At 37.0% G+C, this 56,626-nt stretch overlaps 7 protein-coding genes across 7 annotated transcripts; 3 read left to right on the forward strand and 4 right to left on the reverse strand.

Moving 5' to 3' along the window:
- Window positions 1–844: 844 nt before the first annotated feature.
- On the reverse strand, window positions 845–14,459 carry LOC26529552 (histone H1-like). Its single transcript, XM_047010869.1, has 3 exons — window positions 14,388–14,459; window positions 8,600–8,778; window positions 845–1,511 (listed from the first exon to the last, which is right to left on the reverse strand). Exons 1-3 carry the CDS (start codon window positions 14,408–14,410, stop codon window positions 946–948), a joined length of 768 nt encoding a protein of 255 aa, XP_046866825.1. The 5' UTR covers window positions 14,411–14,459; the 3' UTR covers window positions 845–945.
- LOC124460325 (histone H4) lies at window positions 1,825–2,265 on the forward strand. The gene has a single exon (XM_047010870.1). It carries the CDS (start codon window positions 1,883–1,885, stop codon window positions 2,192–2,194), a length of 312 nt encoding a protein of 103 aa, XP_046866826.1. The 5' UTR covers window positions 1,825–1,882; the 3' UTR covers window positions 2,195–2,265.
- Window positions 2,668–3,168, reverse strand: LOC6637456 (histone H2A). Its single transcript, XM_002060595.4, has one exon. It carries the CDS (start codon window positions 3,111–3,113, stop codon window positions 2,739–2,741), a length of 375 nt encoding a protein of 124 aa, XP_002060631.3. The 5' UTR covers window positions 3,114–3,168; the 3' UTR covers window positions 2,668–2,738.
- Window positions 3,317–3,801, forward strand: LOC6653656 (histone H2B). Its single transcript, XM_002075952.4, has one exon. It carries the CDS (start codon window positions 3,377–3,379, stop codon window positions 3,746–3,748), a length of 372 nt encoding a protein of 123 aa, XP_002075988.1. The 5' UTR covers window positions 3,317–3,376; the 3' UTR covers window positions 3,749–3,801.
- LOC6653431 (histone H1) lies at window positions 4,107–5,019 on the reverse strand. The gene has a single exon (XM_002075754.4). It carries the CDS (start codon window positions 4,964–4,966, stop codon window positions 4,199–4,201), a length of 768 nt encoding a protein of 255 aa, XP_002075790.2. The 5' UTR covers window positions 4,967–5,019; the 3' UTR covers window positions 4,107–4,198.
- Window positions 6,883–7,308, forward strand: LOC6646699 (histone H4). The gene has a single exon (XM_002069317.4). The coding sequence runs from the start codon at window positions 6,926–6,928 to the stop codon at window positions 7,235–7,237; it is 312 nt and encodes a 103-aa protein (XP_002069353.1). The 5' UTR covers window positions 6,883–6,925; the 3' UTR covers window positions 7,238–7,308.
- Window positions 7,712–8,201, reverse strand: LOC6646736 (histone H2A). The gene has a single exon (XM_002069318.4). It carries the CDS (start codon window positions 8,155–8,157, stop codon window positions 7,783–7,785), a length of 375 nt encoding a protein of 124 aa, XP_002069354.1. The 5' UTR covers window positions 8,158–8,201; the 3' UTR covers window positions 7,712–7,782.
- Window positions 14,460–56,626: the final 42,167 nt, after the last annotated feature.

The following is a 56,626-nucleotide window of genomic DNA, read 5'->3' on the forward strand; positions in this document are numbered from 1 at the left end:
TCGCTCATAAATATATTTATCCAGAAAGCGATGCACAAAAAAAATGTATAAATTGAAGACGCACTAATGGTGGCATTTGTTAAAAGTGAATTGTGTTTTGTGAAATTTAAATTATTGAATTTGAAGTGAGAAATGCCGCCAAAAACTAGTGGAAAAGCAGCCAGAAGGCTGGCAAGGCTCAAAAGAACATCACCAGATGACAAAAGAAGAAGCGCAAGCGTAAGGAGAGCTATGCTATTTACATTTACAAAGTGTTAAAGCAAGTCCACCCAGACACTGGTATTTCTTCAAAAGCAATGAGCATAATGAATAGCTTTGTAAACGATATTTTGAACGTATTGCTGCTGAGGCCTCCCGCTTGGCCCACTACAATAAGAGGTCGACCATCACCAGTCGCGAAATCCAAACGGCTGTTCGTTTGCTTTTGCCGGGTGAGCTTGCTAAGCACGCTGTTAGTGAGGGAACAAAAGCTGTCACCAAGTATACCAGCTCAAAATAAAATGTCCCTAGCTTAAACACACGCTTCCTATTAAAAAAAAGGCCCTTTTCAGGGCCACAATTTATATTAAAAAGAATTAAGATATTTTTAATGGATATTGCAAAATACATGCAGCCAGTGGTAATGTGGATAAAAATCATTGTTGTTATTTTTATTTTAACCATTTCTGTTTATTGCAAGGCTAAACTGAAAAAAAAAATGCACCTACATTAAATCAAAAAGACTCGTACAATATAAATATCTGTGTATGTTGCTAATATGTACATACGTATGTATGAATGTATGTAAATTACATATTTGTAATTTTTAGAAAATTTGAATTTTTTTTTCTCTTGTTATATGAAATTGTAGCCCTGAGAAGGGCTGTGTTTAAATAAAATTTTAGATTTTCGTATTCGATATCTAAAATTTTTTCAATATTACGATTGCAATAAAGTATTAATTATTTACTTCTTGCTAGCAGTTGTCTTGGCTTTTGGCTTCTTGACGGTAGCAGCAGCAGCTGCCTTTTTGGTTGCCTTTTTTGGTTTAGCCGATGATACGGCAACTGTTTTAGCTTTTGGCTTAGTTGAACTCGACTTAGATTTCGATGCGACAGGTTTGGATTTTACAGTTCCTGTTTTCTTAGCATCCTTTACCTTTACCTTTTGACTTTTCTTTTTCTCGGCTGTCTTTTTGGTTGCGACTGCCTTTTTGGCCTTTGGTTTCTTATCAACAGAGCCAGCACCAGTTATTTTTTTGCTACCGATTGCTTTCTTTTTAGCTGCTGCTGATTGAGTTACCTTTTTCGGTTTGCTTTTCTTTTCTACAGAGGCAACCTTTGGCTTCGGTTCCTTTTTAGCGGCAGCAGACAGTTTAAATGAACCAGAGGCACCCTTTCCTTTTGTTTGGATCAGTTTACCATTTCCGACAGCTGACTTTAAGTACCTCTTGATAAATGGTGCAAGTTTCTGGGCATCGCACTTGTATGTGGCACTAATATATTTTTTGATTGCCAGTAGTGAGGAGCCACCACGTTCCTTTAAGTTTTTAATCAAAGCGTCTACCACCAGTCGATTTTCGAGCAGTTTGCTTAGTACGAGCCATGTTTTCACTACACTTTTTTTTTTTTTATGTTCACTCTTCACTGTTCAAAACACAATAAACAAGCCAGCTCGTTTGGTGCCTGCTTTTATAGCAAAATCAGGGTGGGTTAGAAAGAGGAAGAGAGAAAAACATTCGCGTTCACTTTCTGACGAAGCATCTGAGCGAGATGCAACATATTTCTTACTCTCTCGTGTTTTCTTGATTTTTGGTATAAATAGAAGCGATGGCAACACATACAGCATTAGTTTATTTCTGACTCTTGTGCAGTGCGTTTATAGTGAAAAGTGAAAAATAAAAATGACTGGTCGTGGCAAAGGTGGAAAAGGATTGGGAAAGGGTGGTGCTAAGCGTCATCGTAAAGTATTGCGTGATAATATTCAAGGTATCACGAAGCCCGCTATCCGCCGTTTGGCTCGTCGTGGCGGTGTGAAGCGAATTTCTGGTCTTATCTATGAGGAAACTCGTGGTGTCCTAAAGGTATTTCTTGAAAATGTAATCCGCGATGCAGTAACCTACACGGAACATGCCAAAAGGAAGACAGTCACTGCGATGGATGTTGTATACGCATTGAAGAGACAGGGCCGCACTCTTTATGGATTCGGTGGTTAAAATATTTATAAACACCAAAATGTATTAACTACAAATTATGCCCTTCAAAAAATCGGTCCTTTTCAGGACCACTAAAGTTATTAATCAAAAGAGAAAAGAAAAAAATAGTATGTGTTCTTGTTTTATCAATTTTAAATTTTATAATAAAAAAAATAAAACCGGTTTAATAATCATTTGAGTTTATACATATGTATATACATGTACAAAAATTAATAAAATTATTATTAAAAAAAAACAACAAAACACAAAGAATTTATACACAAAATCTCCATATTTTTAGTTGCACAAGAACCGAATCTACAATAAACAAACAAATATATTGAATATGTACATATCTCTAATGTAAATAAATAAAGCAAATTGTCACATATGCACATATACATAGATTCCGTAAGGCTCTCCTTACACATACACATACAATTTATATGCATGGATGGAAAACTGTATTAATTTCTTTTAATTTTTTGGTCGTCCTGAAAAGGACGGTTGTTTATGTTTGTTGTATGTACAAAGTTGTATTATTTTAAAGCAAGTATTAATTGGTTTAAGCCTTCTTTTCGGTTTTCTTGGGCAGCAGTACAGCCTGAATGTTGGGTAGCACACCACCCTGTGCAATGGTTACGCCAGAAAGCAATTTGTTTAATTCCTCATCGTTGCGAATGGCCAATTGTAGATGACGAGGTATAATTCTGGTCTTTTTGTTGTCTCGTGCAGCATTACCAGCCAACTCAAGAACTTCAGCCGCCAAATATTCCATAACAGCAGCCAAATATACTGGAGCGCCAGCACCAACACGCTCGGCATAATTTCCTTTACGGAGTAAACGGTGAATACGGCCAACAGGAAACTGGAGCCCAGCTCGGTTCGAGCGAGACTTTGCCTTTCCCTTCACTTTGTCACCTTTACCACGACCAGACATATTAGAATTTTTTTTTTTTTTTCTGTTTTACACACTGTTCACTTTTCACACACAAATGTTGATGTTGATGTGGTACATTGTCGTTTTATTTATACCTTTTCCAAAGACACACTCGCTCAACTAGGGGTTGATACTCAATAAATATATTTATCCAGAAAGCGATGCACAAAAAAAATGTATAAATTGAAGACGCACTAATGGTGGCATTTGTTAAAAGTGAATTGTGTTTTGTGAAATTTAAATTATTGAATTTGAAGTGAGAAATGCCGCCAAAAACTAGTGGAAAAGCAGCCAAGAAGGCTGGCAAGGCTCAAAAGAACATCACCAAGAATGACAAAAAGAAGAAGCGCAAGCGTAAGGAGAGCTATGCTATTTACATTTACAAAGTGTTAAAGCAAGTCCACCCAGACACTGGTATTTCTTCAAAAGCAATGAGCATAATGAATAGCTTTGTAAACGATATTTTTGAACGTATTGCTGCTGAGGCCTCCCGCTTGGCCCACTACAATAAGAGGTCGACCATCACCAGTCGCGAAATCCAAACGGCTGTTCGTTTGCTTTTGCCGGGTGAGCTTGCTAAGCACGCTGTTAGTGAGGGAACAAAAGCTGTCACCAAGTATACCAGCTCAAAATAAAAATGTCCCTAGCTTAAACACACGCTTCCTATTAAAAAAAAGGCCCTTTTCAGGGCCACAATTTTATATTAAAAAAAGAATTAAGATATTTTTAATGGATATTGCAAAATACATGCAGCCAGTGGTAATGTGGATAAAAATCATTGTTGTTATTTTTATTTTAACCATTTCTGTTTATTGCAAGGCTAAACTGAAAAAAAAATGCACCTACATTAAATCAAAAAGACTCGTACAATATTAATATCTGTGTATGTTGCTAATATGTACATACGTATGTATGAATGTATGTAAATTACATATTTGTAATTTTTAGAAAATTTGAAATTTTTTTTTCTCTTGTTATATGGAATTGTAGCCCTGAGAAGGGCTGTGTTTAAATAAAATTTTAGATTTTCGTATTCGATATCTAAAATTGTTTCAAGATTACGATTGCAATAAAGTATTAATTATTTACTTCTTGCTAGCAGTTGTCTTGGCTTTTGGCTTCTTGACGGTAGCAGCAGCAGCTGCCTTTTTGGTTGCCTTTTTTGGTTTAGCCGATGATACGGCAACTGTTTTAGCTTTTGGCTTAGTTGAACTCGACTTAGATTTCGATGCGACAGGTTTGGATTTTACAGTTCCTGTTTTCTTAGCATCCTTTACCTTTACCTTTTCACTTTTCTTTTTCTCGGCTGTCTTTTTGGTTGCGACTGCCTTTTTGGCCTTTGGTTTCTTATCAACAGAGCCAGCACCAGTTATTTTTTTGCTACCGATTGCTTTCTTTTTAGCTGCTGCTGATTGAGTTACCTTTTTCGGTTTGCTTTTCTTTTCTACAGAGGCAACCTTTGGCTTCGGTTCCTTTTTAGCGGCAGCAGACAGTTTAAATGAACCAGAGGCACCCTTTCCTTTTGTTTGGATCAGTTTACCATTTCCGACAGCTGACTTTAAGTACCTCTTGATAAATGGTGCAAGTTTCTGGGCATCGCACTTGTATGTGGCACTAATATATTTTTTGATTGCCAGTAGTGAGGAGCCACCACGTTCCTTTAAGTTTTTAATCGAAGCGTCTACCATTTGTTGAGTTGGTGGATGCGATGGTGGAGCAGTTGATTTTTTGGCCTTTGTTGACGACGCTGCCGATGTTTTTTTGGCAGCCACCTTCTTATCAACTGATGCCGTTGCTGGTGCTGTTGGGCCAGCCACAGGAGATGCTGATGTTGCTGCTACTGAATCAGACATTATACACTTTATTATCAAACAAATATATATCACCAAATACACTTTTAAATATAATGATTGTATGAAAATTTCGCTATGACATAGGCCCTCATTCAAATGAGAATCGAGGAGGACGGCCGTATGAACATGTCTTTGGTATTGGACGATTAAAATGTTTTAGTTTTGTTAAATAGTGCTCGTATATTGCTGTTTTCACTCTTAATAATAACAAAATTTATAAAAATTATTTTCTCACAATATTAATAATTGTTGTAGAATTTATATTCCAATATTTTTTTATATATAATTTCATGGATTCATTTTGAATAGGCAATCAAATTTCAACTATATGTATTACAGAATGCAATTTTCCCATGTAACCCTACATAAAAAATAGAAAAAATCAAAATTTTAAAAAAATTATTCATTTGTTATAAAATTTCAACAATTTACTTTAGATAATAATCAAAAAATTTAGAGTTATATAATTTATTCATATTCTAAAATTGTATTGTAATTGACTCTATGCGGTGAAAAATTACCAATTTTGCAAAGTGCATGCAATATTAGTTTTTGGTATTGAAAAAATAAAAATATTTATTAAAAAGAAATCAAAAAATTAATATTTATATAATTGTTTTTTTAATTAACTTTATTATTTAATTTGTTGCTAATGCCATAAACAGTGTGCTAAAATTTAAACTATTATAATTATTCCTGTTAGTAGAACCATCAATTGAAGAAATTTGTATACACTTTTTTTGTTAGCTAACAGGCAAAATAATAATACAATAAATAATTATTAATCATTTAAAAATCTTGCTAAGCCTAACAATTAAACTAAACGTGTAGGATGGAAAAAATTATTTTTTTTATTTTATTTTAATTTAGGTAATTTAAAAATCCAATATTGATTTTTATGCTTTTTATATTTATTATAAATTAATGTTGTGTCCTTGCGCTTTTTGATTAGTATATACAAAATCAAAATTGATTAAGTTCAAATCGATCTGTATATAAATGTCAGACCTTTAAAAATATAAACAAAAATGATTGAATATTAAAGCTGGATATCTATATGACTAGTACATAACCATTATATGCCCAATATAACGGTTTTATAATAATTAAATGACATATATAATATATTTATACTCATAACCGAATAAAACACATTGAATAATAAATCAAGTTTAATTAAGAAAATAATAATCTCAATATCGACATGACTAGTTTGTGGTCCTGAAAAGGACCGATTTGTATTAAAAATGCGCTTTGCGTTAAAATTGTGTTCGAAATAGTTACTCTGACGGTAACTACACGAGTAGATTTAATTTAAGCACGCTCGCCTCGAATACGTCTGGCTAGTTGAATATCCTTAGGCATTATGGTCACTCGTTTGGCATGGATTGCACACAAGTTAGTATCTTCAAATAGGCCAACCAAATAGGCTTCGCTAGCTTCTTGTAAAGCCATAACTGCAGAACTCTGGAAACGCAAGTCGGTTTTAAAGTCCTGAGCGATTTCACGCACTAAACGCTGGAATGGCAATTTGCGAATGAGCAGTTCTGTGCTCTTCTGGTAACGACGGATTTCACGGAGGGCAACAGTACCGGGACGGTAACGATGTGGTTTCTTTAGGTGTAAAGACTCCGGTTGCTTTTCGAGCAGTTTGCTTAGTACGAGCCATGTTTTCACTACACTTTTTTTTTTTTTTATGTTCACTCTTCACTGTTCAAAACACAATAAACAAGCCAGCTCGTTTGGTGCCTGCTTTTATAGCAAAATCAGGGTGGGTTAGAAAGAGGAAGAGAGAAAAACATTCGCGTTCACTTTCTGACGAAGCATCTGAGCGAGATGCAACATATTTCTTACTCTCTCGTGTTTTCTTGATTTTTGGTATAAATAGAAGCGATGGCAACACATTATTTATTTCTGACTCTTGTGCAGTGCGTTTATAGTGAAAAGTGAAAAATAAAAATGACTGGTCGTGGCAAAGGTGGAAAAGGATTGGGAAAGGGTGGTGCTAAGCGTCATCGTAAAGTATTGCGTGATAATATTCAAGGTATCACGAAGCCCGCTATCCGCCGTTTGGCTCGTCGTGGCGGTGTGAAGCGAATTTCTGGTCTTATCTATGAGGAAACTCGTGGTGTCCTAAAGGTATTTCTTGAAAATGTAATCCGCAATGCAGTAACCTACACGGAACATGCCAAAAGGAAGACAGTCACTGCGATGGATGTTGTATATGCATTGAAGAGACAGGGCCGCACTCTTTATGGATTCGGTGGTTAAAATATTTATAAACACCAAAATGTATTAACTACAAATTATGCCCTTCAAAAAATCGGTCCTTTTCAGGACCACTAAAGTTATTAATCAAAAGAGAAAAGAAAAAAATAGTATGTGTTCTTGTTTTATCAATTTTAAATTTTATAATAAAAAAAATAAAACCGGTTTAATAATCATTTGAGTTTATACATATGTATATACATGTACAAAAATTAATAAAATTATTATTAAAAAAAAAACAACAAAACACAAAGAATTTATACACAAAATCTCCATATTTTTAGTTGCACAAGAACCGAATCTACAATAAACAAACAAATATATTGAATATGTACATATCTCTAATGTAAATAAATAAAGCAAATTGTCACATATGCACATATACATAGATTCCGTAAGGCTCTCCTTACACATACACATACAATTTATATGCATGGATGGAAAACTGTATTAATTTCTTTTAATTTTTTGGTCGTCCTGAAAAGGACGGTTGTTTATGTTTGTTGTATGTACAAAGTTGTATTATTTTAAAGCAAGTATTAATTGATTTAAGCCTTCTTTTTGGTTTTCTTGGGCAGCAGTACAGCCTGAATGTTGGGTAGCACACCACCCTGTGCAATGGTTACGCCAGAAAGCAATTTGTTTAATTCCTCATCGTTGCGAATGGCCAATTGTAGATGACGAGGTATAATTCTGGTCTTTTTGTTGTCTCGTGCAGCATTACCAGCCAACTCAAGAACTTCAGCCGCCAAATATTCCATAACAGCAGCCAAATATACTGGAGCGCCAGCACCAACACGCTCGGCATAATTTCCTTTACGGAGTAAACGGTGAATACGGCCAACAGGAAACTGGAGCCCAGCTCGGTTCGAGCGAGACTTTGCCTTTCCCTTCACTTTGCCACCTTTACCACGACCAGACATATTAGAATTTTTTTTTTTTTTCTGTTTTACACACTGTTCACTTTTCACACACAAATGTTGATGTTGATGTGGTACATTGTCGTTTTATTTATACCTTTTCCAACGACACACTCGCTCAACTAGGGGTTGATACTCAATAAATATATTTATCCAGTAAATTGTATAAATTGAAGACGCACTCATGGTGGCATTTGTTAAAAGTGAATTGTGTTTTGTGAAATTTAAATTATTGAATTTGAAGTGAGAAATGCCGCCAAAAACTAGTGGAAAAGCAGCCAAGACAGTTTAAATGAACCAGAGGCACCCTTTCCTTTTGTTTGGATCAGTTTACCATTTCCGACAGCTGACTTTAAGTACCTCTTGATAAATGGTGCAAGTTTCTGGGCATCGCACTTGTATGTGGCACTAATATATTTTTTGATTGCCAGTAGTGAGGAGCCACCACGTTCCTTTAAGTTTTTAATCGAAGCGTCTACCATTTGTTGAGTTGGTGGATGCGATGGTGGAGCAGTTGATTTTTTGGCCTTTGTTGACGACGCTGCCGATGTTTTTTTGGCAGCCACCTTCTTATCAACTGATGCCGTTGCTGGTGCTGTTGGGCCAGCCACAGGAGATGCTGATGTTGCTGCTACTGAATCAGACATTATACACTTTATTATCAAACAAATATATATCACCAAATACACTTTTAAATATAATGATTGTATGAAAATTTTGAATTGAATTTGAATTTATTTGTCTCTTGGTATGGTATGGTTTAGTACAAATACATATGGTACCTATATTATGGTTTAGTCTTGGTGGACAAGGCCAAGCTAACTTATTTTAAGATTTTGTTATTTTTGCCCTGCGCTTTCGGCTTATCGGGGCTTTTGATTTGAAACATAGTTAATTTAGTTTTCATTTCTTCTCATTGTTTATGTAATTAGATATTTTTATATATATGCATCAGGAAAAAAACCCATATTGAGCTTTAAAAAAAAACCTGTTAATTTTATGGTATAGTGTGGGCTTAAGTCTAACTTACAACTACTTAATACTATTAAGGAACTTGGTTACTATAAACTACTTAAGAACTACTATTTACAGAGGTACAGGTATATTAGGTACGTTGAGCAAATTAATGACAGACCATTTGTTTATTGATTTACATTATAAGTAAGTCGATTTGGGTTTAATGATAGTTGTTTCCTATGGTAGAAAATAAGATTTTTGTTTAGATCATAAATTATTCCAATTTCTTTTAAGTGATTTATATGTTTTATGGTTAGGTGGTGAGGAGAGAAACTATCTGGGAGTCTCGTCTGGGATACTGCATCTGAGATTAAGGAGTTTGTGTTATTTTGATTATTTTCTAGGAAATTCTCTATTATTTTAAATATGTGGGCGTCAACCCGTTTGGTCTTAGTTCTAGCATATAGCGCTTTGTTTGAGATATAGTTACGTGTGATAGGGTCTCTAGATGTACTACCCAAGGCCCAACGAAGAACTCTTCTCTCAAAGAGGCGAAGATCTTCCATTTGCCTGGATTTGATGTTAAACCAAGCAACTTGTCCGTATGTTAGAATGGGCTGTATAAGTTTTTTATATATAAGGGAGGATGTTTTTATAAATTCAGGCTTTGGATTAATGTGATTTAACTTTAGTGGCCTGAATATCTGGTAGATTTTGCTAATTTGACATTTTGCCCTTTTTAGGCTTTGCTCTATGTGATTTTTAAAGTTTAACTTTTGGTCGTATATTATGCCCAGGTATTTTAGTTCAGATTTTATTTCTACCTGGATATTTCCATTGATATATATTTTTGGTATGAAGTTTCGAGCGTTTTGGTAAATATCTGATAGTTTGGGACCTTTAAATATGCAACATTCGCATTTGCCGGTGTTGAGTTTTAAGCGCCATTTTACGAAATATCTACAAAGCTTATCTAGATATTTATTTAGGTCAATTTCTGCCCTAGCTATTCTTGCTGACGAAGCCAACAATAGGATATCATCTGCATACACTAGAGGTTGCACACAAGCAGTTGAAGTCGAGTTGGGGTTTCTGGTAAAAGGAGGCATATCTGCTAGATATATATTATAAAGGATGGGAGCTAACAAAGACCCTTGAGGCACACCAGCGGTTATTGAGCGGGTGAGTGACCGATCTACGCCATCTGTGCTGCAGACAAAGAAGGATCGTTGTGTCAGATAACTGTATATAATTCGAGTAATATTATGGTTAAAATGAAAAATATTATTCATTTTATATATTAAGCCGTTCGTCCAAACTGTATCGAAGGCTTTTTCAAAATCTAGTGCACAGGCGATGGTGGCTCGCTTATGTGATAGATTATTGTAGATAAAATTGTTTGCTACAGCCAGAGAGTGGTTTGTGGATGAGGATTCCCTAAAGCCAAACTGTGAGTTTTGAAGAATTTGATTAATTTCTATATGGTTTATTTTTTCCATTAACATTTTTTCGAAAAGTTGACTTATTGAGGAGAGGATTGATATGGGCCTGTACCCCTGGAGGTTATTAGGGTTTGCTTTGGGTTTACGAATTGGTACTACTCTGGCACACTTCCAAGTGAAGGGAAAGTATCCACAATTATAGCAATGGTTGAAAATAGCTGCGATATGTTTTAATACTAATATATTGCATCTTTTTAGGAGGAAGTTACTAGTCCCATCTGGTCTTAACGTTTTCTTATTGTTCTTGGATCTTAACCATTCAAAAAGCTGGTCGGCATTCGTGAAACCAAGTTCGGCAGCACCTTGCCAGTTACCTTCCGCGTTCTGAGAAGGACTGAAGTAATGTATATAATGAGCAGATGTCTGACCTACGCCAAATTGTCTTGATACCTGATGATCAATACGGTTTGTGTGTCGTCTAACGGCTTCATTAGTTGTCCTTGTGTCATTTTGTTTGTGTACCCTTTCGAAAGCAGATTGTGAAGTTATTCTAGGGCTAGTGGTAATATCTATTTCCTGTTGCCCAGTACTCGAGAGTTGTATGTCACTACCCAGCTGGTCTAGTTGATTTGATTCACATAGGTTCTTTACACAAATATTTTTTGCCTGTAGATTTATAATACGTTGCTCTATGTATTTGATGTTACTGAGTTGAATATTTTTTATATCGGTTGATAGTTGGGCTATTAAAATGCGGATTTGTGTTGTTTGCTCAGTGGAGAGGTGTTGTTGTTGTCTGAAAAGGAGACGCCTAAGACATCGTCTTTGCTTTATTTGATTTAGGCAGATATTGGTCAAGCGGACTATTTTGTTTGGTTTTGAGGGATCGATAGTTATTTTAGGTATGGCGGTGTGGGTATTAAGTGCTTCGTTTATTGCATAGTTGAAATTTTGTAAATGTACATCTATCTCGGACGGACTTTGGTTAATAGATTTCGGAAAAGGTCTTATGTTTCTTAATAAAATTGTATTCCACATCAGAGTGTCTATTCTGTTAAAGTCATAAATTAATTTTGGATTTGTGTGTAGCAGATGATGTATGTCTAGCTGTATGTCTAGTTTTATACCGAAATGATCGGAAGTGAAACCTTTAACAGTTTTACAAGTCTGATCCATGGCTATAGGGAGCGCCGTTGAGCAGATAAAGAAATCTATGGAGCTATGCCTGCTACTGCTCCTATTATTTGGTCGTGTGGGCTCTGTACTAGGGATAATAGTGAGGCTGGGTTGTGTTAGTGCCCATCGGTATAGTGTATTGCCATCAGCATTCAAATGGTTTAACCTATGCGTTGGGATGTTCCAGCTGGGATGTTTTGCGTTTAGATCGCAACCGATGATAATGGGTGTGTTATTCGAGTATTGGCTTAGACGATTGATCAGGGAGTTTAAATCACTTTCGTAAAGACGCTCATATGGGCGTTTGTAAAGTGAGACTAGAATGATTTTGTGGTTTGCATTTTGAGAATCCAGGTATGATATTTCGATTGCCACCGCTTCGATATATCGTAGGGGCTGGATTTCTATTTTTTTGTATTGCACTCCGTTTCGTACACATATGGCGACAGAGGTGCCGAGATTTGGGGACTGGGAAGATTGCTGTTGTGCTGCTCTAGTATGTGTAGCTGGTATCAGCTGGCGGATGAATTGATAGTGCGTAAGCAATGGCGAGTGTCTTGAGCTTAGACGATGTTCGGCTATAAGCATTACGTCAGGCTTATGCAGGCTAATAAATTGGTCGAATTCATGTCTCTTTTGGAGGTACACGATTGAGTTTACATTTTGAAATATGCATTTAAAGGGAGTCATGATGATTGTGACATTTGGACAAGAAATTCTAGTAATATTTGTTGTTTTTGTTTTATTGGGTCAGCATTTGCATGTGTTACTGAGGCATATTTTTTAGATATGCTTTGTATGATTTCAAAGCAGGATAGGATGTCCTTGCCAATGCTTCAAGTGCATCGTCATTGAGTTTTTGAAAAGAAAACACGTTTGTATGAGGTTCTACTGTTAGATTTTTGGGTTTAATTTTAGGGTTTGCTGGTTTTTTGTTTTGAAGGACTGACGCATATGATGCAGTGTTTTTGGATAATGAATTTTTTGCATTTTGTAGGGTTCGGTTTACATGTTGGATGGACGTTTGTTGTTTTTTTTTAAGTGCCTCCATTCGGGCTATTCGGACAGGGCATATTTTGGCATTGGCGGTATGTTGCCCGCTACAGTTAACGCATTGTGTTTTATTTTCTTCGGACGGACTTTCTGATTTTGTAATTTTGCAGTTGCCAGGCTCATGCTTCTCTGTACACTTGACGCAACGGTATTGCATTTCGCAGTTGCTGGCGGTGTGTGTGAAACGCTGGCATTTGTAGCATTGTTTTATTTCGTTTGAATTGGGCTTTAAATTTTCAATTACAATCCGGCAGTTTAATAGGGTTCTAATGCTATAGATTTGTTTGATATTCTCGGATTTAGCAAACTGTACTAGCCAGAGACTCTTTTTAAATGGCTTCACCGATATTATCTTTTGCTCAGGTAAGCAAGACATTAGGGCTGATTGTATTTCTTGTGCCTCATATACTGTCTGAGGTAGTTTCTAGATTGAAAACTTGTATGTGCATGAGATTTTTATTTATTACATTAATGGTAAACTTTTGATCTGGTATGAATTTGCTCAACTTACCGACAATTTCTTTTGCATTTTGGTTATATATAGCTATTATTGGTATTTGCGTTTTGATGCTTGTGTTCGCTTCACCGGGAGGTGCTGCTGGTGTACTGTTATGTTCTATCACTGCTTTGGAAGCCGCTTTAGATGAGGTTGCAGTGTCCTGGTTTCCTTTATTTCCTGATCCTACTGGTCTTGGCGATGCTGCTGCCCCGCCTTGCTTTGCCAGTAAATCCTGATTGTCAATTTCCATTGAATCAGCCGTGTTTGATGACGGCTTTTCTTTCCTATTGGCTCGTCCAGACTTTCCCTTAGCTGTCTGTTTAGCCTTCTTTAGGGCGGGAAAATCAGTTTCTGAGTCTGAATCTGAAGCTTCTTCGGACTCTTCATCAGGAGAAAATAGCGATGCATATTTATTCCCAATTAATTGTTTAATATTAGACGATATGCCGAGTTTTTTGTGTTGATTTTTGATGTTTTGCGCATGCTGTTGTTGTTTGAGTAGCTGCTGATATTGCTGCTGCGATTGTTGTAGTTGTTGTTGACTTTGTTGTAGTTGTTGTTGAGTTTGCTGAAGCTGTTGTTAAGTTTGTAGATGTTGTTGTTGAATTAGCTGTATTTGTTGTTGCATTTGTTGTATTTGTATTTGGGGCGCATCGGTTTCGAGTCTGGCTTGGTCATGTTCTTCTTGTAATATTTTTTTACTTTCTAAATAGTCACTCTCGGACGAGTAAGGAGATGAGGAGATTTCACAATGTTTGCGTTTGTCCCCCCCCTTTTCGTCATCAGTAGTATCGTCGGTTTCCATTTTAATGTTTTTTTGATATCTCACATGGGACGGCAACTTTTGCACACCAGGGTTTGCTCTGGAAGGGGGGGGGGGGTTTCCACACAAGCTTTTTGTTCAATTTTATTTTTTGATTCTTCTTGTTCTTTTACTTTCAGTTTATTCATTACACTCACGGTAACGTAGGCCGGAGGCTACTTATCGTAGTCTCTCCAATTAGATATTTAGATTGTTTTTCACACTGTCCAATTGGACTTTTTTTTTTTTTCTCTCCCTTCTCTTTTATAGTTAATAATGTGTTGTTCACTGCTAAGAAAGTGATGTTGCTGCTACTGAATCAGACATTATACACTTTATTATCAAACAAATATATATCACCAAATACACTTTTAAATATAATGATTGTATGAAAATTGAATTTGAATTTGAATTTATTTGTCTCTTGGTATGGTATGGTTTAGTACAAATACATATGGTACTTATATTATGGTTTAGTCTTGGTGGACAAGGTCAAGCTAACTTATTTTAAGATTTTGTTATTTTTGCCCTGCCCTTTCAGCTTATCGGGGCTTTTGATTTGAAACATAGTTAATTTAGTTTTCATTTCTTCTCATTGTTTATGTAATTAGATATTTTTATATATATGCATCAGGAAAAAACCCATATTGAGCTTTAAAAAAAACCTGTTAATTTTATGGTATAGTGTGGGTGAATAGGGATTCCGGGAGAAGGAAAATAACCCAATCTTCATTCGTTGAATTCAAAATATGAACTGATTTTATTTACTAAAGTACGGAGTTTATATAGGAAATCTTAGGCTCTAGTAGGTAACAATTGTTCTTAAGGAGATCTTATTCTAGTACAACTCACACCCACGCATTCGGGGGTTGAAAAATTATTATTATTTTGGGCACGGCGTCGGCCACTTGACATCCTGCCGTCGTGATCGTTTGGGTTAGTTTACAATTACAAGTGTTTTTCCCACAACGCGTGTGGCTGATTGTAATTCTAGTCATATGCTAGGTTAGTTGTTTGTGCCAAAGTACAGTTGTATTATATTTTCTTTAGTGCATCTGATTTGGTGAAGCCGCTTCAGATGAACACGATGTTTATTCTTAAACATTCTGCGAAGGGCAGCCAAATGGGACGTTTTGGAATTTATTTGTGTAGTATGTAATTAGTTTTTTATTTAAGCGACCTTTAAATTGTTAGAAAACCATGCTTTGCCTCCGCTCGCCTCTCCTTAAACTCGTTCGAACTCCGCTCGCCTCTCCGATCTGCTCCTGCGGCCACCTGGCACCATCCTTTTCGTCTCTGAAACTATGTTGTTGCTCTTCTGCTAACGTGTTGCCTCTTTGCAAATATTTCATTGCTCTTCTGCTGTCCTTTGTTGGCTAATTGCAACTGTTTCATTGCTCTGCTGCTGATCTTTGTTGCCTACTTGCAACTACATACAGCGTTTGCAACGATATTAGTGTACATATACACTGCCGAAATTACTACAGTTGCTCCACTAGCCAAACTGCCTTTAAGATCGGTTAAAAACTCTCCCGCCGCTGAAGATACTACAGTTGCTCCACTAGCCAAACTGCCTTTAAATTCAGACGCACGCATTTTTTATTTATTAAGCAATAATATTTTGCTTTAATTTTATACTCTGTCTCTTACCACTGGTGGGGGAAAACAAGAGTTTTTTATTTTGCTACCTTTATCTGATCTTATCATAAGAATTCAGACCTTAAGGAGCTGATTGAACCTCTGAGTCTCTTACCACTGGTGGGGGAAAACTACAGAGTTCTTTTTTATCGAAGGACCAAACATGATCGATCCGGCTCGAAGGACCAAAATGAATAGGGATTCCGGGAGAAGGAAAATAACCCAATCTTCATTCGTTGAATTCAAAATATGAACTCATTTTATTTACTAAAGTACGGAGTTTATATAGGAAATCTTAGGCTCTAGTAGGTAACAATTGTTCTTAAGGAGATCTTATTCTAGTACAACTCACACCCACGCATTCGGGGGTTGAAAAATTATTATTATTTTGGGCACGGCGTCGGCCACTTGACATCCTGCCGTCGTGATCGTTTGGGTTAGTTTACAATTACAAGTGTTTTTCCCACAACGCGTGTGGCTGATTGTAATTCTAGTCATATGCTAGGTTAGTTGTTTGTGCCAAAGTACAGTTGTATTATATTTTCTTTAGTGCATCTGATTTGGTGAAGCCGCTTCAGATGAACACGATGTTTATTCTTAAACAGTGGGCTTAAGTCTAACTTACAACTACTTAATACTATTAAGGAACTTGGTTACTATAAACTACTTAAGAACTACTATTTACAGAGGTACAGGTATATTAGGTACGTTGAGCAAATTAATGACAGACCATTTGTTTATTGATTTACATTATAAGTAAGTCGATTTGGGTTTAATGATAGTTGTTTCCTATGGTAGAAAATAAGATTTTTGTTTAGATCATAAATTATTCCAATTTCTTTTAAGTGATTTATATGTTTTATGGTTAGGTGGTGAGGAGAGAAACTATCTGGGAGTCTCGTCTGGGATACTGCATCTGAGATTAAGGAGTTTGTGTTATTTTGATTATTTTCTAGGAAATTCTCTATTATTTTAAATATGTGGGCGTCAACCCGTTTGGTCTTAGTTCTAGCATATAGCGCTTTGTTTGAGATATAGTTACGTGTGATAGGGTCTCTAGATGTACTACCCAAGAACTCTTCTCTCAAAGAGGCGAAGATCTTCCATTTGCCTGGATTTGATGTTAAACCAAGCAACTTGTCCGTATGTTAGAATGGGCTGTATAAGTTTTTTATATATAAGGGAGGATGTTTTTATAAATTCAGGCTTTGGATTAATGTGATTTAACTATAGTGGCCTGAATATCTGGTAGATTTTGCTAATTTGACATTTTGCCCTTTTTAGGCTTTGCTCTATGTGATTTTTAAAGTTTAACTTTTGGTCGTATATTATGCCCAGGTAATTTAGTTCAGATTTTATTTCTACCTGGATATTTCCATTGATATATATTTTTGGTATGAAGTTTCGAGCGTTTTGGTAAATATCTGATAGTTTGGGTCCTTTAAATATGCAACATTCGCATTTGCCGGTGTTGGGTTTTAAGCGCCATTTTACGAAATATCTACAAAGCTTATCTAGATATTTATTTAGGTCAATTTCTGCACTAGCTATTCTTGCTGACGAAGCCAACAATAGGATATCATCTGCATACACTAGAGGTTGCACACAAGCAGTTGAAGTCGAGTTGGGGTTTCTGGTAAAAGGAGGCATATCTGCTAGATATATATTATAAAGGATGGGAGCTAACAAAGACCCTTGAGGCACACCAGCGGTTATTGAGCGGGTGAGTGACCGATCTACGCCATCTGTGCTGCAGACAAAGAAGGATCGTTGTGTCAGATAACTGTATATAATTCGAGTAATATTATGGTTAAAATGAAAAATATTATTCATTTTATATATTAAGCCGTTCGTCCAAACTGTATCGAAGGCTTTTTCAAAATCTAGTGCACAGGCGATGGTGGCTCGCTTATGTGATAGATTATTGTAGATAAAATTGTTTGCTACAGCCAGAGAGTGGTTTGTGGATGAGGATTCCCTAAAGCCAAACTGTGAGTTTTGAAGAATTTGATTAATTTCTATATGGTTTTTTATTTTTTCCATTAACATTTTTTCGAAAAGTTGACTTATTGAGGAGAGGATTGATATGGGCCTGTACCCCTGGAGGTTATTAGGGTTTGCTTTGGGTTTACGAATTGGTACTACTCTGGCACACTTCCAAGTGAAGGGAAAGTATCCACAATTATAGCAATGGTTGAAAATAGCTGCGATATGTTTTAATACTAATATATTGCATCTTTTTAGGAGGAAGTTACTAGTCCCATCTGGTCCTAACGTTTTCTTATTGTTCTTGGATCTTAACCATTCAAAAAGCTGGTCGGCATTCGTGAAACCAAGTTCGGCAGCACCTTGCCAGTTACCTTCCGCGTTCTGAGAAGGACTGAAGTAATGTATATAATGAGCAGATGTCTGACCTACGCCAAATTGTCTTGATACCTGATGATCAATACGGTTTGTGTGTCGTCTAACGGCTTCATTAGTTAAGGACATTGTGTCATTTTGTTTGTGTACCCTTTCGAAAGCCCATCCAAGAGCGTTTATTTTCCCAGATTGTGAAGTTATTCTAGGGCTAGTGGTAATATCTATTTCCTGTTGCTCAGTACTCGAGAGTTGTATGTCACTACCCAGCTGGTCTAGTTGATTTGATTCACATAGGTTCTTTACACAAATATTTTGTGCCTGTAGATTTATAATACGTTGCTCTATGTATTTGATGTTACTGAGTTGAATATGTTTATACCCTTGCAAAAAGGGTATATTAATTTTGGTCAGAAGTGTGCAACGCATAGAAGGAAGCATCTCCGACCATATAAAGTATATATATTCTTGATCAGCACGACGAGACGAGTAGCCATGTCCATGTCCAATAGCCATGTCCGTCCGTCCGTCCGTCTGGATCAACGCAAACTCCTCCTAGACCGTAAGAGCTACAGAGCTGAAATTTGCATGTAGGCTTGTATATACTGCAGGCGTTGTATATCTCGGATTCAGCCGGATCGGATCACTATATCATATAGCTCCCATACAAATGACAAAGTCACGAACAGTGACTTTTCTTAATAACTTCGTTATTTTCTGAACTATTGTCGTGAAATTTAATATTGGTGAGTTAATTACACATATAAACGACTATTTATATTTCTCAGTTTAGCATATCTATTAATGACTGTGCCAAATTTGATTAAGATCGGACGACTATATCATATAGCTCCCATAGGAACAATCGGTGGTGAACAGTGACTTTGATCAATAACTTCGTTATTTCCTAAGCCGTTCTTTCGCAAGCATTAGACCTTTTACACAAAAAACTTGCAAGGGTATACAAACTTTGACGCGGTCAAAGTTAGCCCCGGCCCTCTGGTTTTTTGTATCGGTTGATAGTTGGGCTATTAAAATGCGGATTTGTGTTGTTTGCTCAGTGGAGAGGTGTTGTTGTTGTCTGAAAAGGAGACGCCTAAGACATCGTCTTTGCTTTATTTGATTTAGGCAGATATTGGTCAAGCGGACTATTTTGTTTGGTTTTGAGGGATCGATAGTTATTTTAGGTATGGCGGTGTGGGTATTAAGTGCTTCGTTTATTGCATAGTTGAAATTTTGTAAATGTACATCTATCTCGGACGGACTTTGGTTAATAGATTTCGGAAAAGGTCTTATGTTTCTTAATAAAATTGTATTTCACATCAGCGTGTCTATTCTGTTTGTTTAAGAATAAACAACGTGTTCATCTGAAGCGGCTTCACCAAATCAGATGCACTGAAGAAAATATAATACAACTGTACTTTGGCACAAACAACTAACCTAGCATATGACTAGAATTACAATCAGCCACACGCGTTGTGGGAAAAACACTTGTAATTGTAAACTAACCCAAACGATCACAACGGCAGGATGTCAAGTGGCCGACGCCGTGCCTAAATGACAAAAACATTTTTGTTAGATCTGCCCTTGTCAACTGGACCAAAATGGTCAATGTGAATAACTTCGAAAGGAACTGATAGATATATTGTGTAAAAAGCCTTCTTGTTTTCCTTTTTTTGCCGAATAGGCAATACATTTTAGACAGTTACTAATGTGCATTTTTGTTTTTAACCTAATTTTTGGAAACCAATAAGACCTAATTCGTCGTGATATTTGTAGAGAACATGATTCTCCATGTCTTCTGGCACATAAAGTAATAAACTATTATTCTCTTTTTATTTGATATAAAACCCCATTCCTCATTTCATAATATTTGTGTTCGGCTTTTTCTAAACTTTCTTTTAATTCTTTTAATTTTTAGAGCGAAGCTCTCTTAGGCTCGTTTGGATGGTCGGTCGCGGTGGGAAATTTTTTTTAAAATTCGTCAGACGTCAGATCTGCAGCGCGTCAGATTTTCTTTCTCTTCACTGTTCGTGAGAGACAAGGACCGACGGCATTGAAACACCCGTAATTGGTCCGCCTATGTCTCTCTGTCTAGTCAGAGAGAATAGTCTATCTAAATAGTGGCTCAGTTCTCGGGGTGGGGGCGATGCGGGAGAAACTAGTGATCACCCCGGCCGACAGACGGCGCATGAGCAAATCCTGTCGGTAAGCGATCAGTTAGATCCATAATCCAACTGACGCGGCATCTGGCGGGAGCATAATCATAAGTGAAACCCAAAATCCATCCCCAGTATTTCTTCTACTCTTTCGTACTCAATACTCAACTCATAATAACAGTCGTTCAGTGAAGTAAACAATCAAGCGTGCAGTGTGAAAATTAAACCGTATTAGATGGTTCAAAATATACGATCTTTCGAGGAAGATGATTCCAAACCAAGAAAAAAGTCTAACATACCCGCGAACCAGCCTCCCATTGCGACAACGTACATACATAAGTATATTGAAATTTGTCAGCGACTACGTTTTTTTTACAGTGCCGTCAAGTTGGCGCCAATTGCAAAATGAGAAAGAGGAAATGTTGACAACAAATTTGTTTGTATAGAAAATTATTGGCACGCGCACAGCTGAGAACTGTATTTTTGGGTGTAGGTGGGCGGAGAGGACTTTTCATATTCAAAAAATTTATTTTGAAGGATTCAAAAAATTCACCTTGCAGCCGTCAGCGTCGGTTGTGGCCAATCAAAGCAATAAGAGAGTTTCTCAATAAATTTGTAGTTTTTAATAATCGAATTTGAATTTAAAATTGAACGAGGAATTAACCGACCGCACAACCGCTTACCATAAAAATAAAAATGAAGTAAGTAAGTCGTCTCGCCGACTTAGGTATACCATACACCAGTAAAGCAAATATTTCAACTGTATTAACCAAATGCATTTTCACATGCTTCTTACAAGCATATCTTAGTTTCTCGCGCACTCAGTCATACGAGCACAATAGCGCCCCCACCAGCCAACGGCCAACTCCGGCCTTATGGAAAAATGTTTATATGCATAACTCGACTGTTTTTTGTCCGATTTTCAAAATTTGGTATTTTGCTAGATATTAGTATTAAATTTAAGTGTGCCAAATTTGATTGCATAAGGTAACAAATTCCGGGAGATAAACAAGTTTTTCATATTACGGGGGCGGAAAAGGGCGTGGCAAAATTTGTATACATACAAAATGTGTGCATTTACTAAGCGAATATACATCGGACGGACAGACGGACATGGCTAGATCGACTCGGTTGTTGATGCTGATCAAGAATATATATACTTTGTGGGGTCGGAGATGCTTCCTTCTGCCTGTTACATACATTTTGGCGACTTTAATATACCATTTCACCCTATGGGTGTATGGTATAAAAATAACATAAAATTAAACATAACTTTAGCTTATTTAATGTTCGTAGGTTAGGGTCATTCCATTTCTCGTAAATTCAAGTTTTCGAGAAATTTCAAATTTCAGTGTTTTCTAATTTGAAAGTGAATAAGGACTGATTTCATCGTATTCAACTGCAAAGTTTAAAATTTTTGTGCATTTCCAGAATGAATTGGCACGAAATTCAAATTTTCAGAATTTCCAAATTATGATGTTGACAAATTTGGATTTTTAAAAATATAAGAGCTAATAATGACAGATTTTATAAATTTCAATTGCAAAATCCGACTAAAATTGGAATTTAAAAACTGGACTGGGCGCAAAATTTGATCTTTCAGAATTTTAAAATTAGAATTTTTCAAAATTTTCATTCTTTAAAATCTGTAAGTTGACAATCACTAATCGCTAATCACTAATTCAATTGTATTGTTTCTTATATAAAATTTGAAATTTTTACAACTTCCAAAAGAAAAATTGGGAAAAAATTCAAATCATCCAAATTTTAATTGATTTACGTGTGAAAGTTGACAAGGACCACTTTTATTGGAAGTGCAAAGTTTTGAATTTTTCTACATTGTGAACGAAATTTTCAGGAAATTGAAATTTTCAGAATTTAAAAATTATGATTTTGAAAAATTTTGTTTTTTTCCGAGAATACAGCAAACGTTATAGGGACCGATTGAAAGCGAAACAACTTCAACTCGACACTTCAATACTTGACCAAGGCCCAGGAAACATTGGCTGCATCTCGCCTACAACTGTGAAAGAATTACAAAAGGCAGGAAGGTAATTTATTACACGATGAATATTTTGACGTTATCTATGATTTGTATGATCACATCCACGTCAAAACCGAAGACCATAAAATGTCGAGTTAGCAACATTTTTGAACATTTTTTATATGAAACGAACTTTAGACAAACATAATGAAAAGCAAAGTTGAAAACAAAAGAACTGAAACTGAAAGATCTTGAAATGTTGAGATCTAAGCATTTTGATTTTTGAAAACCTGAAAGTTGATACTCACTCATTCAATTGATTTTAATTGCACTGAATTAAGCTCTAAAAAATATCAGCCGTCGTTTATCTGCACACAGAAAAATGAAATCGTGAATGACGAAAAATGAAATCGTGAATCACGATTTTGAAGCCAATCGGGGTGCCCCGTGTATTTTGTTCTCTGCATTTTTTGCTCAATTTTTTAATTGACAACAAAATAATGGAAAACTTGAATTTTTTCACAGTCTTTTGCTTTTGTTTTGTCTACAGTGCTAGAACAATCACGACTAATGCCCAGGAAAAATTTAAACAACGTAATCGAGAATACAGCAAGCGCTATAGGGACCGATTGAAAGTGAAACAACTTCAACTCGACACTTCAATACTTAACCAAGGCCCAGGAAACATTGGCTGCATCTCGCCTACAACTGTGAAAGAATAACAAAAGGCAGGAAGGTAATTTATTACACGATGAATAATTTGACGTTATCTACAATTTGTATGATCACATCCACATCAAAACCGAAGGCCATAAAATGTCGAGTCAGGAACATTTTTTATATGAAACGAACTTTACACAAACATAATGAAAAGAAAAGTTGAAAACAAGCATTTTTTTTTACGAAGTTAGGATTTTCCAAGGAAAATGCATTCTTTGAATATAGAAAATGTGCAATGAGATTGTCATCAATATCGTTGCTATACATTAAGAGGTTATTAAACCTTTCGAAATGAGCCATCATACGTTTGCTTATGTATGATCTGCTCCGACGCTGACGTGGATCTGCTCATATGACAAATTGATTTCTTATCAAAAGAATAATTTCAATTTACGTTTTGCAGTAATATCGACAATGAAGTAAGGTCTTCTCCAGTTTATGATGGGCGAAGGGAAACGCCAAAAGAAACAAACCAGACAGAAATACAAACACAGCATCACAACTCCCCTACTTCAACATACCGTGGTAAGGACCGTGGTCCTTTTCGCGTTTATGAAGAAACTGCGTTTTGTGCCGAGGCCTAGAGCACAATTATATAATGACAGAAACATTCCCGCTGAAGGAAACTGCCTCTTTTATTCTCTGATAAAGATTCTAGGACTCAAAATATTGCCTCTAGCACTGAGAAGACAACTTAGAGAGTCACGTTTTTTACAATCATGCGGAGATCCTGAGAACACGAGACAAATACTTCTCAGTAACAATCAATATGGTGATGTCGATTGTATACACATTTTTACACAAGAATATAATCGAAATGCATGCGTCCATCTACACTATACTCATGGCATAAATAACACTGATCGAGTAATTAACTGCCACTTTCGTGTCAATGATTCACCTAATTTCATTCATTTACATCTTCGTGGTCTTCATTTTAACCCATATATGCCGATTCCGCAAATACTTCCACACGAAGCAAGAGAAACTCATGATAAAGAACTCTCAAAATCTACTGAATCAACCTCAGATGCAGATGGCACCCAACGTGGCGATTGACGAGAACAATGATTTTGCACAGACTAATGTACATATTAGCTCTAATTTATACAAATTATAATCAACACGCTAAGGGGCATCTAGATTTTCATACAGTAGCAACAAAAATTCATACAGTAGCTTTCAAACACGTCGGCTGTAATACAAATATTACGAAAGAGCAGATACAGTCTGATACTTATATCAATGATTGCATTGAAAGTAATCTTGCTTTTCTTCGTTGTATTCCAAATTCAGCTTGGTATTGGGCAGATCGAAAAAACGAATTATTTGCAATGCTGAGACAATTGGGACCACCAACAGCTTTTATGACCTTGAGTGCTAATGAAACGGGCTGGACAGATTTGCTGAAATTGCTATATAAATTGAAACACAATGGGGCAGATGTTTCAGATGAATTTATATCAGAAATGAATTATATGCAGAAAGCTCAATTAGTTAATGGTGTTGCCGTTACGTGTGTTATTTATTTCAATAAACTCGTAAGTACTCTATTAAGCATTTTGCCGTCAAAAACGAGGAGTCCATTCGGTAAATACAGGATTGTCGAATATTTCAAACGCATTGAATTTCAACATCGAGGAAGTCCGTACGCTCACATTCTCCTATGGTTACAAAATACACCCGCAGATCTAAAAAGTAATAACGATGATGTCATCAAAATGATAAACGAATTAGTTTCTGTATCAGCGTCAGAGGCATCCGGACTCATCAAACTACAGACTCACAAGCACTCGTTTACGTTCTACAAACGTATGGATCCGAATAAAAAAGAAAACTGTAGATTTGGAGCTCCCTTTATGCCAACACGAAAAACAATAAGACTAATACCAATGTTGCCAACTGATCCTGATTTTTCTGAAGACGATTTTAAAAAAATAAGAAGCACTATGGAATACTTCGAAGAAACTTGGAAAACATTGATTATACCGATTTCGACCATTTTTTCGCTCATAATAACATTGTCTCAGATGAACATTATTATAACATTCTTCGTGCTGGAATCACAAAACCAAAGCTCTTTTATCGCCGAGCACCATCTGAAAAGTGGCACAATACATTCAATCCATTTGTTTTACATACTTTGCGGTCTAATACGGATTTTCAGATCATCCAAAATGAGTACGCTTGCGCTGCATACATTGTTGAATATGTTAACAAACACAACAGAGCTTTGATATTGTTCAAATAACAAGGAAGATGAGTGTTGATGTACTAAATAGTATTGAGATGTCAGCACAGGAAGCTCCTTGGTTTCTATTACGTGAACCCATGGCGAAATCATCGGTCGCAACTGTTTATATACCCACTATGTATATACCCCACCGAACGTCAGAGGATAAGAAAAACCCTCAAGGAATTGGAAAATTTGGCTGATGATTCTACCGATATATGGAAACAAAATTTGAATGGATTGATAAATATGAGAGAAGACCAGAAATTCTAAATGATGTAACTTTAGCCCAGTTTGTTGCAAATTATTACATAAACCATAAAAAAGAATATACTAAAAGAGACAAACCTAGAATCATCAGATACAGGAACTACGATATGACCGATAGCTATAACGATTATAGACGAGAAATGGTTTTATTGCATATACCGTTCAGAAGTGAAGATACCGACGTTCTTGCGGAAAATAAATTCGTTCAAATCTATGAAGATAATGAAAAAATCATATTAGAACGCAGAAAGGAGTTTGAACATAATATGGATATTGAGAAAACTTTGGAAATTTGCAAACAGATGCACCGAGAAGATGATGCCGACAATGAAGAGGAAGAACGTAATCAGGCTAACGTTATCTTCGAACCTGATCCATATGAGAGAATGATTGGGAATCCAGACGGCCACATTAATGCTGATCTACAAGGTGCTGCACTCAGTAAACTTGGTGCGATTGCAAACAAAGGGAAAATTTGATGGAGAGGCAATTTATCGATATAATTAGATCAGCAAACAGTGAACAACAGAAGCTATTAATGCATATTATTCATAATCTACAAACACCAAATGAGTCACCATTCCAAATATTTTTCACTGGCCCAGCTGGTTGTGGTAAGACATTTGTGATTAGGCTTATTATGGAGATATACAACAGGTTTACTGACAATGATGGCTATTGTAATGCTTACATAGCATGCGCTTCAACAGGCAAAGCTGCTGTGGCGATTGGTGGTACTACCGTACATACAGCTCTCAAGATAACGCTTTCAAAATTCCTGCCGTTGTCATCCGAAAATCTCCAATTATATAGATCTCTCTTCAAGTATGTGAAAGTACTGATCATTGATGAAGTTAGCATGATTAGTGCAGAATTGTTAACGAAGATCGATAACCGTTTGAAACAAACTGCTGGAGACCATAATTCTGAATTTGGTGGTATAGTCGTCATTTTAATCGGCGATTTACGGCAATTACCACCAGTCAGAGCAACTCCAATCTACAAACCTATCAAATCCCGTATGGTGGGGCCTCATCTGTGGCGCAGGTTGAAATATTATCAACTTACTGAGGTCATGAGACAGGCCAATGCTGCTTTTGATCCTATCCTCACTAAAGTAGGCAACGGCGACATTTTAGAACGAGAAGAATTGGAGCTGATTGAATCTAGATTTTTTACTAAAGTCGAAACTCAAATACGGTGTCCTGACGGTGTTCGCCCGTTTTGGCAAGTTAAAGATGTCGACAATTATAACAATCATATTTTACAGCAGTCTCCATATAAATACATTTCCACCGCCAATGACATCATTACTGACATCCTTCACACAAAGGCTTTGATTGATACTGGAATTGCTTTCATTTGTTGTTCATGTTTATTCATTTCTGCTATTGTATATGACTGTAGTTCATCGTTTACTCGACGAATTCCTAGAGAGCTTCGCTCTACCCGGGTGTCCTGTGACACCACATTGCTTTTTTATCTCTATTTTGACATACTTACTATTATATTTTCCTCAAATGTGTTTGTATTAATTGTTAAAATCTGCGTGTTCCTACTCAATGCATCCACATGCTGCATTCTACTTCCTGATCTATGCTCTGGTGTAAAATCATATTTTTGTAGTTCTAGCAACCATCTATCAATTGCTGGGCTCATTGCTCTTTTATTTATTGCTAAACTGAATTACAATCAGTTACTAATTTAAAGTGTATACCTTGTAAATAAATCCTAAATCTTTCCAAAGCTGGTACTATGGCTAGCGTTTCTAATTTGAAACTATCATATCTTGATTCTGTGTCGGTTGTTCTTCTAGAAAAATAAAATATAGGATGCATCTTTCCATCCGCTTTCCTTTGCATCATAATCGCCCCAAACCCTAGAGCGCTCGCGTCAGTATGTAACTCTGTCTCGTCGTTCGGATTGTATAAGGCTTGTAACAAATATTCTTCATCTCAAAGCAGTCTAATTCTGTTTTATCAAACTTAAATTCTCTATCTTTTCTAATAAGGTCATAAAGGGGCTTTGATTTTTTTGAGAAATCCTTAACGAATCGTCTAAAATAAGAACATAATCCCAAAAAGCTCTTGACATCTCTTGCTTTCTTTGGAATTGGGAAATCTTAACTGCTTGCAGACCCCTATCATCTGGCCTAATTCAATCTCCTGATACTAAGTAACCTAAGTACCTTATTTCAGATTGGAGAAACTCGCATTTGTCAAGTCTCAGTTCTAATTTATTTGGAACTAGCCGCAGCCATTCATACTGCTCCATTGGAGTCGTGAACGAAGTGTACTTCATGGACTCTTCATGCATATAAACATGAAAATAGCCATTTTTCAAATCTAATTTCGTAAAATATTTTTTTCTCGAAAGTTTATCTATAAGGTTGTCAATATGTGGAGTTGGACAATTATCCTTCAGCATACTTTTGTTGAGTGTGCGATAATCAACACACATTCTTAATTCACCATTCTTTTTTCTTACTAACACTATAGCCGACGCAAACTCTGATTCACTTTCCTTAATATAACCTTTTTCTAAATATTCATCTATCAGATTGTAAAACCAAGGTTGCTGCAATTAAAACACGCAACATTTCGTTACGATACAACAAGTTCGATCGGACCACATACGACCAAACCAGCAATTTCGTCACAGCGGGAAGATGCGTGGGAGGCAGAGAACGAAAGAATGAACGGTTGGAGAGCATACGCACAAGAGAGAGGGCTGCGGTGCTCCAATCACAAGAGGGCATGGACCGATTAAGAGAGAGTATGCATGAACATTTGAGAATGCAGCAATACAAGCAGCACACCTACACTATGCGTGTGCCGATTGAGCGCGGGTACCGGTGGATGGAGCGCGCTCTATGAGGCTAGACAAGCAGAGAGACAAAAAAGGCCAAAGTGATGGCGAAGCGTGTCTAACGGGGGTAGTGGGGGCTGTGTGCATACCAAGTAAAGCCAATATCGTCGATCAAGTTCGAAGGGCAAAGGGGGAATTGGGTATATGTCTACGAGGCGAATAACGTATTGATGACGTGGGCAAATGATTTTTAGTTAATGTTGAAGTAAATTAACTAAAGCCAAATAAACGAAAATCAATATGTTGTTCACATAAAGTAAATGGCCATACAGAAAAGCAACAACGCCCAAAACTGAGAGAACGAGCCAAAAGAAGAAGGACATTGGAGAGAGCAGCGTCGCCTAGCAACGAGAGAGGACATGCGACCAGAGCAGAGAAATAAACTAGAAAAGGATGAAAGCCCGCATAGCAACAGAGGCGCTATTTGGGCAGAGCAGAGGAACAAGGACAGGAATTTGATGGGCGCACAGCAGGCCAGAAAGTGGATGCGGCTGCGCCAAGGACTTGTACGGGACTTTCACCACGCATAGCAACAGCGTGGATGAAAGCGACGCACAGTCGTCTGCCCCATAGGCCAAAAATAAAAAAAAAAAAGTTAAATTTTTTGCTTAAAATGTGGCAACTCTATTTCAAAATAGATCAAACTTTTTTAATCAGCTGTTTTTTTGACACTGTGCCAGCTGTTCTCTTCAATAATAACTGTTAAACACAAAGCATGAAATTTTACTCGTTTTGCAGCGTGAGTACAACAAAGAGAACAGAAAACTTAAAATTAAATAAAGTATTTAAAAAGTCGTTTTATAACAATGGAAGTTTTGAATGTTGTTAATAAAGGTTAAGCTATTATTTAAAATTATTTTTATGTTCTCTGCAAGTTACTTTTATTTGTAAATATTAATGTAATATATGTATGTTCAATTTCTTTACTAATTCGTGTGTATACTTAAATTTCACTTAAGCTTTTAGTTATGAAGCTAATCGTAGCTGACAATCAAATTGACTTAATAAATTTGTCCAAATTTAAAGATTATAATATGTAAAATTTAGCTGCTAGTTTTTGCAAGTTGCCGCGCAATCTTTCCTAGAATTATGCGACTTCGACGTTTTCGGTGTCTTTTTCGTCTGCCTAACTGTGCATTCTTGTGCTGTGTGTTGTGATTATCGTCTTCGTCTCTTTTCTGCGTTATGCTGAATGTTTTTTGTGATTGATGTCTGAGTTTCTATTTATTCTTTTTGTTTGTTTTTATGTTGTATTTTTATTTTAAATTTGTATTATTTTAAATTTTTGTACAGGAGATTTTTTTGAATGTGAATTGAGTCGTAAGTTCGTATTTGATAAGTGGTGTTCCGAGACCGGTACAAATCCAGAGAAGATTCGGCGCATATCTCAATCTTTAAAATTAATGATTGAAAAAGAAGGATACAATATTGGATCTACGTACTTGGAGAAATTACAAAATCGTTACTGTTGCAAACAAATATCAACATTTTGGCGTGAATGCCGTCGAATTAAATCGTTCGTTTTGGAAAAGCAGTCTGATTGGCTTAGAAAAAATGACTCATTTAAATTTAAATGTGAGTTGCATACTCCACCTGGAAGCAATATTGACCGTGGTCGTCCGAAAACAAATTATTCAGACTGCTCATCCCGAACAAAGAGAAGACAGATTGCTGAGATAGCCAAAATCGATGAGCCGTTTGCTGACGTTCTGCGCTCTTCTGACCAAGGACAATTGATAATTGTGCCTGCAAGTACTGCTGAAGTTGTCTCCCTAATCATGGATGCCAATTTAACGAAGCATCAATATATTCTCATTAGAGAATTTGTTAACAGCAAAATTTCTGCAGAACTCTTGTGCGGTTATGAGAGTGTCTTAAATGAAAAAAAAAATGTTATCCCCAAAAAATAACAGTAAGCGAGTCACATCCTGAAGTGGAGCTTCAAAGTTTGTTGGACCACACCACGAAGAGAATAGTTAAGTTGTAGGATAATGTAATAGACGATGCTCTCAGTAAACCCGTGAACAACTTAAAACTTATCGGGAAATGGGGCTTCGACGGAAGTTCCGGGCACAGTGAATATAAGCAGAAAGTTTAGAACAATAACTTGGAAGACAGCCACATGTTTGTCACTTCATATGTCCAACTTGCCCTGATACTTAGTGAAGACAGCTCAAAGATTATCTGGAAAAATCCACGACCATCATCCACTCGATATTGTCGACCTGTGCGATTCCAGTTGAAAAAGGAATCAAGTGAAGTAAGCATTGAAGAGGAAAAGTACTTTAAGAATCAAATAGCAAAGCTCCTTCCAACAGATATTGTTATTGGAAATAAGACAGTATATGTTCATCATGTGCTGCAATTAACAATGGTTGATGGCAAAATATGTAATGCCTTAACTCAAACTTCATCCTCTAAATGCTATATATGCAACGCGAAGCCCACAGAGATGAACAACATAGAGGAAAGCATGCAAAGGGAAGTTCAGAAGGATCGATATGAGTTCGGATTGTCACCACTTCATGCATACATAAGATTTTTTGAATATTTTATTCATTTGGCTTATAGACTTGATGTCAAAGTCTGGCAAGTTAGATGCATTAAAGGAAAGGAGCAAGTCAATGAGCGAAAAATAAAAATTCAAACAGAATTTCGCTTAAAAATGGGATTGTTAGTCGACAAGCCCAAAGTTGGAGGGTCTGGATCACCGAATGATGGAAACACTGCCAGACACTTTTTTAATAATGCGTGCCTTTCGGCTGAAATAACTGGCCTGGATGTAGACCTTATTGAAAGATGTGGGACAATATTACAAGCCCTCTCTTCTGGTTACCAAATTAATGTAGAAAAATTTAAGGCATTCGCACTTAATATAGCGAATGATCTTACAAGGACATATTCTTGGTACTATCTGCCACCTACCGTTCATAAAATTTTAATTCACGGCCCATACATAATAGAAAATGCTTTACTTTCTATTGGAGACTTGTCAGAAGAAGCTGCTGAGTCAAGGAATAAGGACATTAAAAAATATCGTCTGCAACATACCCGCAAGATTTCTCGTCAGGCAACAAATGAAGATTTATTTAATCGACTATTGCTGACGTCAGATCCTTTTATTACAGAACAGCGAAAGTTACCCAAAAAAAAAAAATCAATTTTAAATAAATCTGTTTTTGATTTGTTAGAACAGTATTTTATATTTAATCATACTTAGCATAATATATTACAACAAATTTGAAATATATTCAACTTTTTTAAAAATGGGGATTTGGGGCCATGGCCATGGGTGGCATTTCGGAAGGGGCTTACTTACGGAAGATTTATATATACATATTTTAACAATTACTGTATTTTTATAGAATTTCGGAAAAAATTTCAGAATTTTATCTCCACTAGAAGTATTTTTGGCCGCTCGCTCCATACAAGCCCAACCACTGTGCGATGGGCCGATGGAAATTCACCGGCTGTATAGCGGTATCACATCAAGTGATTCTGGAGGCCCAGGATGCCTATATAAGGAGAGCAGCGAGTCAGGACATTATCAAGTCGTCGAGTCAAGATCAAGCAATCAAGTCATCGAGTGCTGATCAACAACAAACGAAGCAACAAATCTCTTTTGGCCTTACGAGTAACCATAAGAGTATTTGGCGCCTAGCAATCTACAAGTGCGAGCAAGTCATCGAGTTGTAAGGCCTTACGAGTAACCTTATAGACTCATTAAACAACAACTAAATCTAAAGCAGTTATATATGTACATGAATTATTGTGTCGTGATTTATATAGGTAAACATTTTACCAAAAACCCAAAACATACAAATAAACTCCAACATACATTTATATACAAAAATGGGGCACAAAATAAAATTTGTTGTGCCGAACCTCGCCCTAAAGCTTGAAATTATCCTGAAGGACGAAAAAGGATCGTTACAACATATTGTCATCTAATTTGTTAATGGCAACAATTGACTTTAGTTGCGCAACCCAAATTGTTGCGGAACTTTTGCCATCAAACTCTGGCAACATGTCTTTGACAGCACTCAGCATCATGTTGCTACCGCCGTTGTTGCTCTCTTTTTGCGATCTTTTCAACATTTCGTTTTCAAATTTCATGAGTTTCATCCTCATTTTTAACAGTTGTACTTCTGCACTGTCGTTTTCGTTCTTTCGTTTCTTTTTCGTCTCACTTAGACCTCGAGTATTTGCATGAGTAAATGAAGCAAAACGTCTTTGAGCGAGTGATGCTTATTAAACGTCGGAGCTCAATAGGAGCAGACAATTGAAACACTCTGTTATTAATTAAGATAAACAATTAGTCAAAATAAATAGGAAATATTCATTGAATTCATTTATGTTGTTTTTTTTTTTTTTTCTATTTTGTCTAAGTGGCCCTGTCATAAAGGCAACTGAACAACGGGGATCCGGGATCCGAATCCCAGGCTAGTGTATGGATTTGGTTATCATACAAGCCGATGGCCGTACTAGCTAGTGTTTGGAAAAATTGTTAGGTTGATAATTTTCAACTATGTATATCCTAAACTAAATAAAACAAACAAATATTTTTTCTATTGTTAATCAAGTATTCGATTGAAGCTAGAAAAAAAAGAATTCTCGGAGAAAAATTAAATATTTTTGACTTATTACTTACATTAAGAAAAATGAACAAAATAAAACTAAGTAAATATTATTTATTAAAAAAAATCCTTAAAGAGTGTTTGCAAGACTTTTTGAATTAACTTATTTAGTCATTCAATCACTCATTGAGTCTCAACTCGCGAGCGACAATTATATTACTCCCGAAAAGAGAATCGTTAAAAGAGTTCAACACGAAGAACTCAACAACAACTCTCAAGCGAAGACCGAAGCAAAATAGAAAAAACCCTCTTGCTCAGAGTGGGAGCAAATTTTTTTTGTTGTTTCGTTTTCTGCTCAGAGATTGAGCGTAAAGAAAAAACACTCAATTGTTATTTGCGAGCTATGGTGTAGACTCTCCGTTACAATTCTAACGGCGCCTTCGTTTTCGTCTTGAATTTGCATTGCGTTGTTGGAGTTTTCATCTTTGTCTTGATTTTGCATTGCTTTGTCATTTTTGTCGATTTCACCAGAGTTTTCTGGCTCTGCGCGGGGCGGCCCCTCGCCATGCGCTATTAATGGGACTTCACTAATCCGAGCCGCTAGAGCAACCTTGCTCCCATTTGTTGGCAATTCTAGACGTCCAAGCCAGCGTTTTAGTTCAGCGAGCGTATAATCACTTGCATTGATTGCTTGCATTTTGAAGTCTGTGCACTTCACTTATTAATTTGTTGTTAATGTTTTTCGTTTATTTCAATGCAGCACATTAATTATACCATACACCCATAGGGTGAAATGGTTTATTAAAGTCGCCAAAATGTATGTAACAAACAGAAGGAAGCATCAACGACCCCACAAAGTATATATATTCTTGATCAGGATCAACAACCGAGTCGATCTAGCCATGTGCGTCTGTCCGTCCGTCCGTCTGTATGAACACGCAGATCTCGGAGACTATAAGAGCTAGAGCCACCAAATTTGGTATGTAGACTCGTGTGAAACTAATTGGAATTTCGGCCACGCCCCCTTACGCCCCCAGAATTTATATAAAACTGTTTTTCTAAAAAATAATTCCATAAAATTAATGAAAGCTACCGACATTAAATTTGGTATGTAAGCTACCTTAATACACGCGCAGATATTGACTATTTAAAAATTTTGCCACGCCCATTTCCGCCCCCGCAAATTAAACAAAACTGATTTTTTCGAAAACTAACAAAGCTAAAGTCACCAAAATATATATTTTAATATGTTGCCACTCCCATTTCCGCCTCCATAATTTAGAAAAAACCGATTGGCTCTTGCCATTTTTTGACCATCGCGATCAAATTTGGCAGACTAATTAATCTTATCTATTTCTATCAAACTACCAAATTTGATTGAAATCGGACTAGAAACATGCAAAATATACGTATGAACGTATTTTGCTATGCGATCTATAAGGGCAGAATTGGCCGTTGGCTAGTGGCGGCGCTAGAGTGCTCGTGTGTTTGTAGAGTAAAAGATAGCATACGGTATGAGGCATGTTAAAACAATTTAATAGACATACATTTGGTTTTCGAAATTTTTATTATTTGTTTCACCTGGTGTATGGTATACCCAAGTCGGCGAGACGACTTACTTACTTCATTTTTATTGTTTTTTAGGCGTTTTTGTGTTTTTTTTTTTCGCTTTTAATCCCACTTCTGAAATTGATTCATGATGATTGTGACATTTGGACAAGAAATTCTAGTAATATTTGTTGTTTTTGGTTTATTGGGTCAGCATTTGCATGTGTTACTGAGGCATATTTTTTAGATATGCTTTGTATGATTTCAAAGCAGGATAGGATGTCCTTGCCAAATGCTTCAAATGCATCGTCATTGAGTTTTTGAAAAGAAAACACGTTTGTATGAGGGGCATATATTGGCATTGGCGGTATGTTGCCCGCTACAGTTAACGCATTGTGTTTTATTTTGTTCGGACGGACTTTCTGATTTTGTAATTTTGCAGTTGCCATGCTCATGCTTCTCTGTACACTTGACGCAACGGTATTGCATTTCGCAGTTGCTGGCGGTGAATTGGGCTTTAAATTTTCAATTATAATCCGGCACTTTAATAGGGTTCTAATGCTATAGATTTGTTTGATATTCTCGGATTTAGCAAACTGTACTAGCCAGAGAATCTTTTTAAATGGCTTCACCGATATTATCTTTTGCTCAGGTAAGCAAGACATTAGGGCTGATTGTATTTCTTGTGCCTCATATACTGTCTGAGGTAGTTTCTTTATTATTACACTATGTGGTTTCAGTTCTTTTGGGGTGTATGAATAGAAGTTTTGGTTGAGGCTTTTGAAAAAATATTTGGTTTTCTCAAAGTCTTCTAGATTGAAAACTTGTATGTGCATGAGATTTTTATTTATTACATTAATGGTAAACTTTTGATCTGGTATGAATTTGCTCAACTTACCGACAATTTCTTTTGCATTTTGGTTATATATAGCTATTATTGGTATTTGCGTTTTGAGGCTTATGTTCGCTTCACCGGGAGGTGCTGCTAGTGTACTGTTACGTTCCATCACTGCTTTGGAAGCCACTTTCGATGAGGTTGCAGTGTCCTGGGTTCCTCTATTTTCTGATCCTACTGGTCTTGGCGATGCTGCTGCCCTGCCTTGCTCTGCCAGTAATTCCTGATTGTCAATTTCTATTGAATCAGACGTGTTTGATGACGGCTTTTTTTTCCTATTGGCTCGTCCAGACTTTCCCTTAGCTGTCTGTTTAGCCTTCTTTAGAGCGGGAAAATCAGTTTCTGAGTCTGAATCTGAAGCTTCTTCATCAGGAGAAAATAGCGATGCTTATTTATTCCCAATTAAGTGTTTAATATCAGACGATATGCCGAGTTTTTTGTGTTGATTTTTGATGTTTTGCGCTTGTTGTTGTTGTTTGAGTAGCTGCTGATATTGCTGCTGCGATTGTTGTAGTTGTTGTTGACTTTGTTGTAGTTGTTGTTGCATTTGTTGTATTTGCATTTGGGGCGCATTGGTTTCAACGCTTGCTTGGTCATGTTCTTCTTGTAATATTTTTTTACTTTCTAAATAGTCACTCTCGGACGAGTAAGGAGATGAGGAGATTTCGCAATGTTTGCGTTTGATTATTTTATAGGAAATTCTCTATTATTTTGAATTGGTGGGCGTCAACCCGTTTGGTCTTGGTTCTAGCATATAGCGCTTTATTTGAGATATAGTTACGTGTGATAGGGTCTCTAGATGTACTACCTGTACTACCTACCCAACGGAGAACTCTTCTCTCAAAGAGGCGAAGATCTTCCATTTGCCTTTCCATTGATATATATTTTTGGTATGAAGTTTCGAGCCTTTTGGTAAATATCTGATAGTTTGGGACCTTTAAATATGCAACATTCGCATTCGCTACAAAGCTTATCTAGTTATTTATTTATTTCAATTTCTGCATTTCTTGCTGACGCCAACAATAGGATATCATCTGCATACACTAGAGGTTGCACACAAGCAGTTGAAGTCGAGTTGGGGTTTATGGTAAAAGGAGGCATATCTGCTAGATATAAATTATAAAGGATGGGAGCTAACAAGGACCCTTGAGGCACACCAGCGGTTGTTGAGCGGGTGAGTGTAACTGGATTGATATGGGCCTGTACCCCTGGAGGTTATTAGGGTTTGCTTTGGATTACTCTGGCACACTTCCAAGTGGAGGAAAAGTATCAACAATTATAGCAATGGTTGAAAATAGCTGCGATATGTTTTAATACTAATATGTTGCATCTTTAGTTATTAGTTACTAGTTACTAGTAACTAGAAGTTACTAGTCTCATCTGGTCCTAAGGTTTTCTTATTGTTCTTGGATCTTAACCATTGAAAAAGCTGGTCGGCATTCGTGAAACCAAGTTCGGCAGCACCTTGCCAGTTACCTTCCGCGTTCTGAGAAGGACTGAAGTAATGTATATAATGAGCAGATGTCTGACCTACGCCAAATTGTCTTGATACCTGATGATCAATACGGTTTGTGTGTCGTCTAACGGCTTCATTAGTTAAGGACATTGTGTCATTTTGTTTGTGTACCCTTTCGAAAGCCCATCCAAGAGCGTTTATTTTCCCAGATTGTGAAGATATTCTAGGGCTAGTGGTAATATCTATTTCCTGTTGCTCAGTACTCGAGAGTTGTATGTCACTACCCAGCTGGTCTAGTTGATTTGATTCACATAGGTTCTTTACACAAATATTTTTTGCCTGTAGATTTATAATACGTTGCTCTATGTATTTGATGTTACTGAGTTGAATATTTTTTTTTATATCGGTTGATAGTTGGGCTATTAAAATGCGGATTTGTGTTGTTTGCTCAGTGGAGAGGTGTTGTTGTTGTCTGAAAAGGAGACGCCTAAGACATCTTCTTTGCTTTATTTGATTTAGGCAGATATTGGTCAAGCGGACTATTTTGTTCGGTTTTGAGGGATCGACTTAGATTTATACGATCGATTATACTTGTTTACAACTCTCTTTTGATATACAATCGTTTTCTGACTTCTCATTAGATAGACGATAATTTTTAACACATTTATTTTTTGTACAATCATTTGACCACGGCTTAACTGCATTTTCAATTTCCTTTTCATCAAAAATTTTGCTTATTAACTTAAATTTACATATTGCCATAAAATTTCTTCCTAAAACCACATCATAACTCATTGACTCTTTTGCCACTACATGCATGAATTTGAATTCCAATTTAATAATTCCTACAATAATGAAACATTTTATTTTTTTATAAACGTGTAATTTGCTACTATTTATTCCAACATAGGTCTTTTCATTGAGGGAACATTCATTAAAGTTTTTTGAACATAAATTGTTTTTTTCAAATTTATTGACAAACTTAGAATTGATCTTTAATTCATTTTCAAAATGCATGTTTAAATAAGATAATTTTACAATACTTATTGGGCTCCCTGAGTCGATGAAGCATTCTGTGGAAAAACACTTGCTAAAATTATTTTCAAAACAAATATTATAATCTCTTACATAATCGTTCTTAGCCTTCTTCTTGTATTCGGAGCACGTTGCAATACCATGATCTGCACTGCCACAGCCATAACACGACCTATACTCCCGTTTTGGTTTGCGGCACTCACTGGCAAAATGGCCCAATGCGTTGCAATTGTAACATCGTTGAGCAGCTTTCTATTCCGGGTTGACAGTTTTCTTTCCCACAGGCGAAGTCGTCTTGGTCAGCGTTATCTTCTCAAACGCCTGCAACAGCTGATCCGGGAATACCTTCGATCAGTTTATCGATCAGCTCCTCCTCACTGAGTTCTATTTCTGCAGCCAACATAATTTTGTGTTGATATAATGTGGAAAAATCTTCATTTGCCAACCACTTGTATGCTTCAAACTTCCGTCGTTGCATCATAACATTTTTTTCCATGTGAAAAACGTCTTGAAGTTTGTTTAGCAACCCGTCTATTGGCATCTCTAGATGGTTTCCATTTGAGTACAGCCACATTCGCGCATCACTAGTTAATTTCGCCATCACTAGCATTCGCAACATTGTGAGGAACATATATTCGACAATAATGTTCCACACAACAACATGGAAATAACCAAAACGAGCGCAATGTAAAACCAAGGTTGCTGCAATTAAAACACGCAACATTTCGTTACGATACAACAAGTTCGATCAGACCACATACGACCAAACGACGAAATTGCTTGCTGTCACAGCGGGAAGATGCGTGGGAGGCAGAGAACGAAAGAATCAACGGCTGGAGAGCATACGCACAAGAGAGAGGGCTGCGGTGCTCCAATCACAAGAGGGCATGGACCTATTAAGAGAGAGTATGCATGAACATTTGAGAATGCAGCAATACATGCAGCACACCTACACTATGCGTGTGCCGATTGAGCGCGGGTACCGGTGGTCAAAGTGATGGCGAAGCATGTCTAACGGGGGGTAGTGGGGGCTGTGTGCATACCAAGTAAAGCCAATATCGTCGATCAAGTTCGAAGGGCAAAGGGGGAATTGGGTATATGTCTACGAGGCGAATAACGTATTGATGACGTGGGCAAATGATTTTTAGTTAATGTTGAAGTAAATTAACTAAAGCCAAATAAACGAAAATCAATATGTTGTTCACATAAAGTAAATGGCCATTCAGAAAAGCAACAATGCCCAAAACTGAGAGAACGAGCCAAAAGGAGAAGGACATTGGAGAGAGCAGCGTCGCCTAGCAACGAGAGAGGACATGCGACCAGAGCAGAGAAATAAACTAGAAAAGGATGGAAGCCCGCATAGCAACAGAGCCGCTATTTGGGCAGAGCAGAGGAACAAGGACAGGAATTTAATGGGCGCACAGCAGGCCAGAAAGTGGATGCGGCTGCGCCAAGGACTTGTACGGGACTTTCACCACGCATAGCAACCACGTATAGCGGTATCACACCAAGTGATTCTGGAGGCCCAGGATGCCTATATAAGGAGAGCAGCGAGTCAGGACATTATCAAGTCGTCGAGTCAAGATCAAGCAATCAAGTCATCGAGTGCTGATCAACAACAAACGAAGCAACAAATCTCTTTTGGCCTTACGAGTAACCATAAGAGTATTTGGCGCCTAGCAATCTACAAGTGCGAGCAAGTCATCGAGTTGTAAGGCCTTACGAGTAACCTTATAGACTCATTAAACAACAACTAAATCTAAAGCAGTTATATATGTACATGAATTATTGTGTCGTGATTTATATAGGTAAACATTTTACCAAAAACCCAAAACATACAAATAAACTCCAACATACATTTATATACAAAAATGGGGCACAAAATAAAATTTGTTGTGCCGAACCTCGCCCTAAAGCTTGAAATTATCCTGAAGGACGAAAAAGGATCGTTACAACATATTGTCATCTAATTTGTTAATGGCAACAATTGACTTTAGTTGCGCAACCCAAATTGTTGCGGAACTTTTGCCATCAAACTCTGGCAACATGTCTTTGACAGCACTCAGCATCATGTTGCTACCGCCGTTGTTGCTCTCTTTTTGCGATCTTTTCAACATTTCGTTTTCAAATTTCATGAGTTTCATCCTCATTTTTAACAGTTGTACTTCTGCACTGTCGTTTTCGTTCTTTCGTTTCTTTTTCGTCTCACTTAGACCTCGAGTATTTGCATGAGTAAATGAAGCAAAACGTCTTTGAGCGAGTGATGCTTATTAAACGTCGGAGCTCAATAGGAGCAGACAATTGAAACACTCTGTTATTAATTAAGATAAACAATTAGTCAAAATAAATAGGAAATATTCATTGAATTCATTTATGTTGTTTTTTTTTTTTTTTTTCTATTTTGTCTAAGTGGCCCTGTCATAAAGGCAACTGAACAACGGGGATCCGGGATCCGAATCCCAGGCTAGTGTATGGATTTGGTTATCATACAAGCCGATGGCCGTACTAGCTAGTGTTTGGAAAAATTGTTAGGTTGATAATTTTCAACTATGTATATCCTAAACTAAATAAAACAAACAAATATTTTTTCTATTGTTAATCAAGTATTCGATTGAAGCTAGAAAAAAAAATTTCGGAGAAAAATTAAATATTTTTGACTTATTACTTACATTAAGAAAAATGAACAAAATAAAACTAAGTAAATATTATTTATTAAAAAAAATCCTTAAAGAGTGTTTGCAAGACTTTTTGAATTAACTTATTTAGTCATTCAATCACTCATTGAGTCTCAACTCGCGAGCGACAATTATATTACTCCCGAAAAGAGAATCGTTAAAAGAGTTCAACACGAAGAACTCAACAACAACTCTCAAGCGAAGACCGAAGCAAAATAGAAAAAACCCTCTTGCTCAGAGTGGGAGCAAATTTTTTTTGTTGTTTCGTTTTCTGCTCAGAGATTGAGCGTAAAGAAAAAACACTCAATTGTTATTTGCGAGCTATGGTGTAGACTCTCCGTTACAATTCTAACGGCGCCTTCGTTTTCGTCTTGAATTTGCATTGCGTTGTTGGAGTTTTCATCTTTGTCTTGATTTTGCATTGCTTTGTCATTTTTGTCGATTTCACCAGAGTTTTCTGGCTCTGCGCGGGGCGGCCCCTCGCCATGCGCTATTAATGGGACTTCACTAATCTGAGCCGCTAAAGCAACCTTGCTCCCATTTGTTGGCAATTCTAGACGTCCAAGCCAGCGTTTTAGTTCAGCGAGCGTATAATCACTTGCATTGATTGCTTGCATTTTGAAGTCTGTGCACTTCACTTATTAATTTGTTGTTAATGTTTTTCGTTTATTTCAATGCAGCACATTAATTATACCATACACCCATAGGGTGAAATGGTTTATTAAAGTCGCCAAAATGTATGTAACAAACAGAAAGAAGCATCAACGACCCCACAAAGTATATATATTCTTGATCAGGATCAACAACCGAGTCGATCTAGCCATGTGCGTCTGTCCGTCCGTCCGTCTGTATGAACACGCAGATCTCGGAGACTATAAGAGCTAGAGCCACCAAATTTGGTATGTAGACTCGTGTGAAATTAATTGGAATTTCGGCCACGCCTTACGCCCCCAGAATTTATATAAAACTGTTTTTCTAAAAAATAATTCCATAAAATTAATGAAAACTAACAAAGCTAAAGTCACCAAATTTAGTATGTATACTGGCTTAGTATGCGCGCAGAATATATGTATTTTAATACGTTGCCACGCCCACTTCCGCCTCCATAATTTAGAAAAAACCGATAGTCTCTTGCAATTTTTTGACCATCGCGATCAGACTAATTAATCTTATCTATTTCTATCAAACTACCAAATTTGATTGAAATCGGACTAGAAACATGCAAAATATACGTATGAACGTATTTTGCTATGCGATCTATAAGGGCAGAATTGGCCTAGTGGCGGCGCTAGAGTGCTCGTGTGTTTGTAGAGTAAAAGATAGCATATGGTATGAGGCATGTTAAAACAATTTAATAGACATATGTACATTTGGTTTTCGAAATTTTAATTATTTGTTTCACCTGGTGTATGGTATACCCAAGTCGGCGAGACGACTTACTTACTTCATTTTTATGGTTTTTTAGGCGTTTTTGTGTTTTTTTTTTTACTTTTAATCCCACTTCTGAAATTGATTTAAGGGAGTCATGATGATTGTGACATTTGGACAAGAAATTCTAGTAATATTTGTTGTTTTTGTTTTATTGGGTCAGCATTTGCATGTGTTACTGAGGCATATTTTTTAGATATGCTTTGTATGATTTCAAAGCAGGATAGGATGTCCTTGCCAAATGCTTCAAATGCATCGTCATTGAGTTTTTGAAAAGAAAACACGTTTGTATGAGGGGCATATATTGGCATTGGCGGTATGTTGCCCGCTACAGTTAACGCATTGTGTTTTATTTTGTTCGGACGGACTTTCTGATTTTGTAATTTTGCAGTTGCCATGCTCATGCTTCTCTGTACACTTGACGCAACGGTATTGCATTTCGCAGTTGCTGGCGGTGAATTGGGCTTTAAATTTTCAATTATAATCCGGCAGTTTAATAGGGTTCTAATGCTATAGATTTGTTTGATATTCTCGGATTTAGCAAACTGTACTAGCCAGAGAATCTTTTTAAATGGCTTCACCGATATTATCTTTTGCTCAGGTAAGCAAGACATTAGGGCTGATTGTATTTCTTGTGCCTCATATACTGTCTGAGGTAGTTTCTTTATTATTACACTATGTGGTTTCAGTTCTTTTGGGGTGTATGAATAGAAGTTTTGGTTGAGGCTTTTGAAAAAATATTTGGTTTTCTCAAAGTCTTCTAGATTGAAAACTTGTATGTGCATGAGATTTTTATTTATTACATTAATGGTAAACTTTTGATCTGGTATGAATTTCAACTCATACTCAACTTACCGACAATTTCTTTTGCATTTTGGTTATATATATGTAGCTATTATTGGTATTTGCGTTTTGAGGCTTATGTTCGCTTCACCGGGAGGTGCTGCTAGTGTACTGTTACGTTCCATCACTGCTTTGGAAGCCACTTTCGATGAGGTTGCAGTGTCCTGGGTTCCTCTATTTTCTGATGCTACTGGTCTTGGCGATGCTGCTGCCCTGCCTTGCTCTGCCAGTAATTCCTGATTGTTAATTTCTATTGAATCAGACGTGTTTGATGACGGCTTTTTTTTCCTATTGGCTCGTCCAGACTTTCCCTTAGCTGTCTGTTTAGCCTTCTTTAGAGCGGGAAAATCAGTTTCTGAGTCTGAATCTGAAGCTTCTTCATCAGGAGAAAATAGCGATGCTTATTTATTCCCAATTAAGTGTTTAATATCAGACGATATGCCGAGTTTTTTGTGTTGATTTTTGATGTTTTGCGCATGTTGTTGTTGTTTGAGTAGCTGCTGATATTGCTGCTGCGATTGTTGTAGTTGTTGTTGACTTTGTTGTAGTTGTTGTTGCATTTGTTGTATTTGCATTTGGGGCGCATTGGTTTCAACGCTTGCTTGGTCATGTTCTTCTTGTAATATTTTTTTACTTTCTAAATAGTCACTCTCGGACGAGTAAGGAGATGAGGAGATTTCGCAATGTTTGCGTTTGATTATTTTCTAGGAAATTCTCTATTATTTTGAATTGGTGGGCGTCAACCCGTTTGGTCTTGGTTCTAGCATATAGCGCTTTATTTCAGATATAGTTACGTGTGATAGGGTCTCTAGATGTACTACCTGTACTACCTACCCAACGGAGAACTCTTCTCTCAAAGAGGCGAAGATCTTCCATTTGCCTGGATTTGATATTAAACCAAGCAATTTGTCCGTACGTTAGAATGGGCTGGATAAGTTTTTTATATATAAGGGAGGATGTTTGTATAAATTCAGGCTTCGGATTAATGTGATTTAACTTTAGTGGCCTGAATATCTGGTAGATTTTGCTAATTTGACATTTTGCCCTTTTTAGGCTTTGCTCTATGTGATTTTTAAAGTTTAACTTTTGGTCGTATATTATGCCCAGGTATTTTAGTTCAGATTTTATTTCTACCTGGATATTTCCATTGATATATATTTTTGGTATGAAGTTTCGAGCCTTTTGGTAAATATCTGATAGTTTGGGACCTTTAAATATGCAACATTCGCATTCGCTACAAAGCTTATCTAGTTATTTATTTATGTCAATTTCTGCACTGACGCCAACAATAGGATATCATCTGCATACACTAGAAGTTGCACACAAGCAGTTGAAGTCGAGTTGGGGTTTATGGTAAAAGGAGGCATATCTGCTAGATATAAATTATAAAGGATGGGAGCTAACAAGGACCCTTGAGGCACACCAGCGGTTGTTGAGCGGGTGAGTGTAACTGGATTGATATGGGCCTGTACCCCTGGAGGTTATTAGGGTTTGCTTTGGATTACTCTGGCACACTTCCAAGTGGAGGAAAAGTATCAACAATTATAGCAATGGTTGAAAATAGCTGCGATATGTTTTAATACTAATATGTTGCATCTTTAGTTATTAGTTACTAGTTACTAGTAACTAGAAGTTACTAGTCTCATCTGGTCCTAAGGTTTTCTTATTGTTCTTGGATCTTAACCATTGAAAAAGCTGGTCGGCATTCGTGAAACCAAGTTCGGCAGCACCTTGCCAGTTACCTTCCGCGTTCTGAGAAGGACTGAAGTAATGTATATAATGAGCAGATGTCTGACCTACGCCAAATTGTCTTGATACCTGATGATCAATACGGTTTGTGTGTCGTCTAACGGCTTCATTAGTTAAGGACATTGTGTCATTTTGTTTGTGTACCCTTTCGAAAGCCCATCCAAGAGCGTTTATTTTCCCAGATTGTGAAGATATTCTAGGGCTAGTGGTAATATCTATTTCCTGTTGCTCAGTACTCGAGAGTTGTATGTCACTACCCAGCTGGTCTAGTTGATTTGATTCACATAGGTTCTTTACACAAATATTTTTTGCCTGTAGATTTATAATACGTTGCTCTATGTATTTGATGTTACTGAGTTGAATATTTTTTTTTATATCGGTTGATAGTTGGGCTATTAAAATGCGGATTTGTGTTGTTTGCTCAGTGGAGAGGTGTTGTTGTTGTCTGAAAAGGAGACGCCTAAGACATCTTCTTTGCTTTATTTGATTTAGGCAGATATTGGTCAAGCGGACTATTTTGTTCGGTTTTGAGGGATCGACTTAGATTTATACGATCGATTATACTTGTTTACAACTCTCTTTTGATATACAATCGTTTTCTGACTTCTCATTAGATAGACGATAATTTTTAACACATTTATTTTTTGTACAATCATTTGACCACGGCTTAACTGCATTTTCAATTTCCTTTTCATCAAAAATTTTGCTTATTAACTTAAATTTACATATTGCCATAAAATTTCTTCCTAAAACCACATCATAACTCATTGACTCTTTTGCCACTACATGCATGAATTTGAATTCCAATTTAATAATTCCTACAATAATGAAACATTTTATTTTTTTATAAACGTGTAATTTGCTACTATTTATTCCAACATAGGTCTTTTCATTGAGGGAACATTCATTAAAGTTTTTTGAACATAAATTGTTTTTTTCAAATTTATTGACAAACTTAGAATTGATCTTTAATTCATTTTCAAAATGCATGTTTAAATAAGATAATTTTACAAAACTTATTGGGCTCCCTGAGTCGATGAAGCATTCTGTGGAAAAACACTTGCTAAAATTATTTTCAAAACAAATATTATAATCTCTTACATAATCGTTCTTAGCCTTCTTCTTGTATTCGGAGCACGTTGCAATACCATGATCTGCACTGCCACAGCCATAACACGACCTATACTCCCGTTTTGGTTTGCGGCACTCACTGGCAAAATGGCCCAATGCGTTGCAATTGTAACATCGTTGAGCAGCTTTCTATTCCGGGTTGACAGTTTTCTTTCCCACAGGCGAAGTCGTCTTGGTCAGCGTTATCTTCTCAAACGCCTGCAACAGCTGATCCGGGAATACCTTCGATCAGTTTATCGATCAGCTCCTCCTCACTAAGTTCTATTTCTGCAGCCAACATAATTTTGTGTTGATATAATGTGGAAAAATCTTCATTTGCCAACCACTTGTATGCTTCAAACTTCCGTCGTTGCATCATAACATTTTTTTCCATGTGAAAAACGTCTTGAAGTTTGTTTAGCAACCCGTCTATTGGCATCTCTAGATGGTTTCCATTTGAGTACAGCCACATTCGCGCATCACTAGTTAATTTCGCCATCACTAGCATTCGCAACATTGTGAGGAACATATATTCGACAATAATGTTCCACACAACAACATGGAAATAACCAAAACGAGCGCAATGTAAAACCAAGGTTGCTGCAATTAAAACACGCAACATTTCGTTACGATACAACAAGTTCGATCAGACCACATACGACCAAACGACGAAATTGCTTGCTGTCACAGCGGGAAGATGCGTGGGAGGCAGAGAACGAAAGAATCAACGGCTGGAGAGCATACGCACAAGAGAGAGGGCTGCGGTGCTCCAATCACAAGAGGGCATGGACCTATTAAGAGAGAGTATGCATGAACATTTGAGAATGCAGCAATACATGCAGCACACCTACACTATGCGTGTGCCGATTGAGCGCGGGTACCGGTGGTCAAAGTGATGGCGAAGCATGTCTAACGGGGGGTAGTGGGGGCTGTGTGCATACCAAGTAAAGCCAATATCGTCGATCAAGTTCGAAGGGCAAAGGGGGAATTGGGTATATGTCTACGAGGCGAATAACGTATTGATGACGTGGGCAAATGATTTTTAGTTAATGTTGAAGTAAATTAACTAAAGCCAAATAAACGAAAATCAATATGTTGTTCACATAAAGTAAATGGCCATTCAGAAAAGCAACAATGCCCAAAACTGAGAGAACGAGCCAAAAGGAGAAGGACATTGGAGAGAGCAGCGTCGCCTAGCAACGAGAGAGGACATGCGACCAGAGCAGAGAAATAAACTAGAAAAGGATGGAAGCCCGCATAGCAACAGAGCCGCTATTTGGGCAGAGCAGAGGAACAAGGACAGGAATTTAATGGGCGCACAGCAGGCCAGAAAGTGGATGCGGCTGCGCCAAGGACTTGTACGGGACTTTCACCACGCATAGCAACCACGTATAGCGGTATCACACCAAGTGATTCTGGAGGCCCAGGATGCCTATATAAGGAGAGCAGCGAGTCAGGACATTATCAAGTCGTCGAGTCAAGATCAAGCAATCAAGTCATCGAGTGCTGATCAACAACAAACGAAGCAACAAATCTCTTTTGGCCTTACGAGTAACCATAAGAGTATTTGGCGCCTAGCAATCTACAAGTGCGAGCAAGTCATCGAGTTGTAAGGCCTTACGAGTAACCTTATAGACTCATTAAACAACAACTAAATCTAAAGCAGTTATATATGTACATGAATTATTGTGTCGTGATTTATATAGGTAAACATTTTACCAAAAACCCAAAACATACAAATAAACTCCAACATACATTTATATACAAAAATGGGGCACAAAATAAAATTTGTTGTGCCGAACCTCGCCCCAAAGCTTGAAATTATCCTGAAGGACGAAAAAGGATCGTTACAACATATTGTCATCTAATTTGTTAATGGCAACAATTGACTTTAGTTGCGCAACCCAAATTGTTGCGGAACTTTTGCCATCAAACTCTGGCAACATGTCTTTGACAGCACTCAGCATCATGTTGCTACCGCCGTTGTTGCTCTCTTTTTGCGATCTTTTCAACATTTCGTTTTCAAATTTCATGAGTTTCATCCTCATTTTTAACAGTTGTACTTCTGCACTGTCGTTTTCGTTCTTTCGTTTCTTTTTCGTCTCACTTAGACCTCGAGTATTTGCATGAGTAAATGAAGCAAAACGTCTTTGAGCGAGTGATGCTTATTAAACGTCGGAGCTCAATAGGAGCAGACAATTGAAACACTCTGTTATTAATTAAGATAAACAATTAGTCAAAATAAATAGGAAATATTCATTGAATTCATTTATGTTGTTTTTTTTTTTTTTTTTTCTATTTTGTCTAAGTGGCCCTGTCATAAAGGCAACTGAACAACGGGGATCCGGGATCCGAATCCCAGGCTAGTGTATGGATTTGGTTATAATACAAGCCGATGGCCGTACTAGCTAGTGTTTGGAAAAATTGTTAGGTTGATAATTTTCAACTATGTATATCCTAAACTAAATAAAACAAACAAATATTTTTTCTATTGTTAATCAAGTATTCGATTGAAGCTAGAAAAAAAAGAATTCTCGGAGAAAAATTAAATATTTTTGACTTATTACTTACATTAAGAAAAATGAACAAAATAAAACTAAGTAAATATTATTTATTAAAAAAAATCCTTAAAGAGTGTTTGCAAGACTTTTTGAATTAACTTATTTAGTCATTCAATCACTCATTGAGTCTCAACTCGCGAGCGACAATTATATTACTCCCGAAAAGAGAATCGTTAAAAGAGTTCAACACGAAGAACTCAACAACAACTCTCAAGCGAAGACCGAAGCAAAATAGAAAAAACCCTCTTGCTCAGAGTGGGAGCAAATTTTTTTTGTTGTTTCGTTTTCTGCTCAGAGATTGAGCGTAAAGAAAAAACACTCAATTGTTATTTGCGAGCTATGGTGTAGACTCTCCGTTACAATTCTAACGGCGCCTTCGTTTTCGTCTTGAATTTGCATTGCGTTGTTGGAGTTTTCATCTTTGTCTTGATTTTGCATTGCTTTTTCATTTTTGTCGATTTCACCAGAGTTTTCTGGCTCTGCGCGGGGCGGCCCCTCGCCATGCGCTATTAATGGGACTTCACTAATCTGAGCCGCTAAAGCAACCTTGCTCCCATTTGTTGGCAATTCTAGACGTCCAAGCCAGCGTTTTAGTTCAGCGAGCGTATAATCACTTGCATTGATTGCTTGCATTTTGAAGTCTGTGCACTTCACTTATTAATTTGTTGTTAATGTTTTTCGTTTATTTCAATGCAGCACATTAATTATACCATACACCCATAGGGTGAAATGGTTTATTAAAGTCGCCAAAATGTATGTAACAAACAGAAAGAAGCATCAACGACCCCACAAAGTATATATATTCTTGATCAGGATCAACAACCGAGTCGATCTAGCCATGTGCGTCTGTCCGTCCGTCCGTCTGTATGAACACGCAGATCTCGGAGACTATAAGAGCTAGAGCCACCAAATTTGGTATGTAGACTCGTGCGAAATTAATTGGAATTTCGGCCACGCCTTACGCCCCCAGAATTTATATAAAACTGTTTTTCTAAAAAATAATTCCATAAAATTAATGAAAACTAACAAAGCTAAAGTCACCAAATTTAGTATGTATACTGGCTTAGTATGCGCGCAGAATATATGTATTTTAATACGTTGCCACGCCCACTTCCGCCTCCATAATTTAGAAAAAACCGATAGTCTCTTGCAATTTTTTGACCATCGCGATCAGACTAATTAATCTTATCTATTTCTATCAAACTACCAAATTTGATTGAAATCGGACTAGAAACATGCAAAATATACGTATGAACGTATTTTGCTATGCGATCTATAAGGGCAGAATTGGCCTAGTGGCGGCGCTAGAGTGCTCGTGTGTTTGTAGAGTAAAAGATAGCATATGGTATGAGGCATGTTAAAACAATTTAATAGACATATGTACATTTGGTTTTCGAAATTTTAATTATTTGTTTCACCTGGTGTATGGTATACCCAAGTCGGCGAGACGACTTACTTACTTCATTTTTATGGTTTTTTAGGCGTTTTTGTGTTTTTTTTTTTTACTTTTAATCCCACTTCTGAAATTGATTTAAGGGAGTCATGATGATTGTGACATTTGGACAAGAAATTCTAGTAATATTTGTTGTTTTTGTTTTATTGGGTCAGCATTTGCATGTGTTACTGAGGCATATTTTTTAGATATGCTTTGTATGATTTCAAAGCAGGATAGGATGTCCTTGCCAAATGCTTCAAATGCATCGTCATTGAGTTTTTGAAAAGAAAACACGTTTGTATGAGGGGCATATATTGGCATTGGCGGTATGTTGCCCGCTACAGTTAACGCATTGTGTTTTATTTTGTTCGGACGGACTTTCTGATTTTGTAATTTTGCAGTTGCCATGCTCATGCTTCTCTGTACACTTGACGCAACGGTATTGCATTTCGCAGTTGCTGGCGGTGAATTGGGCTTTAAATTTTCAATTATAATCCGGCAGTTTAATAGGGTTCTAATGCTATAGATTTGTTTGATATTCTCGGATTTAGCAAACTGTACTAGCCAGAGAATCTTTTTAAATGGCTTCACCGATATTATCTTTTGCTCAGGTAAGCAAGACATTAGGGCTGATTGTATTTCTTGTGCCTCATATACTGTCTGAGGTAGTTTCTTTATTATTACACTATGTGGTTTCAGTTCTTTTGGGGTGTATGAATAGAAGTTTTGGTTGAGGCTTTTGAAAAAATATTTGGTTTTCTCAAAGTCTTCTAGATTGAAAACTTGTATGTGCATGAGATTTTTATTTATTACATTAATGGTAAACTTTTGATCTGGTATGAATTTGCTCAACTTACCGACAATTTCTTTTGCATTTTGGTTATATATAGCTATTATTGGTATTTGCGTTTTGAGGCTTATGTTCGCTTCACCGGGAGGTGCTGCTAGTGTACTGTTACGTTCCATCACTGCTTTGGAAGCCACTTTCGATGAGGTTGCAGTGTCCTGGGTTCCTCTATTTTCTGATCCTACTGGTCTTGGCGATGCTGCTGCCCTGCCTTGCTCTGCCAGTAATTCCTGATTGTTAATTTCTATTGAATCAGACGTGTTTGATGACGGCTTTTTTTTCCTATTGGCTCGTCCAGACTTTCCCTTAGCTGTCTGTTTAGCCTTCTTTAGAGCGGGAAAATCAGTTTCTGAGTCTGAATCTGAAGCTTCTTCATCAGGAGAAAATAGCGATGCTTATTTATTCCCAATTAAGTGTTTAATATCAGACGATATGCCGAGTTTTTTGTGTTGATTTTTGATGTTTTGCGCATGTTGTTGTTGTTTGAGTAGCTGCTGATATTGCTGCTGCGATTGTTGTAGTTGTTGTTGACTTTGTTGTAGTTGTTGTTGCATTTGTTGTATTTGCATTTGGGGCGCATTGGTTTCAACGCTTGCTTGGTCATGTTCTTCTTGTAATATTTTTTTACTTTCTAAATAGTCACTCTCGGACGAGTAAGGAGATGAGGAGATTTCGCAATGTTTGCGTTTGATTATTTTCTAGGAAATTCTCTATTATTTTGAATTGGTGGGCGTCAACCCGTTTGGTCTTGGTTCTAGCATATAGCGCTTTATTTGAGATATAGTTACGTGTGATAGGGTCTCTAGATGTACTACCTGTACTACCTACCCAACGGAGAACTCTTCTCTCAAAGAGGCGAAGATCTTCCATTTGCCTGGATTTGATATTAAACCAAGCAATTTGTCCGTACGTTAGAATGGGCTGGATAAGTTTTTTATATATAAGGGAGGATGTTTGTATAAATTCAGGCTTCGGATTAATGTGATTTAACTTTAGTGGCCTGAATATCTGGTAGATTTTGCTAATTTGACATTTTGCCCTTTTTAGGCTTTGCTCTATGTGATTTTTAAAGTTTAACTTTTGGTCGTATATTATGCCCAGGTATTTTAGTTCAGATTTTATTTCTACCTGGATATTTCCATTGATATATATTTTTGGTATGAAGTTTCGAGCCTTTTGGTAAATATCTGATAGTTTGGGACCTTTAAATATGCAACATTCGCATTCGCTACAAAGCTTATCTAGTTATTTATTTATGTCAATTTCTGCACTGACGCCAACAATAGGATATCATCTGCATACACTAGAAGTTGCACACAAGCAGTTGAAGTCGAGTTGGGGTTTATGGTAAAAGGAGGCATATCTGCTAGATATAAATTATAAAGGATGGGAGCTAACAAGGACCCTTGAGGCACACCAGCGGTTGTTGAGCGGGTGAGTGTAACTGGATTGATATGGGCCTGTACCCCTGGAGGTTATTAGGGTTTGCTTTGGATTACTCTGGCACACTTCCAAGTGGAGGAAAAGTATCAACAATTATAGCAATGGTTGAAAATAGCTGCGATATGTTTTAATACTAATATGTTGCATCTTTAGTTATTAGTTACTAGTTACTAGTAACTAGAAGTTACTAGTCTCATCTGGTCCTAAGGTTTTCTTATTGTTCTTGGATCTTAACCATTGAAAAAGCTGGTCGGCATTCGTGAAACCAAGTTCGGCAGCACCTTGCCAGTTACCTTCCGCGTTCTGAGAAGGACTGAAGTAATGTATATAATGAGCAGATGTCTGACCTACGCCAAATTGTCTTGATACCTGATGATCAATACGGTTTGTGTGTCGTCTAACGGCTTCATTAGTTAAGGACATTGTGTCATTTTGTTTGTGTACCCTTTCGAAAGCCCATCCAAGAGCGTTTATTTTCCCAGATTGTGAAGATATTCTAGGGCTAGTGGTAATATCTATTTCCTGTTGCTCAGTACTCGAGAGTTTTATGTCACTACCCAGCTGGTCTAGTTGATTTGATTCACATAGGTTCTTTACACAAATATTTTTTGCCTGTAGATTTATAATACGTTGCTCTATGTATTTGATGTTACTGAGTTGAATATTTTTTTTTATATCGGTTGATAGTTGGGCTATTAAAATGCGGATTTGTGTTGTTTGCTCAGTGGAGAGGTGTTGTTGTTGTCTGAAAAGGAGACGCCTAAGACATCTTCTTTGCTTTATTTGATTTAGGCAGATATTGGTCAAGCGGACTATTTTGTTCGGTTTTGAGGGATCGACTTAGATTTATACGATCGATTATACTTGTTTACAACTCTCTTTTGATATACAATCGTTTTCTGACTTCTCATTAGATAGACGATAATTTTTAACACATTTATTTTTTGTACAATCATTTGACCACGGCTTAACTGCATTTTCAATTTCCTTTTCATCAAAAATTTTGCTTATTAACTTAAATTTACATATTGCCATAAAATTTCTTCCTAAAACCACATCATAACTCATTGACTCTTTTGCCACTACATGCATGAATTTGAATTCCAATTTAATAATTCCTACAATAATGAAACATTTTATTTTTTTATAAACGTGTAATTTGCTACTATTTATTCCAACATAGGTCTTTTCATTGAGGGAACATTCATTAAAGTTTTTTGAACATAAATTGTTTTTTTCAAATTTATTGACAAACTTAGAATTGATCTTTAATTCATTTTCAAAATGCATGTTTAAATAAGATAATTTTACAAAACTTATTGGGCTCCCTGAGTCGATGAGGCATTCTGTGGAAAAACACTTGCTAAAATTATTTTCAAAACAAATATTATAATCTCTTACATAATCGTTCTTAGCCTTCTTCTTGTATTCGGAGCACGTTGCAATACCATGATCTGCACTGCCACAGCCATAACACGACCTATACTCCCGTTTTGGTTTGCGGCACTCACTGGCAAAATGGCCCAATGCGTTGCAATTGTAACATCGTTGAGCAGCTTTCTATTCCGGGTTGACAGTTTTCTTTCAGCGTTTCAGCGTCAGCGTTATCTTCTCAAACGCCTGCAACAGCTGATCCGGGAATACCTTCGATCAGTTTATCGATCAGCTCCTCCTCACTGAGTTCTATTTCTGCAGCCAACATAATTTTGTGTTGATATAATGTGGAAAAATCTTCATTTGCCAACCACTTGTATGCTTCAAACTTCCGTCGTTGCATCATAACATTTTTTTCCATGTGAAAAACGTCTTGAAGTTTGTTTAGCAACCCGTCTATTGGCATCTCTAGATGGTTTCCATTTGAGTACAGCCACATTCGCGCATCACTAGTTAATTTCGCCATCACTAGCATTCGCAACATTGTGAGGAACATATATTCGACAATAATGTTCCACACAACAACATGGAAATAACCAAAACGAGCGCAATGTAAAACCAAGGTTGCTGCAATTAAAACACGCAACATTTCGTTACGATACAACAAGTTCGATCAGACCACATACGACCAAACGACGAAATTGCTTGCTGTCACAGCGGGAAGATGCGTGGGAGGCAGAGAACGAAAGAATCAACGGCTGGAGAGCATACGCACAAGAGAGAGGGCTGCGGTGCTCCAATCACAAGAGGGCATGGACCTATTAAGAGAGAGTATGCATGAACATTTGAGAATGCAGCAATACATGCAGCACACCTACACTATGCGTGTGCCGATTGAGCGCGGGTACCGGTGGTCAAAGTGATGGCGAAGCATGTCTAACGGGGGGTAGTGGGGGCTGTGTGCATACCAAGTAAAGCCAATATCGTCGATCAAGTTCGATAGGCAAAGGGGGAATTGGGTATATGTCTACGAGGCGAATAACGTATTGATGACGTGGGCAAATGATTTTTAGTTAATGTTGAAGTAAATTAACTAAAGCCAAATAAACGAAAATCAATATGTTGGTCACATAAAGTAAATGGCCATTCAGAAAAGCAACAATGCCCAAAACTGAGAGAACGAGCCAAAAGGAGAAGATTGGAGAGAGCAGCGTCGCCTAGCAACGAGAGAGGACATGCGACCAGAGCAGAGAAATAAACTAGAAAAGGATGGAAGCCCGCATAGCAACAGAGCCGCTATTTGGGCAGAGCAGAGGAACAAGGACAGGAATTTAATGGGCGCACAGCAGGCCAGAAAGTGGATGCGGCTGCGCCAAGGACTTGTACGGGACTTTCACCACGCATAGCAACCACGTATAGCGGTATCACACCAAGTGATTCTGGAGGCCCAGGATGCCTATATAAGGAGAGCAGCGAGTCAGGACATTATCAAGTCGTCGAGTCAAGATCAAGCAATCAAGTCATCGAGTGCTGATCAACAACAAACGAAGCAACAAATCTCTTTTGGCCTTACGAGTAACCATAAGAGTATTTGGCGCCTAGCAATCTACAAGTGCGAGCAAGTCATCGAGTTGTAAGGCCTTACGAGTAACCTTATAGACTCATTAAACAACAACTAAATCTAAAGCAGTTATATATGTACATGAATTATTGTGTCGTGATTTATATAGGTAAACATTTTACCAAAAACCCAAAACATACAAATAAACTCCAACATACATTTATATACAAAAATGGGGCACAAAATAAAATTTGTTGTGCCGAACCTCGCCCTAAAGCTTGAAATTATCCTGAAGGACGAAAAAGGATCGTTACAACATATTGTCATCTAATTTGTTAATGGCAACAATTGACTTTAGTTGCGCAACCCAAATTGTTGCGGAACTTTTGCCATCAAACTCTGGCAACATGTCTTTGACAGCACTCAGCATCATGTTGCTACCGCCGTTGTTGCTCTCTTTTTGCGATCTTTTCAACATTTCGTTTTCAAATTTCATGAGTTTCATCCTCATTTTTAACAGTTGTACTTCTGCACTGTCGTTTTCGTTCTTTCGTTTCTTTTTCGTCTCACTTAGACCTCGAGTATTTGCATGAGTAAATGAAGCAAAACGTCTTTGAGCGAGTGATGCTTATTAAACGTCGGAGCTCAATAGGAGCAGACAATTGAAACACTCTGTTATTAATTAAGATAAACAATTAGTCAAAATAAATAGGAAATATTCATTGAATTCATTTATGTTGTTTTATTTTTTATTTTTTCTATTTTGTCTAAGTGGCCCTGTCATAAAGGCAACTGAACAACGGGGATCCGGGATCCGAATCCCAGGCTAGTGTATGGATTTGGTTATCATACAAGCCGATGGCCGTACTAGCTAGTGCTTGGAAAAATTGTTAGGTTGATAATTTTCAACTATGTATATCCTAAACTAAATAAAACAAACAAATATTTTTTCTATTGTTAATCAAGTATTCGATTGAAGCTAGAAAAAAAAGAATTCTCGGAGAAAAATTAAATATTTTTGACTTATTACTTACATTAAGAAAAATGAACAAAATAAAACTAAGTAAATATTATTTATTAAAAAAAATCCTTAAAGAGTGTTTGCAAGACTTTTTGAATTAACTTATTTAGTCATTCAATCACTCATTGAGTCTCAACTCGCGAGCGACAATTATATTACTCCCGAAAAGAGAATCGTTAAAAGAGTTCAACACGAAGAACTCAACAACAACTCTCAAGCGAAGACCGAAGCAAAATAGAAAAAACCCTCTTGCTCAGAGTGGGAGCAAATTTTTTTTGTTGTTTCGTTTTCTGCTCAGAGATTGAGCGTAAAGAAAAAACACTCAATTGTTATTTGCGAGCTATGGTGTAGACTCTCCGTTACAATTCTAACGGCGCCTTCGTTTTCGTCTTGAATTTGCATTGCGTTGTTGGAGTTTTCATCTTTGTCTTGATTTTGCATTGCTTTGTCATTTTTGTCGATTTCACCAGAGTTTTCTGGCTCGTCGCGAGGCGGCCCCTCGCCATGCGCTATTAATGGGACTTCACTAATCCGAGCCGCTAGAGCAACCTTGCTCCCATTTGTTGGCAATTCTAGACGTCCAAGCCAGCGTTTTAGTTCAGCGAGCGTATAATCACTTGCATTGATTGCTTGCATTTTGAAGTCTGTGCACTTCACTTATTAATTTGTTGTTAATGTTTTTCGTTTATCTCAATGCAGCACATTAATTATACCATACACCCACAGGGTGTATATATTCTTGATCAGGATCAACA

This window comes from Drosophila willistoni, assembly GCF_018902025.1.
Source record: "Drosophila willistoni isolate 14030-0811.24 chromosome 2R unlocalized genomic scaffold, UCI_dwil_1.1 Seg167, whole genome shotgun sequence".
NCBI classification, from domain to species: Eukaryota; Metazoa; Arthropoda; class Insecta; order Diptera; family Drosophilidae; genus Drosophila; species Drosophila willistoni.

Excerpts from the sequence above, each read along its gene's own strand:
- LOC6646736 (XM_002069318.4), bottom strand. The coding sequence starts at position 8,157 with ATGTCTGGTCGTGGTAAAGGTGGCAAAGTGAAGGGAAAGGCAAAGTCT.
- LOC6646699 (XM_002069317.4), top strand. The coding sequence starts at position 6,926 with ATGACTGGTCGTGGCAAAGGTGGAAAAGGATTGGGAAAGGGTGGTGCT.
- LOC6653431 (XM_002075754.4), bottom strand. The coding sequence starts at position 4,966 with ATGTCTGATTCAGTAGCAGCAACATCAGCATCTCCTGTGGCTGGCCCA.
- LOC26529552 (XM_047010869.1), bottom strand. The coding sequence starts at position 14,410 with ATGTCTGATTCAGTAGCAGCAAC. Across the intron at positions 8,779-14,387 it reads TCTGATTCAGTAGCAGCAAC|ATCAGCATCTCCTGTGGCTG; the intron begins ATCACTTTCTTA and ends AGTAGCAGCAAC. Across the intron at positions 1,512-8,599 it reads TAAAAACTTAAAGGAACGTG|GTGGCTCCTCACTACTGGCA; the intron begins GTGGCTCCTCAC and ends TAAAGGAACGTG.
- LOC6653656 (XM_002075952.4), top strand. The coding sequence starts at position 3,377 with ATGCCGCCAAAAACTAGTGGAAAAGCAGCCAAGAAGGCTGGCAAGGCT.
- LOC6637456 (XM_002060595.4), bottom strand. The coding sequence starts at position 3,113 with ATGTCTGGTCGTGGTAAAGGTGACAAAGTGAAGGGAAAGGCAAAGTCT.
- LOC124460325 (XM_047010870.1), top strand. The coding sequence starts at position 1,883 with ATGACTGGTCGTGGCAAAGGTGGAAAAGGATTGGGAAAGGGTGGTGCT.